Raw genomic sequence first — 60,948 nt, forward strand, 5'->3', positions numbered from 1 at the left:
ATTGGATTAAGGCCTCACCCTTATGACCTCATTTAACCTTAATTACCTCCTTAAAGACCCTATCTTCATTATAGTCACATGGGGGCTAGAGCTTCAACCTATGGATTTGGGGGGGACATGAATCAGTCTATAACAGTAGTGTTACCAAAAATCAATTGACTGTAAATGTGAGGGTTTACTTCTGCACTTTTAATTCTATTCCATTCATTTACATGTGTATCCCTATGCCAGTATAATGCTATCTTGATTATAGTAGCTTTATAGTAAGTTTTGAAATTGGTCAATCTTTTACCTATACTGATTAATACTTACCAAAGTCCCACTGGAAATATCAGCATCATGACCATGCTGATGTCATAACCATACTTCAGTAGTTCTTATTGTATGTAATATTTGAATTTTGTATTTGAATAATTTTTACAGCATGTCTTAGCTTACAGGGGATTTTCATGTCCTTTGTATCATTTGCTGTTCACCGTAAACTTAGAAGGAATTTAAGGCTTAGTGCATTGGAGGCTGTAGAGGCCTACAGAGGCCAAGTCATTTCCAGAGAGTCATCCAGACCCTCTTGGTCATCAGTGATAGTCTTTTCACTCAGAAATGGCAGGTTTTGCTGGTGGTATTGGTGAGTTCCCTTAAACAGAAGTACTACACTTATAAGGCTTGTTTTTTAAATGCAAAGTTATCTTTAAGTATTTTTTTTCAACCTTTCATGTATTTAAGAAACATTTGGAGAACTGGTTGAAAACAGATTACTAGGCCTCAATCCTAGAGATTCTGATTCAGCAGGTCTGGGGTGGGGCCTAAGAATTGGCATTTCTAGCAAGTTCTCAGAGATCCTGCTGTTTGTCCACAGCCCAGAGTTTGAGTAACACGGTTTTAATGGACATAGTGTTAGGGGTTTGCTTCACATGGTTGTTTCAGACTTATCAACTCTCCTTTTTACCTTCAGAGTTTGCTTAGATGGTCCAGGAAGCAGTTTTCTTGAAACGGTATAGTTTTAAAAATTGTTTCTCACATGACGTCAAAGATCGTGAGCCTTTTACTCAATCATTTAAAAGGAAAATAACCCTCCATTGAATCCCTGCTGTGTACTAGATGCAGAGAATACAAACATGAGTAAAAGAATTATCCTTGAGAAACTTTTCTGGGTGGTGAAAAGTTGGGACACCCCTCCGGCATTTAATGGGGACTTAAAACAATTGTAGTTACAACAATGAAGAGAAGGTATATGAAACACCTGGGACCTTGTTATTACCATTTCTTTTCTGCTATCATCTTTTACTTCTTTTGTTGGTTATGAAGCTGACTTTGCTTGTTCTTTGAGTTTAAAAACAGTTATAACTGCAGGTAGATCAGAAGGAAGGTTTTTTTTTTAGCCACTCCAAGCATCTATGACCAATGTAAATAGCAGTATCTCAGCTACATGACACTGTACAAGGTCCTATAGAGTGAACCTTAGAGACATGTTTGAACAAGATGGACATACACAGGAGTCAGGCAGGCACTGATATTACAGTTAAATATATACACACACACACACACACACACACACACAGGGGAATATAAAGACTAAATGGTACACATTATATATCAAACAAAGCATTCTGAGCCGGTGTGGTCTAGTGAGCCCTAAAATGGTAATTACATTTTCTCTGAGGTAAACATTGGAGGATGCAGAATTAGGGCAAACACTGGTCCTGTGAAGCGCCCAGAGCACATGTCATCCCTGGGTTGTTTTTCTGTTGTGTTCCTTATCCCAGGCAGAGAGCAGACTCCATTCTTAACCCTGTGCTTTCAGCCTTTCTCTTTCCTTTCCAGTGACTGCCGTGTGGCATGGGTCTCTGCGCAGGCTCGTAATGAGACAGTAGCAAGGCGGCTGTGGGATGTCAGCTGTGACCTGCTGGGCATCCCTGTTGATTGACAGGTGATGGCAGTTGGACCCAAGAGAAACCTGCAGTAGACTACTAAGTACTCCCTGCCAAAATGATTCTCCTTCAGGATGGCCAAAACCTTGAGCACAAAGAAAGCAAACCTTCCAGCCTCGCCTGCTTGATGTCTGGTAACAGCCCCGTGTACACTGCCAGATTCATCTAAACGCCTTGCATTTGTCCAGATTTATTTTGCTCCCGTTACTGCCAGAGTTACTAGAGATAATATAGGATAAGTAGACCTTCATATGACCTCCAAGCTCATATCTTCCTTCTGAAGCCTACTACCTAGGAGAACCTAAGCTATGGCAGGGGTTAATTTCTGGCACTTTGGATTAGTTTCTATCCTCTTTGTCCACAATGTAGTTCCTCCCAACCAAACAACCTTCAAGGGGGCCATCCTTTAGCCTTAGCTAAACTCCAGGAGGCACAGTGGCTTGGCTCAAGAGCAGGGCTTGTCCCTCACCTCTTAAGAAAACCATCATGGCACCAACGTCTGGATTCTTTCAGGAAACTTCACTGAATCTGGATTGTGGCATGGCTTTATCTCTGACAACCTAAAGCCACTGCTGCTAAAACACTTTCACATGCCTAGACCACAGAAGAGCTTCCTTTTCTAAGAAGTTGGTGGAGTTTACAGGATGGCAGAAATTTGGGGAAAGGCAAAAATAAAAATCAAATTTAAACTGTCATTCATTTTCCTGCTGTTTCTCAAATCAGCAAGGGGGTAGTGAAAGAAGCAGCTTGAGAAGATAGGCCACCTGACTTCAGTTACTGACCCTAGGTCCATGGAGGCCTCCTTTTTGTGCCTTCGTTTCTCTTAGAAAACCAGAAGGGAAAGGCTATTTAGTGATTGTCCCTGAGTATATCTTTGTGTGTGTTCTTGTGTATTTATGCAGCTGGGAGTATTCAAAATAGCCACAAAGGAACAGTATTAAACTGGACCCCTGTGCAGGTAAATAATCAGAGACGGAGCAGACCTGTGTCATTCAGTCTTTGATACAATGGAAAATGAACTCTGTATATGCTGATAACTACCCACCAAGAAGCACATGGGTGGCAGGGAAGAAGTCCAAAAAAGAGAAGAATCCTGGAAGATAATGCATGCAAAGGCAATGAAGGGACTAGAAAAGGGTTTTAAAAACACACACACACACACTCACACAACAGCTAAATATGTTAGTAATATCCAGCAATAGGAGAATTGAGGGTGACCACCTGAGTTCAAGTAAGACGGGAAAGGCACTATGTTAAGCACCAATCAACCTATGTGGTAGGAAAAAACCCAGACAAACAAAAACAAAAAAAAAACAAACAAAAAACCCCCAATTATTTATTCAGCAAAATTGTCTTAAGGACTGATATCGGTAATTATAGTCAATTTAAAAATCTTTCAGGGCATTTCCTTACATTATCTTGACAAGATTAAAATGTCTACTGTATTTGCTAGAAATCTACCGTTTATTTGGAGAATGTTTATCAAAAGTAATGCTGCCAAAGAAAGGCTGAGTAATTGGTACTGTTCCATCACTTGTTTGGAGTACATTCTTCTAATAGAGTTTGTGATTTTCTTGGACTAACAATTTACATATTCACTTTTGTGGAGAAAAGAGTTATAGGACCACAGTCTTCTCATATTTGTAAATAATCTTTTGTTGAACTTGTTTTGACCATTAGGATATATATTTAGACATGGTCATTTTATGGAAAAATTGGAAAACTTTTGATAATAGTGCAGAACTGAGTTAATATTTTACTTAATTTATATTAACTGTCAATGACAAATTAAAAATTTGATTATTTATGTTTTTATTTACCAGAATAAAAACTGTAACAATTAAACATTTAATTTGAGTCAACAGAAGAAAACAATTAAATGAAACCTTAATTAGAGTCAAAAGAAGAAAACACTTTTCATTACTATGGTTATGCAATCATTTCTTGTTCATGAGGATAATTTGTCCCATAGTCAGCCACAGTACAGTGTCAATTCAAACTCCATTAACTTGGGTTGTGTGATAATTTGATTATTCATTCACCCATTTTCTACTAATCTTTTATGATGCTGTTCAAAGATCATGTTTTCCATCCCAGGCTATTCGTTACCTCTCCTTTTTGTACTTGTCCCTTCTATAACACAATGCTATGGGACCTACAGTACACTGCCACTAACAACCTGACTTTTCCCTCTCTCTCTATGCTCAATGAATATTAGTAGCTCAACAAAAGTTTGTTGAATAAATGGTCTTTGAACTCAGTCTAATAAGGGTCCAGGAGATATAAATCACCAAATCATTTCCCTCTGAACAGTCATATGTCTTTTAATACGTGTGGGCAGTCTTAAGTATTGGGCTGCCAAGCAAACATTTCAGAACGGGCTCCATAGGCACACCATCAGTGAAAATAGGAATTTTCGTCCACTAAACCATGAAAACCCACGGAGTGCAGGAAAAGACTTCGTAATTGTTAACACATTACATACACTTACTGAGAAAGAGACCTGATGAAGCCAGGTCCGCCTTGCTCACTACATATAAATAATACACATATAAATTACATATATACATATGTATACACACATATATTACGTATATAAATAATACATAAATTACCCAAGGTCAGAGTGAATCTTTTATTCAACACATGCCCAGATCCAGGCACAAAGGCTACGCTTACATTGAAACACCTGCTGAGTGAATGACTGCACGGCGTACCCAGCCGCTAGAGGCTTAGCGTATATTTTGGGGGTCACACTGCCCGGGGACCACTTCTCAAAGAATGTGACTCTGGTGACTTGACTCCCCAGTAAAAGTGCTTTAAGCTCAAGCGCAGGCAGGAACCTGGCCCAGCTATCTTCCAAGAACTGAAAGCTAACAGTCGGAATGTGAACTGAGAAAGTAAGGGTGGCCAAACAGTGCGACGACTGAGAAGATGACAACCAGGCGCCTACTGATACCAAATCATTGCGCGTCAGCGTCAGGCTGACGCCCGCGACGACGGCAGAACTACCGCCCCCAGCAATGCTTGACTTCCGAGTCTGAGTGTCTTCCGTGCCAAACTACAGCCTCCGGCATGCACTGCAGCGTCCGCCCCTCGCCAGAAGGCGGGGCCTGGGAGAGAGGCGGCCGCGCCGCCGGGCCCGCGGGTTCCCACAGTCCCTTCCGCCGTGGCCTCTTCCCAACCCCGGACTGGCTAATGCCGGGGTTCCGAGACTGCCGCTCGCGCCCGAGAGCCACCGCTCCCTCAGGAGTAGCCTGGGCAGCGCAGCCCGCCCGACTTGCCGTCAGGCTTTGGCGCCCGGCGCGCCGTCAGTGACGCCATGCAGGGGGTGGGCGTTCCGACTCGGGAGGACCCCGCCGCGGCCCCGGAAGCGCCTCGTCCTGAGCTGCGGTGGCGGCGGTCGCCGGAATGCCTGCGCGGCTGGGCGGCTGACGGCGGAGTAGGAACGGGCCCCGTGCCCGGAATCTCGGCTGCCGCTGCTAGAGAGCGGCCTGCGCCATGGCCAACTCAGCCGCCTCCTCAGAGCATTTCGAGAAACTACATGAGATCTTCCGCGGTCTCCATGAAGACCTACGAGGGGTGCCGGAGCGGCTCCTGGGGACGGCTGGGACAGGTGAGGCGGAGTCAGGCTGAGCCCAGGGGCACCCAGCTCCGCCAGCTCTGGGAAGAAGAGCTCCCACCCCCTTCCCAGACCCTCCCTCCCTTCTCTCCGCTTCTCATTCTCAGACACGCCCCCTAGGGCTGGCTGGGTCCCGGCGCCCAGGATCTCCCTGCCGCCACTTAGCGTGCTCAGGGATGCACCTCGGAGTGTCATCTCCCTCTTGATCCTCCTGTAGCCTTCAGATTTTTCTCGTTTCATTTTCACTATGGCAAGAAGAGTGTAGGGGACCTAAGCCTGCGATCCGGTATTTGAGTAGAATCGGGTTTTCTTTTGTAGCTCTCTTTTTTTTTAAATATCTTTATTGGAGTATAATTGCTTTACATTGTTGTGTTAGTTTCTGCTGTGTATTTTGTTTTATACATTTAACAGTGTTATTCTCAAAAGAGGTCCGTAGTTTTCACCAGATTGGCAGAGGATCTGTAGCACAAAAAGGGTTAAGAACCCAAGGGAATCATAACTTTGGGGGTTGGTAAATAACCAGTCGTGAGGGGGATTGGTCTTTAAAATCAGGATTGTGGTCTTTAGGTGTGGTCCCCTTATGAACTCTCTGTTTAGACTGTCTCTTGCCCCTTGATTTCAAAATTCAGAGTGCTGCAAGCTTTGCTTGGAGGAGCTAAGAGTTTTCCAGTTGAATCTGTATAGGAAGGTCTCCTATAGTTCTTTGCCTTAAGAAAAATAGATCTTGATGGCAAAGCAGATGAGACTTTTATTGCTTTTACTTAAGCGTCAAAGCTTGAGTGTTTGGTCTGTGTGTTACCCAAGGTCATGTGAATTGAATGACTGTGGTGAGAATGAAATTCATACCTTTGTTTAACATTTACTGGGAGAGGCTGCTGTGTGCCAGGCACTGTCCCTAGATGCTGGTAATATTGCATATTACAGTGAAAAGACTTACAAATCCCTGTTCTGATGGGTCGATGATAATATATAAATATTAAGAGGTGGTGTTAAGGGCAATACAGGAAAATAAAGCAGGGCCAAGCAATGGGGGGGGGCTCTAATTTTAAATTGGGTGGCTGTGAAAGGCCTCTTTGAGGAGGTGGCATTTGAGCAGAGACTTGAAGTAAGGGAGTAAGCCACGCAAAAATCTGGGAGAAATGAGTGTCAGGACAGAATAGTACTGCAAATGTCCTTAAGCAGAAATGAGCTTGGTATGTTCTAGGAAGAACAAGAAGGCAGTGTGTTTGGGGTGGAATGAGCAGAGGAGATAGTTAGTGGTAGTAGATGAGGCTTTAAAGAGGTAGGCAGGGCCAGATTGCATATGGGCCCTTGTACACCAGGGTGAAAGATTTGCATCTTTTTCTAAATGTAGTGGCTTGCAGTTAAAGGATATAGAACAGGAGAGTGATGGGATCTGATTTACATGGTTGAAAAATAGACCTTTTTTTCAGCCTTGTGTTGAGTTAAATTTTGCAATGTCTATTTCTGTAAGGCTAAATAATGCCAAAGGACATTCTGTTTTGAAAAATAGAAAACTGAGTTAGTTATATTCACTTTTGTCATCTACCTAAACTTCTAATTCCTGCAAAGAGGACACTCAAAAAGGTGTGAATTTCTACCCAAGTGCAAAATACTCTAACACGAGTTGCTGGTAATGCTTTGTTCAATGAGTAAGTAAATAGAATATACACATATCCGCAGGTTATAAGAATTTCAACAACTTTTAGTCTTCTTATTCACTACTTTATTCATACTTCTCAATAAATATTTGTCAAATAAGTTGAATTTAACTAAGCAAACACACCAGGCCTCATCTCTGATTCCTCTTTTTTCTAGTCCTGAGACTACTTCATAGGCTTTCCACCAATGAAGCTTTATTTTCCACCATGAATTATGAAGCACTGAATAATGTACATAACACATCCCTTGCATTTAGCTTATGCTCTGTAATTGAATTCAGTTTTTTCAATAAACATTTATTGAGAATTACGTATCAGTTAGTGTCCTGAGCCCCGAGAAGTTCCAAGAGTTCTTGCCTTAAATGGGAGCAAATTTACAACAAAGTGTGTGATGAGTCCTAAGATAGTTTTGAGACCATGACAGAAAAACCTAACATGGGCGTGGGGGAGCAAGAGGGAAGCTTCACAGAAAGGGGAACTTCTAACTGAGTGTCACGGGTTGAACAGGAGTCTGCCTGAGAGGGGAAATGGGAAGAGGCAACAAAGGAAGAAAAAAATCAAAGATTCACAACTATTACTGGAGCTTAAGATATGTGTGGGACCTAGAGGGGTGGGATAGGGAGGGTGCGAGGAAGATGCAAGAGGGAGGGGATATGGGGATACATGTATACATACAGCTGATTCACTTTGTTATACAGCAGAAACTAACACAACATTGTAAAGCAATTATACTCCAATAAAGATGTAAAAAAAAAGATTCTTAATAAAGAGTGGCTGCCAGTTTCATTAAAAAAAAAAAAGTATGTGTGGGAGAATAGTAATAGATGAGGAAAGTAAGACACAGCCAGACAGTTAAGGGACCTAAGTGTCACATTAAGACATCGAGACTTGATATGGAGAATCAGTAAAGGACTTCAAATAGCTGACTAATATGGTTAGATTTAATTTTAGAAGGAGAATGCTGGTGGCTGAGTAGAGGATGAAAGAGAGGCACAAGAATCTGTATACCAGGGACCATGTTAGGAGCCTTTATGGCAGTCATCTAGGTAACATGGGACTCTAGAGAGTCCCAAATCCAAGAGGTGATTCTGGACAGAAATTAACCATACTGATTGGACATGAGGAGTGAGGGAGACAGATTCAAGAATGTCTGCATTTTCTCACTTGGTCAGTTGAGTGAATGATAATTTTAAGAAATGTAAGAGTAGAAGCAGGCTTGTTTGGGTTGTGGATGAGAACATCAAGAGTGATTACATAGAATAGAGAACGTATGTCCATTCTAGCCTGACAGATATTTCTTCTCCTACCATTAAAAATAACATTTATGAAGAAGATACATGAGTTGAAAGGCAGGGTATTGTAATATTTAACAGCAAGGATTCTAGAGCCAGACTGCCTGAGTTCATATCCTGGGTCCACCTCTTAATAGCTTGGTGACCTTGAACAACTTACTTTAACATAATTAGTGTCCTTTGCAAAATGGGAATCAGTCATTATATTTACTTCATAGGGATTTTTTGAGGATCAAGCGAGCTAATATATGTAAAGCCCTTAAAATACTGCCTAACAGTAGTAACAGCGATTAGCCATTATTCCTATTATATGGGAAATTGGATATTTTATTTAAATAAAACATAAGAATACCAGCTCTGTATACAACTACCCTTACCTTGCACTACTTTCCCTTTTTTTCTAGAGCACGTATCTTCTAACACACTAGACACTTCACATAGTTTTTTAAATTAATTAATTAATTAATTTATGGCTGTGTTGGGTCTTCGTTGCTGCGTGCAGGCTTTTCTCTAGTTGCGGTGCGTGGGGGCTACTCTGTTGCGGTGCGCGGGCTTCTCATTGCGGTGGTTTCTCTTGTTGCAGAGCATGGGCTCTAGGCACGTGAGCTTCAGTAGTTGTGGCACGCAGGCTCAGTAGTTGCGGCGCGCGGGCTTAGTTCCTCCACAGCTTGTGGGATCTTCCCGGACCAGGACTGGAACCCGTGCCCCCTGCATTGGCAGGCGGATTCTTAACCACTGCGCCACCAGGGAAGCCCAGACACTTTACATATTTATGATATTTATAGTATATTATTCGTCTTCCTTTCAGTAGAACAGTGGTTTTCAAAGTATGATCCCTGAACCAACAGCATCAGCATCACCTGGAAACTTGTTAGAAATGCACATCTTGGTTCCCACCGAAGACTTATTGAATCATTAACTGTTTTTACAGTCTGTTTTAACAGCCCTCTGGGGGATTTCTGATGCCTGTCAAGTTTGAAGGCCACTGATCTAGGACATAAGCTCATCAACACATGTTGTTTCTTTCTTTCTTTTTTTTTAAATACATGAAGCCTCTTGATTTTTATTTGTGAGCCACCAACTCAGATATTTTTTGTTTGTTTGTTTTGTTTACATTTTTTTTTTTTTTTTTGGCGGTACCTGGGCCTCTCACTGTTGTGGCCTCTCCCGTTGCTGGCCTCTCCCGTTGCAGTTGCGGAGCACAGGCTCCGGACGCACAGGCTCCGGACGCACAGGCTCAGCGGCCATGGCTCACGGGCCCAGCCGCTCCACGGCATGTGGGATCTTCCTGGACCGGGACACGCACCCTTGTCCCCTGCATCGGCAGGCGGACTCTCAACCACTGTGCCACCAGGGAAGCCCCCAACTCAGATATTTTTCAAATGCTTTATGGACCAAACAGAGCAAATCTGCAGGTGAAATCTGACCTGCCAATTTAATCTTCTGTAGGTATGTTCAACAGGTACTCATTGAATGAATGCTTATGTACGAAACTAATGATTTGAAAATCAAATCATGGTTTTCTATTAATTACATTCCAATTGTAGAGACTACTTTCTCCAGAAGAAAATGTTGGCCTCAGTCCATAAAACACTGCTTAAAATTTTAACATTTACATGAGAATCATTCTTTTGTTAATGGGAAGCATAAGCAAATCTAATTCTAAAAATGACCCCTGAAGAAGTTAGTTAAATGGATAATCAGTTCACTCTTATAGATGCCTTCTCATATGATATTAAAAGCATCACACAGCCAGCATGTATTGGCATTCTTGTTTATTTCTTGTTACTTAAGTAACAAGAAGAAGTTTAAATGTTTAAACTGCTTAATTTGATCCTTTTCATGAAGGCATTTAAAACTGCTATCAGCCATACTGATATCTCTTTGAATTTCTATAGCACATGTTATTTCTTGTCTTTTTGATAATAACCATTCTAACAGGTGTGAGGGGATATCTCATTGTGTCTTTGATTTGCATCTCCCTGATGATTAGTCAAGTTGAGTATCTTTTCATGTACCTGTTGTCCATTGTATGTCTTCTTTGGAAAAATGTTTATTCACATCCTCTGCTCATTTTATAATTGGATTGTTTGGGTTTTTGCTATTCATTTGTATGAGTTCTTTATATATTGTGGATACTAGCCCCTTATCGGATATATGATTTACAAATATATTCTCCCAGTAAATAAATTTTTTTCATTTTGTTGATAGTTTCCTTTTGCTATCCAGAAGCTTTTTTTTTTTTTCAAGCAATGTATTTTCTGGTGTGTGTTTTTTGCCTTTTTTTTTTAATGTAGTTGATTTACAATGTTGTGTTAATTTCTTCTGTACAGCAAAGTGACTCAGCTATACATATATATATTCTTTTTCCTATTCTTTTCCATTATGGTTTGTCACAGGATACTGAATATAGTTCCCTGTGCTATACAGTAGGACCTTGTTGTTTATCCATCCTATATATAACGGTTTGCCTCTGCTAATCCCAAACTTCCATTCCTTCTCTCCCCTACCCCCTCTCTCCCTTGGCAACCACAAGTCTGTTCTCGATATCTGTGAGTCTGTTTTTGTTTGGTTTTGGTTTTGGTTTTGTTTTGGGTTTTTTTTTGGCTGCACCACGTGGCATATAGGATCTTAACCCTTGCTCCCTGCAGTGGAAGCACAGAATCTTAACCATTGGACCACCAGGGAAGTCCCTGTTCTGTTTTGTTTGTTTTTTAGTTAATTTATTTTTGGCTGCATTGGGTCTTCATTGCTGTGCACAGGCTTTCTCTAGTTGCAGCGAGCTAGGGCTACTCTTCGTTGCGGTGCGCGGGCTTCTCATTGCAGTGGCTTCTCTTGTTGTGGAGCACGGGCTCTAGGCACATGGGCTTCAGTAGCTGTGGCTCGCAGGCTCTAGAGCACAGGCTCAGTAGTTTTGTGGAGCATGAGCTTAGTTGCTCTGTGGCATGTGGGGTCTTCCTGGACCAGGGCTCGAACCAGTGTCCCCTGCATTAGCAGGAGGAGTCTTAACCACTGCACCCCCAGGGAAGTCCCCCTGTTTTTGTTTTGTAGATATGTTGATTTGTATCGTATTTTAGATTCCACATATAAGTGATATCATATGGTATTTCTCTTTCTCTTTCTGACTTACTTCATTTAGTATGATAATCTCTAGGTCCATCCATGTTGCTGCAAATGGCATTTCATTCTTTTTAATGGCTGAGTAATATTCCAATGTTTTATATATATTTATTTATACACACACACACACACACACACACACACACCCCACATCCCACATCTTCTTTATCCATTCATGTGTTCATGGACATTTAGGTTGTTTCCATGTCTTGGCTGTTGTGAATAGTGCTGCTGTGAGCATAGGGGTGCGTGTATCTTTTTGAATTATAGTTTTGTCTGGGTATATGCCCAGGAGTAGGATTGCTGTATCATATGGCAACTCTTTTCCATACAGTTTTCCATAGTGGCTGCACCAATTTACATTCCCACCAACAGTGTAAGAGGGTTCCCTTTTCTCCAAACCCTCTCTAGCATTTGTTATTTGTAGACTGTTTAATGATGGCCATTCTGACTGGTGTGAGGTGTTACCTTATTGTAGCTTTGATTTGCATTTCTCTAATAATTAGTGATGTTGAGCATCTTTTCATGTGCCTACTGGCCATCTGTGTATGTCTTCTTTGGAGAAATGTTTATTTAGGTCTTCTGCCCATTTTTTATTGGGTTGTTTGGGGGTTTTTTGTTTTTTCTTTTTCTTTTTTGGGTTTTTTTTTTTTTTGCGGTACACGGGCCTCTCACTGTTGTGGCCTCTCCCGTTGCGGAGCGCAGGCTCTGGACACGCAGGCTCAGCGGCCATGGCTCACGGGCCCAGCCACTCCACGGCGTGTGGGAATCTTCTCGGACCGGGACACGAACCCACGTCCCCTGCATTGGCAGGCGGACTCCCAACCACTGCGCCACCAGGGAAGCCCTGCCCTGGGTTGTTTGTTTTTTTGTCGTTGAATTGTATGAACTGTTTGCATATTTTGGAAATTAAGCCTTTGTTGGTTGCATCGTTTGCAAATATTTTCTCCCATTCTGTGGGTTGTCTTTTCGTTTTGTTTATGGTTCCCTTTGTTGTGCAAAAGTTTGTAAGTTTGATTAGGTTCCATTTGTTTATTTTTGTTTTTATTTCTATTGCCTTGGGAGACTGACCTAAGAAAACATTGGTATAATTTATGCCAGAGCATGTTTTGCCTAGGATCTCTCAGAAGCTTTTAGTTTGATGTAGCCCTGCTAGTTTATTTTTGCTTTTGTTGCTTTTACTTTTGGTGCCAAATCCAAAATATCATTGTCAACATTCACGTCTTTAATCCTTTTTGAGTTAATTTTTGTATATAGTGTAAAGATAGTGGCCCAGTTTCATTCTTTTGCATGTGACTGTCAAATGTTTCCCAACACCATTTATTGAAGAGACTGTCCTTTTCCGTGAGGGAACAGGAAACAAATATTTCTCTCTCTCCTGGCACAGAGCTTCTAAAACCCTTGTAATTTCTGGGAGCATCTTTTATTCAGTGAGGCTGCTCTGGGTGGGCTCCTAGGTGGCTTCTGGATGGGAGCTGGTTACCAGAAAGACCAACCCATGATTAGAAGCTTGGATTTTCAGTCCTGCTCCACACTTCTCTGGAGAAGGGAAAGGGGCTTCAAATGGAATTAATAATTAACCATGTCTATGTGAGGGAGCCTCCATAAAATTTCAGTAGTATGGGGCTCAGAGAGCTTCCAGGTGGTTGAACATATCCACACTGGGAGGGTGGTGCACCTCAACTCTGCGGGGACAGAAGGTCCTGCGGGACAGAACAGGAGGGGAAAGAGACCCTCCAAGACCTTGCCCTATGTGTCTCTTCATCTGGCTTTTCATCTGTATCCTTTATCATGTCCTTTAATAAACTGGTAAACCTAAGTAAGTGTTTCTCTGAGTTTTGTGAGCCTTTCTACCATATTAATTGAATCTGAGGAGGGGGTCATGGGAACCTCCAGTTTGTAACCAAATTGGACAGAAGTTGTGGGTAACCTGAGGACCTACTACTTGCAATTGGCATCTGAGGTGGTGGTGGGGCCAGTCTTGTGGGACTGAGCCCTGAACCTCTGGAATCTGATACTATCTCTGGGTAGATAGCGTCAGAATTGAGTCGAATTGCAGGACACCCAGCTGGTGTCTCAGAGAATTGCTGCTGTGGGGAAAAAACCCATACATTCGGTGACCAAAAGTGAAGTGTTCTTTGTGAGTAGTAAAGGAGACACACGGGAAACAAACAACAGGAGGAAGGACTAAGTTTTTTCCTATACAGGAGAGAAAGATAGGAGGGAGAAAGACTGGGTTTTTCCTAATACATTTCCCCATTGTATATTCTGGGCTCCTTTGTTGTAAGTGAATTGACCATATATGTGTGGACTGACTTCTGGGCTCTCTTTTCCATTCCATTGAGCTTTGAATCTGTTTTTATGCCAGTACCATACTGTTTTCATTATTATAGCTTTGTAATATACAGTTGACCCTGGGTGCCAACCCTCTGCGCAGCTGAAAATGTGAGTGTAACTTGTTGGCCCTCCTATCCAAGTTTCCTCACTATCTGCAGATTCAGCCAACCACAGGTTATGTGGTACTGTAGTATTTACTATTGAAAAAAATCTGTGTATAAGTGGACCCGCCCAGTTCAAACCCTTGTTGTTCAAGAGTCAGCTGTAGTTTGAAATCAGAAAGCATGATGCCTCCAGCTTTGTTGTTCTTTTTCAAGATTGCTTTGGCTAATTGGGGTCTTTTGTGGTTACCTAAAAATTTTTGGATTGTTTGTTCTATTTCTATAGAAAATGCCATTCAGTTTGCTATTATTTTGTTGAGGATTTTTGCATCTGTGTTCACCAGGGATATTGGCCTATAATTTTTTTGTGGTGTTCTTCGCTGGTTTTGGTATCAGTGTAGTGCTGGCCTCTTAAAAAACTTTGGAAGTGTTCCCTCTTCTATCATAAGCTCTATATTTTGTCTGTTTGGTTAATTATGTATCCTAAGCACCTAGAGCAGTGCCTAGTACATACTAGGTGCTCTATAAATATTTGTTGAATGATTGTATAAATACTGTGAATTGTTGGAAAGAAAATAGTAATAATATATGATTGGTTATAAAAACTCAGTGTGATTTTATTTCTATTCTGCCATGTTTTCCACAGTTTCACCACTTTTAAAATCTATCTATCTATCTATCTATCTACCTATTTAAAAAAAGGATAGGATAACAGACACAATGTGTCCTACTTTAGGAATTTTGTATGACAGTGACAATCCATTAGCATATGTGATAATTATTAATCCATATAATATTACATTAAGCACCTACAACCATAATTTCTAGTCTTAGCTTTGCAGCATATGAAGATGTCTCTCCAAATACCTCAGACTGCTATAAATTCTTATCCAATTAATAGAGTAAGTATAGTCACCTATAGTCATGACTTTTAGTTTTGTAGCACCTGAAGGCACATTATTTTTTTTGAAGGCACATTATTAATGAACATTATAAAATTATTGAAAGTTTTTCATTTTAATTCACTTAAATCTCAGTATCTATACGTGAGACTCCATTATTTTAGAAACCAGAAAAAATAATAACTATGAAGGACCATATGTAGCAGGTTGGTAAACACAATTACTCACTAACTGCAGAATTTTAATTTTTCCAACACTCTTCATATTCTTTGGTGAATTTTGTTTTTGCTTAGTTTTTCCTACCTAGGAATTTACTTTTAAAAAACAGTGGTAGTTACTATTTATTGAACCCTTAATATGCTTGGCATTTGTTATGTGTTTGTTATGTGTATTGTCTCTTTTAACTCTTTCAGACAACTGTATGAGGTCAGTACCGTTATATTTATTTATAGTTGAGGAAACAGGCTTAGAGAGGATCAGGTAACCATGTGGTCTACAAAGAGGATGTAGGTCCTAGAAATGCCACAATGGGGCGCCAAAAACATTAATCACAGATTTTAAAGATCCTGGTGAAACTGAAGTTATTTCCACAGTTCTGATGGACCAAGGTTAGTCATTCTTGGGCTGGCAATTCAAATAGCCTATAAGAAAGAGAGGCTGCCACCTTGGTCGAACATGAGGTAGGTTTCCTCTAGCACTTTCAGAGCTGGGTGTTTCCATTTTATTCCATGTCCGGGGCATTGTGCGGCCATCCACCCAGTTTACCAAACATTCAGCTTCAGAGTGAGTCAGTCACAGGTGAAGGGTTTGGGAAGGCATGTGGGGTAGGGGATAGTGTTATTTGGAGTAGCTCACTCTTGTTTCTGGTGTCTGTTCTACCCAGTATCAGTCCTGTTGTTTTGTAGTTGATTGTAGTGTTAATTCTAACTCCATAAAAAATTAAGAGGTTTGAACATATTATACCTGTATACCTGGGAGCACGAAAATGCCCCTCAACACTATAGTGTACAGAAGCACTGGGTTGGGAGTCAGGAGACTTGCATTCTGGAACTAGTGTTGCTACACATCTACTCCTTCTGTGGCCTTGGGGAAGACAGTTTCTGCAGGCTCTAATTTCCTCAACTGCTAAATGAGAAGGTTAGACTAGATGATCTCTGAGGTCCATCTCAGCTCTTATATTCATTGATTTCACAATTCTGAGTCTAAAGCATAAAGGAACAGCTATTAATACCTCTCAGTTGGGTAGGGGTTTAACCTCTTGAACCTTTAAAAGTGTATAAGTTGTAGAGCACTCCTAGTAGAATGCATGCCTTATGAAATTAGATAGAGAGCAGAGTATTCCAAAAAGACTGAGAATAACAGAATCATGCAGGGAAGTTAGTGAAAGGATCAAGATTCTGTGTGCTGCCTCCTTCCCCCCCCCCACACTCTTATTTATGTAGCTACTTTCTTTGAGTCATTCTTAGGAATGCAGATTTTCATGTCTTTTAACAAAGAAAGAATAAAGGAGGAGAATTTATGACTAATAGAGATGTAGAAAAATCTAGGACGGGAATGCACTTAGAGAATACTGTCATCTTGGATCAGAAGTGAGTGTGCTTGAGTTTGGAGATGTGCCTATTCAGAGGAGTGACGACACTCAACACTTTAGTGAATGCTTGTTACAAAATAATATGATAGCTCTCCATGGAAGTGGCCATTCTTGACTGCAGATATTATTTCACTGCTGATAGCTGAAAACGCAGACTACTCAAGGATAATAACAGCTGCTTTGGCACTTATTTCAGTTACATCATGGTTAGTCAAGAAGTAGGCCCTTTGCCAGGGCTGAACTTTCTCCTATTTTTTTTTTTTTTAAACAAAAAACCCTGGGTTTTGGGCTTCCCTGGTGGCGCAGTGGTTGAGAGTCCGCCTGCCAATGCAGGGGACACGGGTTTGTGCCCCGGTCCGGGAAGATCCCATGTGCCGCGGAGCGGCTGGGCCCGTGAGCCATGGCCACTGAGCCTGTGCATCCGAAGCCTGTGCTCCGCAAGGGGAGGGGCCGCAGCAGTGAGAGCCCTGCTTACGGCAAAAACAAAACAAAACAAAACAAAACAAAAACCCTGGGTTTTGTGAGTGGTGTGTAGTGAGAAATAGTTTACCTGGAGTACCTATTTAGGGAATGTCACATGACAACGAAGGCAGCTTAGTAAAGGGTGCATTGTCGTTTGCTCTTGTAGGCAATAGCAGTGTCTAAGGAGTACCCTACCAGGTTTAGAGTTCTAGAAGCTATGGGATGTATAAAAGAAAAAGTAAATTTCTCTACTCAGAAGGAGCTTGATCTCAAGTTGAGAATATAGAATATACACAAGCAAAATGATTTATGATCATTTGAAAAGCAGTGGACAGCTGACATGCTAGATGCTGTTGTGATTAACAAAATGTAAATGCATATAAAGCATTACAGTGGTGTTACATCTTACATGGTATTTGGCTTTAAAGTCAAGGTGTGAGATGAAAATCAGGGTAAACAGAATTATCCAAGAAAATCTTAGGACAGCATGTCGAGTACCCACGTGCCATCCCTTTGTAAGCACAACTCAGCTGTTTTCTTGGCATTGGAAAAGATTGCTCTTTCTTCAGTTGATGGAAGTGCTGGCTTGTATTTAGAAGTCACATTGAGCTTTTTAAAAGACCGTGTCCTGGGCTTCCCTGGTGGCGCAGTGGTTGAGAATCTGCCTGCCGATGCAGGGGACACGGGTTCGTGCCCCAGTGTGGGAAGACCCCACATGCCGCGGAGCGGCTGGGCCCGTGAGCCATGGCCGCTGAGCCTGTGCATCTGGAGCCTGTGCTCCGCAACAGGAGAGGCCACAACAGTGAGAGGCCCGCGTACCGGAAAAAAAAAAAAAAAAGACCGTGTCCTTATACATGCTACAGTATGGATGAACCTTGAAGACATTATGGTAAGTGAAATTGTAAGATTCCTCTTATATGAGGTGCCTAGAGTAGTCAGATTCATAGACACAGAAAGTAGAATGGTGGTTACCAGAGTCCAGGGAGAGGGGAAATGGGGAGTTAGTGTTTAATGGGTATGGAGTTTCAGTTTGGGATGATGAAAAGGTTCTAGAGGTGGATAATGGTGATGGTTGCACGACATTGTGGATGTACTTAATGCCCTTTAACTGTATACTTAAAAACAGTCAAAATGGTAAATTTTATGTTATGTATATATTTTACCACAATTAAAGAAAACTATATCCCCAGATTGTGAACATAATTCCAAAAGATGAGTTCAAAAAATATTGTAAGCAATGACAACTTTGTGGTAATAAGTAGATTATGTATAGATTTCCAGGGAGAACATTCATTTGGATGTATACATTAAAAAAAAAACTCATAAATAGGACTAATTTTTGCTTGTTAGATATGCTAATAAGCCCTAATAAGGGCTTCCCTGGTGGCGTAGTGGTAAAGAATCCGCCTGCCAATGTAGAGGACACGGGTTTGAGCCCTGGTCTGGGAAGATCCCACATGCCATGGAGCAACTAAGCCTGTGTGCCACAACTACTGAGACCGTGCTCTAGAGCCTGTGAGCCACAACTACTGAGCCCGCGTGCCTAGAGCCCGTGCTCCGCAACAAGAGAAGGCCCGCGCACCGAAGAGTAGCCCCCGCTCACCGCAACTAGAGAAAAGCCCGCATGCTGCAATGAAGACCCAATGCAGCCAAAAAAAAATTAAAAAAAAAAAAAAACTATGCCTGTTAGGTATGATCTACCTCCTCATTTTATAGCCAAGGAAGGAGGTTAGGTCCCAAAGAGATGAAGAGAATTATCCAAGCTTACATGTTGAGTCAGACCCAAAGCTAGAACCAGAACCTAAGCCCCTTTACTCACCAGCACTTCCCCCATACAGATGTTTACCAGGTGACAGCATGCCAGTACTCCCTTCAACATTTTTGCTGTGTCCAACCACCATTTTACTATAATTAATCATTTTATTTATATGAGTATTTCATGTAAAATGCATTTATTTAATACATAAAGTTACTTTAAAAGGAAATTTTATATCACTACCTTAAATGGAAAATCTATAGAACCTGTCTAAATGATCAGAAAAAATACAGTGAAGGCAAAACAGTGCTGTGTTATTGCTTTGAAGCTAAAGCCTGTTCTGTTTTTGTTAAAAGGGGAGATTAGTAATTTTTAGTTGTTAAAGACATACTAGCACTAAAATGATATGATGCAAAGTACTGAACAAGGAGTGACTTTCCCTGTGTGAGTCAGTGGTATTTTACGTCATTTCCCATACCACTGCCCGTGGGTGTGGCTAAGAAACTTGTGCTGTATACCATGCAGTCTCTCCAGTGAGCAGAGTAGGTGGATTTTGAATTTGTTTGGAGAACAGCAGTGGATAAGGGTTAATATAGAGATGTGATTTACAGTGGGAGTGAAAATGGGGACAAAGATTTCAGAGAACTAGTATTGTTAAACATTCTTATTGATGAAAGTGTGCCTGGTTCCTGTTAGGATGGGTGAAAAATGACTGACAATGATTGATTTAGACCTGTTGTCTTTCCTAGTAGGGATGCTGTTGGTCTTTGGGGCCAGATCATTGTTATGCAGGACTGTCCATAGCATAGATACTCTTGTTCCCTGGACACTTAATGCCAATGGTAATACCGTCCCTCTCCCTTCCCCCCAGTTACTGTGATAACTAGTTCCCCTATGTTTCTAAATGTCTTTTAGGGGTGATTAAGTACTGTAGTAGTACCCTCAGGAAAGGAATGTGGAGTTTATTCTAAGCAGGGGATATAGCCTCTAGGAATGTTTGGAAGCAGGACTGAGCATTGAAAACTTGTCTGTCTTTTCCAGAAGAGAAGAAGAAGTTGATCAGAGATTTTGATGAAAAGCAACAGGAAGCAAATGAAACGGTGAGAACAAGGAACAAGTCCTTATATCTTCTTCCTGTTTGTTGGTCTTTTCCAGAAGTAATGCTTGTGACCTGATCACAGATTAACTGTTCCTGTCCATTGATCTTGCTTTTGATTATTTCTTACCAAATGAGGCCAGTTGATGGGGCTGGGTGTTGACAGGCAAACACAAATGGGTAAAGCTTGGAGACTCTCCTGAAATGAGTCTTTGATAATACATTGCTGCTGTAATAAGGACATTCTCATACTTCTGCCTGGGTGGTCTTTTAAAATCTCATTTTAAAAGCTGGCCATTGAGATCAGTTATTCTCCTTTGTTAAACTTACTGTCACACAAAATGGAGCTCAGAGGTGGTTCTAGCCATGTTCCCTTCTGGTTTTGGGGTTTTTTTTTGTTTGTTTGTTTTGGAGAGTGTTGAATTTTGCATATATGTCAGTGTAGTTTTTATTTTATTATTTATTTATTTATTTATTTATTTATTTATTTATTTATTTTGGGGGCTGTGCCGGGTCTTAGTTTCAGCACGCAGGATCTTTCGTTGTGGTGGGCAGGCTTCTCTCTAGTTGTGGCGTGTGGGTTTTTTTTCTCTCTCTAGTAATGGGCTCTGTAGTTGTGGCACGTGGGCTCTGTAGTTTGCAGCACGTGGGCTCTCTAGTTGAGGCGTGCGAGCTCAGTAGTTGTAGTTCGTGGGCCTAGTTGCCCAGCAGCACGTGGGATCTTAGTTCCCTGACCAGGGATCGAACCTGCGTCTCCTGCATTGGAAGACGGATTCTTTACCACACTGGACCACCAGGGAAGTCCCTGTTCCCTTCTGTTTTAAACGACAGGAGGATTTGGTACCTTCGGCAAGGCATGCATGGGCAGGATGAGTTCCCAGTCAGGACCCAAAGCTTGTCAGATGTTGGTCCAGGTTGCTGAGCAGTTTAAGAACTGCTTCTCTCTTAATCTGTGCCTTTTCTTTAACAACAACAAAAAACAAACAAAGAAACAAAAAGCAAGTTTTGCTCTCACCTTTTAGAAGTAAGGGTCCTCTGTTCTCCATATCACTGTGCTCTGGCTTCAGCAAAACCTTTTAGGAGGATGGAGCTAAAATCCAGGTCCCTGGTAGTACTCCAAAGAAATAGTTGCCCCTAGTATTTGCTACTCCAGAGTAGACTGAAAAATTCTTTTTAAGCCAGAGAACTTCTTTATTGCTTGTTGAAGAACAACTTCCTTATCTCAATGCAGTTCTGAGAAGTTAAGCTTATCTGCATCCTTTTCTCTATTCTGCATCTATTTTAAGAAGGATCAGCCTACCAGACTGTGGAAACTATCTCCTTCATAATGGGAGTACCAGAAACTTTTCTAATACCTGTGTACAGCTGGGCATATCCATGATACCTGTTACAGAGCCAGTCTTCTTTTTCACTTAACATCTTGGTAGCATTTCAAAAACCTTTTAATTAATACCAATTTATTTGTTTGGTGCTTAGATACTTTCTTTCCCTGAACTTAAAAAAATTAACCAGTCCTACTCTGGCCATCCCAGACAGACGGCTTCTTGTAAATTGGGTCTAGGTGTTACAGTTTACTTATCCCAGAAAAATGGGAATGATTTGGACCCCTGGTTATTCTGACATGGAGACAAACAGTTGATTTTCAGAAGGAGGAGGAAGGGAAGAACCTTGATGCCATACCCGTAGCATTTTTAGTACAGTAGATCTCAGAGTGCTTCATGAAAGCACTTGAACCATAACAAGCTAAGAACTTGGTATACTGAAAAGAGAATTTGAAGATTTTTGAATCCTGACTTCTCTTGTTATGTAATCTTGAGCAGGTTTCATCAAGTCTTATATATGAAGTAGAAGTAGTATTTCCTACCTTATTGATCTGTTGTGAGGAATAAATGAGAGAATGCATGTAAAAAATGTTTAATAAGCTATAAGGTACTTGTTAGTTTTCTCACTCATTCATCACATACTTTTTGAAGGCCTGTTCTATGCCTGCTAGGCACTGTGCCAGGCACTAAGAGTAATGAAGTGAACGTGTCACATGTGGTTCCTGCCCTCCTGGACCACATGGTTGAGTATTTATTGACGGTGATCTGTGGTTTGATTAGTCCAAACTAGACGTATTACCCATATGAGAGAGAACAGAAGCAGACCATCTACTCACTACTTTCTGCCTTCCTAGCTGGCAGAGATGGAAGAGGAACTACGTTATGCCCCCCTATCTTTTCGTAACCCTATGATGTCTAAGCTTCGAACCTACCGGAAGGACCTTGCCAAACTCCATCGGGAAGTGAGAAGCACACCTTTGACAGCCACTCCTGGGGGTCGAGGAGACATGAAATATGGTACATATGCTGTAGAGAATGAGCACATGGTAAGCTTCAGCTGTCTTTTCCTTTACTGGTCTGTGGTACAATGATTAACCATATTGTAGAGTATACAGTTCATGTCATCAGTGCATACTTGACTTTTTTTCCACCTTATCCTCTTTCTTGCATCCAATTCCCCTTTTCCCCTTGGGTGCCCACCTCTACTGAATTTAATGCAGATCATTCCAAACAATTTGCTTGTTTAGATTTCTTTGTATCCTTTATGTATAAAACAGTGCTTGGTGTGTAGTGGTGATACACAAGTGTTACCTATTCATATTACATCTGGACCCTGTAGTCTGACTCATTGATCCAGTTTCTTTCTCACATATGCCCCCAAAGTTCAGTTAGGCTTTTAATTTATCAGAGTATTGTTACAAAATTAACCCATGCTTTCCCTTACATTTATATCAGGATGGCCCAACAGCCCAGATACAGTAGAGAAAGCAGGCTGCTTCTTAAAAAGCGGGCTAACACCTTACTTTGTTGTGATAGAAAGTGCGCCAGACTGACTCTCTAGCCTCCAGTATTCTCATTTATAAAATTAGACTGTCTAAGCCGAAAACCTGTATTCTCAAACTGTCTAGAGAACACGGTTAAAGGAATAAAACTTCACAAAGATTAAATTTTATGTGTTACATTTGGGATTATATTCCACACCACAAAGTAGAAATGGCCTGACCAGTAATGTGGGAGAGAAGTGAACAGGGCCCACCAGTGCAGACTGCACGGATGTAGAAAGGCTAACGGCACAATTTTAAACAAATCCTATTTCATGATACATCCTGAATATAGTTTAAGAGATAGTCAAATGATACTAGCCTGACATTCCTGATGTCAAAACTAGAGTATTTAAGAATGTTAAATTTTCAAAATTCACTTGTGAAAGGAGGGTGAGAAAAGGCTGGCAAGTAGAGTTTGTTAAAGTGAGATGAAAGGTGTATAGTGACTTTGGTCATTTGTGACCCAAAAAGCCCTGAAAACAAAAAGGGGGGAGATAATTCCAAATAATAATTTTGCTTTAAAATTATTAGTTTCAGAAACTATTTAGATATACAAACCACCTGCAGTAGAATTATTGTTCCGAATCTGGGGTTGATTTGTGTGACCTTACTGTTCTTTTTTAAGCCTAATCAGTTGAAAATCCCCATCTTTTATTTTTAAAACCCCTTTTTCCTGATGCTTTATAAGCCAATGTAACTGGGATTTATTTCAGCCTCATTCAGTGGTTTCCTCATCCACTTGTTCATATGCCATATATGAACTGAAAAGCCTTCTTGTTGCTTCTGATCTGGGGATGCATCTTTTGCCTTCTTGGTGGTGGGGTCTAGTGCTAATAGTCACCTGCTCAGTAATAGGCCTTGTGAGCCAGCCCCTTTTTGAGTGTGTGCACATGCGTGCTTTGAATAGCTGAGAACTTAGAGCTGCATCCATTTCTGTCAGTGGTTATTTCTGGCCTGACAAAGGCTACTTCTGTCCTTATGCCTTCTGTGCTTAGGATTATAGGTGGAATAAAACTTTGGTGGAGATTTAGAAATAGGGTGCTTGGGAAATTAGGGCAGCTTTTTTGGCTCCAGATATTACCTTCCCTGAGAGCAAATCACCAGTGCAACAACTTCAGTTTTTGTTTTCTGTGTTTGGCCTAAGGTGAAATTCTTTTGGAGGCTTACCAAGAGTGTAGCCACTTTTTTCCCAGAATGTGGTAGTGTCTCACACTTTTAAATGAGTTCTATATGTGCTGAAAACAAATAGCTTATTCATGGTCCCTCAATCCTCAACACCAATCAGTGGGCATTTTCAGTGAACTAAACTATTTCTAGGGCGGTAGAGTTTAGTTGGTTTGCTCTCTCAAAATTACAGGCTGTATGCATTTTGGGGAAGCTGCTGTACCCCACATCAGGGCCATTGCCTCTCAGAAGTTGCTAGTCCAGAAAGCACATGAACCAGTTCAAATTCATCAGGAGCACAGGGAAAATGCTCTGATGTGTTTAATCCTTTTCTTGCCTCACTTAAGTGTAAGAAGCAGTGAATTGGGAGGTATTATGATCCTAGATTGAATCCCAGGTTCTCTTTTAGTTTGATTTGTTAGCATCTTTGTTTGCCTTAAAAGTAATGAAAATTATTGCACACGATATTCCTTCTTATAACTTCATTTATAATGGAAGAAGTATAACATTTCCCTTCCATACTGTTGTCAGAATCGGCTACAGCCTCAAAGGGCATTGCTTCTGCAAGGCACTGACAGCCTGAACCGGGCCACCGAGAGTATTGAGCGTTCTCATCGGATTGCTGCAGAGACTGACCAGATTGGCTCAGAAATCATAGAAGAACTGGGGGAGCAACGTGAACAGTTGGAACGTACCAAGAGTAGAGTAAGTCTGAGTGGATGGGGAGAGGGGCAAGAGTGGGGAAAGTAGGTGGGCCCGTTACACCCCGATGCCTTGCTAGTGCCAGAAGCTACCACAGTTCCAAATTCAGGGTATGACCTTTTAGGTTCTTACTCTTTTCTCTGTCTGTAGTTTGCTTGGCTGAAAGATATCCCTTGGAAGTAATTTTACTTCTAAGATTTAGAAGTCATGGGGGGGGGTAGGGGGTGGACTGCAGAAATCCAATTTCTGCATTTATTGAAGATTGTCAAATAAGATTGTAGCCACTCCATCCTTTTACTAGGTCCTGTATTATGAATCAGATTTTCGTTTCTCATATGTCTAGTAGAACATCTGCTATTCTTAGGAAAGCTAAGATCTCTTTAAGTAGATGATGCTTTCATGTCATTTAGAGCCAAGGCTATTTTCCACATGTCATAAAATAGTACTACTGACAATTTACAGAGGTTCAATTCTGGGCTCTAACTCTTTACTGTTACCTAAGGTAAGGGAGATCATTGTGAGAAGAAAACAAATACTCAGGCCAAATGATGACTATACTGTGGTGTCTAATCTACTACACTCTAAGAGGCTCTGGAAAACAATTCATTCCTTCCTTTCTGTACCATCTGCAAAGGAATTTTAAAAATAGTACAACTTGCCAATGGAATGCTGTATTCTTAAGAGCATGAGGCAGATCCAAACTGAAAAACAGATACTGTGGGCAAGACTTAAGATATATGAGAAAATCATCTGAAATCCCCACACTGAGTTATTTTTCCAGCTTAGTAGCTGTAATTCTCCATTCTTAAAATTAAGTCAAAATGATGCCCCCTTCCCTCCTTAGTGAAAATCCACAATAAAGTACCGAATTCAAGTTAAGCTGTAGAGAAGGCAATTTGTTTTACAGATTGTGTGTTTTTTTCACTTCTGAACTTAACCAGGTGGATTAGTTGAACTTAAAAGCTGAGAAATGAGCTGAGAGATCAACTTAACAAGGTCGCTGGGGAACAGGAACAGATGGCAGGTGGCATCTGTTGAAATATCCTCCAGCTATATAGATTAGTAACAGGCAACCAAAAGGGAATAAAAAAGGCTTTAAAAAATATTTAATTCCTTTCACAATTCAGTGTGTCTCTTAAAGGGATAAAGAAAAAAGAAAGAACCAGATCCCAAAAATGGTAGTCCACCAGCCTGCAAAAACAAACATTAACTCAAGAGGCTCTTCTGGAGTTTGGCTGATGAAATTCAAATCTTAAGTTGCTCAGTTACGTCAGTTACTGGCAGGTACACTTGAAGACTTTGTTTTGAGTAGTCAAGGTGAAAGATTAGCCCAGTCCCAGAAGTCTCCCCACAGCAACCTTGGGATATAATAATTCCTAGGCCTACTTGATGAGTACTAAAGTATATTATCCTTTCCAGTTTCTTCTGCTTATATGCAGAGGCCATCATTTAAATTGATTTGATTTCTGGAAGTTTTTCAACATATACCCCTTAATGCCCACTGTCAATTTAGGAATGTTCAATTCTATAGTGTGTACTTTCGAAAGAAGGGGGAAATAATTGCTATTTTCTCTTCTCAGCTGGTAAACACAGGTGAAAACTTGAGCAAAAGTCGGAAGATTCTCCGTTCAATGTCCAGAAAGTAAGTTTTAAAAATAGTCACAAGATTAATTTCTCTTAATTCTAATATCTTTCAACCAAGAATGTCAAAGCTTCAAACAGTGACTGGCAAAGGTGCTAATAAAGCAGAAGAAATAAAAAATATCGTATAGTTAAATATCCCAGGACAAAGTCCTTTGTTAAAAGTATATATACTGCTCTGATTTAGAGCAGTGGAAACTTTGTCCATTGGAAGGACTTTTATTTTATTTATTTATTTGGCTGCTTTGGGTCTTAGTTGCAGCACGCAGGCTCTTTGTTGCGGCATGCGGGATGTTTTTTTCGTTACCGTGCACGTGCTCAGTAGTTGCGGTGCGTGGGCTTCTCTCTAGTTGTGGTGCACAGGCTCAGTAGTTTCAGCGCGCAGGCTTAGTTGCCCCGCAGCATGTGGGATCTTAGTTCCCCGACCAGAGATCGAACCTGCATCCCCTGCATTGAAGACAGATTCTTAACCACTGCACCACCAGGGAAGTCCCTGGAAGGACTTGTAATCCCAGCTTACTTTCCTTAGAGAAGACAGCACATGGGAATAGAGCTTCATATTCCTGGAAATAAATCTGTAAAAACTTAATTAGAAAACTTTTCACTGCTACTGCTTCGTACTTGCTTTTGGCTCTGCTTGCCCTTCATGGGAGTCAACCCCTTATTTGGGAGTTCTGTCTTGTTAGTAGAAGTTGACTTAAAAAAAAAACAAAAAACGTGAGGTAAGTGCTGACAGCAACAAAACCAGGGGCAGAAAGGAAGTATTGCCACTGAGGCTGAATTTGGGGTAAGTGGGTGTAGGTATGCATGAAACAAACTACAGTCGAGTCATGAAACAAGCAGGAGCGTGGGATTTTCCTAAACGGTGGCAAATTCCTTGTGGAATAGGGGAATACGTTCAGTTTAGAGTGATGAGATTTTTTTTGTGTTAAGAAAAGAGTATAGGAGCTTCAAAAAATTTATTGCCTTTATAAAGGTACCCATAGAGGAAGAAAGTAAAAAGGGCAAGAAGTTCATAAGAGATTGAAAGGCACTACTCAGCTTCTAGTTAGTTACTTATCCTAAAGCAGGAACCCCTCTCCCCACCCAAGCTGGACTTCAGCACTGGAGTGTCTGTCGCCAACCCTTCTCCTAATGTGTGCTCACAGCTGTATTATGTAATCAATCAGTGCAGCTCTAGATGGTTAGGTAGTGGGTTTGTATTTCTGCTGTTTTGAAATATGATTCAACCTGATTTCAGAAATGGTGTACTTCTTCATATGTATATTTAATATTTTTCGAACTAGCTGCTCATAGAAAAACTATTTTTAAAGTGAAGTACTAACTACCATTTGAAGACATTGTAGAAAAAACATTTATATGCTTTGGTATCTATTGCCCCAATTTTCAATATTTCTGTGAGGTAGATAGTAATTATTTATAAGTTTCTTTAGCTGGTAATACTAAGTGGCTACATGATCAAAAATTCAGTCTGCCTCACAGTATCTGGCCTTGGCCCCAGGTCAAACCCCTAAGTATTAAGAATGGAAAGAAATAGGTTATCCAGACTTCTGACTACATCCCACTTTGCTTCTCCTTGTAGAGTGACAACCAACAAGCTGCTACTTTCCATTGTCATCTTACTGGAGCTAGCCATCCTGGGAGGCCTGGTTTATTACAGATTCTTTCGCAAGCACTGAACCTCCTACAGGGAACGGTTTGTGGACCAGGACTGTGACTCTGTGAATGGTGTTAGAGACGTGGAAAAATCTTACTGTTGCTGTGAGCTAACGGTTCAAGAAGGCACTGTGTAGCCAGACTGTGGGAGGAGGGAGGAAGATGGAAAACCACTTAAATGTGAAGGAACAGCAATAAGACCAGTATGATATACCAAGGTAGTAAATGCTGTTTATGAGTTCTTTAAGTTTACATAGTGCTCTAACATATTAATACCCTGTGAGCTTCAAAAAACCAAATACATTTACAGCAGTATTATCGGTCACCAAAATGAAGGGGAAGGAAACTTTACAATTGTGAGAATGCACAAATGTTCTCATTAAGGCAGTACTGACCCAGACGATCATTTAGTATCTGTCACCACAAATGCCTCCCAACTCTGGAATGCCCATTGCGACAGACACGTGTCGCACACAGTATTTCCTAAATTCTTACACGTTCTTCACTTTCCGATTCATCTGGTGAACTAGGAGTAGGAAGTTGGTCATAGACAATGTGCCCTCCCTCCCTTGTCTGCCCAAAACTTGAAGCAATCACATCCACTGCCAGGCTGGCTGTAGCCTTGGCCTCTTCCTCCGACGCAGCCAACCGAGGATTGACTTCCACAAGATCCAGTGCTGAGAGCAACCCTGAAAGAACAAAGTATGACCAAAAAAACTTGCTAGCTGCTACTTTCAGTGAGAGTCGTCCCACCTGGGTAGAACAAGCTAAGGTAAAAAACAAGTTATTTTCTACTATAAAATTATCCACCGTCAGGAAGCCCCTTATTCCTCATTCTCTTGGGCATGAATTTAAGTTAAAAACACTCATATACCAGAGTAGGATTGAAAGAAACCTTTAAGGTAATAAAATCAATTATCCCTGTTCAGTGAACGTAACAGGCATAGCTGACAGGCTTTCCGGTTCGCGTAGGAGCTGGGTCGGGGTGGGGGGTAGGGGGGTGGTAGCAAGAGTTTCCAACCTAGTCGGGAAAATGTGTCATTTCCAGTGTTTCTGGGCCCTCCTAGATGCCTGCCTGTAGTTGCATGGAGAGCAGATCTCTCACATCTCACTAGCCAGAGCACGGTTCCCACTTTTGAACTCTTTTGCTGCATCTGTATCTCTTAAGGCACCATGTGCCCTAAAGTATAGTTATTACTGCATATCTCACTCTCACCCCTGAGCTCTGAGGGCAGGTTCCACTTCGGACACAGTTTTTAGGTCTCCCATCAGACTAACCCAGCATCTTGCACTTGGTCAAGGGAAGACTTGGTCATACTTTAATTTGAACTCCAGTTACCTTCTGTGACAGTTTGGGAACTTGTGCCAAAGGGTTTGAGATGGGAAGATTAGACCAGAAAAGAATCTATCCAGACCTGCCCTCTACCACCACCCCAGTACATACGTACGTACGTACATACATATATATATACTTCTAGGTATATATAGTTGGTTATTCTGGATGAAGTTAATCTACCTCCTGCAAGAGTCATCTGAAGAAACTAGCACTGGAGAATATAAGTATCCGAATATTTAGGGCGGCCATAAAGCCTGGAAGCAGGGGTGAATATACCTATTGGTTTACCAATATTACATTATAGTACCGATACATGTTATGTTCAGTGCTGTTACGTCCGCTCAGTGTGCCGTCCCTTATTAGCAATGCAGAGTTCAGTGCGCTGTGCAAAACTACAATGAGCAGGTATGTTACTATAGCGTTTCCACCAATCCCTGCCTGCACGTTCATCTGTGTCTGATGGCTTGTGTGTCTGATTTCCACTGACTAAACGTGGACCTTTTCATAGCCCAGAAGTAAATCAAGAGGGCACAAGCTATTAAAAATATATATTACCCATGTTTCTAGACTGTTGCCACCTTGTAAATTAATTTAAGCAAACTGCTTTATCTATCTAGTTGACAGTGTCAGGACAGACAGCCTTTTAGAATAACATTGCAGCAGGGGAGGGAGGGACACGGCATGACCACTGCCCCATCTAAGTGCTAGAGGTTACCAGCCTGTGCTCTAAGTTGTGTTACTGGGAACCAGAATGGAGAATTGAACTTCCAGGTTCACTGGCCAAGGACAATTGACAACATCTACAGTTGTGGGTCTGAGAATAAGGCTATCTTGCCCCTGTCAGATCTGATAGACAAGCATTCGTCCCCTTTCTTTAGTGCCTAAGGCTCTGGTAGGCTCCAGAGCCAGGGAGACCATTTCTCAATTTCCGTATCTATCCCAACTAGTCAAGGGTTTTCTATGGTCCTGAACCTTTCAGTGTGAGGTCTCTATGCTATCTTGACCCTAATTTCACAAGGTAGTATTGAAGTACCATGTGGTAGTTGCTTAAATTTTGCAATGAGAGGTCATTTAAAGTAGCCTTAAAACCAAAAGCTTTCTGACAGAAATGGAAACTGTTTGCAAATGAGTATGAGTTGTGGGATAGTAGCCTCTTGTAGCTACTCTCGATGATCTTGCATTCAGTTTACTCATCTTCCTGTCAGCCATTCATCTTCCAGTATCCCCCTATTACAGGTCCTATCAAACAAGCCCTAGTATAAGACTTACATGAAAGGACCCAAGGTATTGTCCAGCTTTGAAACATCTTCAAGAGAAGCTTTGACTTGACATTCTTAACTCCCAGTGAACCAACCTCTTAGTGTCAGGCTTAAAATTATAGCTATTTGGCCTCGGCTTTCAATCTTAATCTGCCTTTATACAATTCAGATGCAAAGAACTGCATCAGTTTGGCAGTTTATTCTTGTATTTATTACACGTTTAAGTAGACAGACAATTTTTTATTCAGTGTTACCTTGGCATATTTTGTTATAAAGCCAGGTCCAAACATGCCTCTAAATGACTGTCCCTTATTAGCCTGACCACATGACTTATAGCTATAGACGTTTAAGCAAAAAGAGTGTCGGCAGTGACGTAATAGTAGAAAAGATCCCCTGGCAGGCAAGAGGCTTAAGCATATTATGTAGTTAGCAGGTTGATCACTGCTTACCTGTATTGTGTACTTCCTCAGTAATATACATGCCTTCTCGATAGGTCAGTCCCCCTACAACAGGGGTTCCTGTGGCTGGAGCCAGCGTAGGGTCAAATGCATCAATATCGAAACTCAGATGGATTGGCCTTTGTCTTCTTGAAAGGAGTAGAATAAGAATAGTCATTTGGGCTGTACTTGGACATTCGTCCTTCCTACAGTTGCAACTCCTTGATTTTGTTGCTGTTAATCCTAGTACTTTGTTAATAGAGCACATTTCCAGATTTCCTATTCTGGAAGCTGTTGAGTATGTTAGATGCCTATGCACCACTTCATAATTTTGCCCTTTGCTCTGTGTGCCTCAGACAGACTAACTCCAATTTGTATTTCTGATTTACCCTGGGCATCAGAGCTCTTACATTAAGAACTATCAACAGAGGGAATTCCTCACTTCCATAGGACATGGGTTCTGACAGATTGTAGTTTAAGTTGGATTGATCTAGGTTACAGTTGCAGTTGCTGTTATACTCTGAGAGAATAACAGCAGCTCTGAACTTAACTCTGAGTTTATGTTTGCAATCTTACCATCTCCTACTTCTAACTTGTTTAGCCCAGGTGTCCAGTGGCTGAAGCTAACATACAGCAAACACCTATACAGTAAATTATTTGCACTTCTTAACAGCTTAAGAAATGGCATACTACCAAGGTGACAGTTAATCACCCAGAAATGAAGACTCGGCACTGGGAAAATGTTCTTAACTAGCATTTGATTAGTATTCATCTCCCATCTTTCTACACTACCAAGATTTGCTTAATATAAAACTTTCAGATGAAGCAGTTGTGAGGCTGGGAAGAAGAGGACAGTTGAATGCTTCTCCTCTCAAAAGGTAAGCATTAAAAATGGAAAGAGAAATTCATAAGAGCTGTTTTCCCTCCCAACCCCAGAAGAAAAATATGACCTATATTTCATATTTTCCCTTTCTGAATTTTTTTATATGTACATGTTTTACTTTTATTTTAAAAGAAAGGTCATTATCCTCAAGAGACAGGCTAAAGTGTACTGCCCACTGAGAATCTGTCCTGTTCCCTTTGGGACCTAGAAGTAGATATCCATTGTAGTTACTTACTTGCCAATCAGCAGATCGAATGTCTGTTCCATGACCTTCTGGATACCAAGTCGATCTATGTCTCTCATGGAAAAGTACTGGATATCATAATTCTTTAAAATAAAACTGGTGACATATAAAGGAAGGAAGCCTTAGTTTAAAGAGCATTTTTAATCAAATGTGGGGGGGTGGGGGGTTGTCTTCATAGTGACCTACAACAGGTTAAGGCAAGAAACAACCCATCAAGTGGAACATTAGTGGCCAGGACAGGCCCAAAGCTCAACTCTAATGTATCAACTTACTGTTCAGGAGGATCCACATCTCTTAGTCCAATGTATACAATACTTGGAGAAGAGATACAAGGTTTGATCCAGGAAAATCCTGGGAGTTGTGGGACCTATGAAGGAGGAATGAACAGGATTCATCAAGGATTCTTGATCTCATCAAGATAGTCCCCGTGTGCTTCCCAGTGTGCTTTCTCCTCTTACCCACAGTATATGGGTAAAGCAGCAGACACACTTGATGTGGGAAGGAACTGATAGAAGTGGAAGTGATTCAGAAGGGCAGCTGAAGAACACAGCTGAAGAATAAAATACCTACTCCTAAGGTGGCCTTGGTTTCTCATTAACTTACCTAAATAGCAGGAATACCGCTGATTAGGCCTTTCCATCTCTCTGCACACTACTGAATTGTTTACAGATTGGTTCTTGAGATGGCAACTGGGTTATGTTTCAAGTCCCCAACAACCAAAACGTGAATTCTGCCTAGTGAATAACCTTTGTACTGTCCTGGTTTAACTTGGTCCCTCACTGAGGGGAGGGATACACAGATTCTAGTCTATGCATAGCATGGTCTCCCATGTCTTCTGAACAGCCTGGGAAAAGATTACCTAGACGTAATCATGGTTTTACTTGTCTTCTAGACCAGTGGGTCTGAGAATGAGGCCTAGGAGGTTCTTACCAAGAAGTCTTCCGGCTGTAAGTGTATCAGACCACTAGAGTTACTACCCACTCACCACATTCCTTTATTATGAGATTATGGTCCCCCCTAAGAGCAGGGACCATGTCCTAGTCATCTTTATGCCTCCAGCATCTAGACTGTCTGGTCCAAAATAATGTTTGATGAACAAATGAAGGAGTGGTAAGCATTACTACAGCCACCATAAACCCATCCTTCACAGAAATGTTACTGAACTAGACTCTCAAAGCCCCAGGATAACCCTTGCAAGCTGTTCAACGTTCTCTTCATTTCAGCCCACTAACCTTGTCCTGTAGTTCTTTGAGGAGAAATGAAACTGGCTGTCCGTGGAGATTTCCAGATGAAGTGGTGAGGGGTGTATTGATGTCAGCATGGGCATCAACCCAGATCACACAAAGGTCTGGGCAGTGCCGGGCGTGCCCACTAATGGTACCGATTGCCAGGCTGCAAAGAACAAACAGTAATATTAAAGGCCTTCCGCTTGGCAAGCATCACTAACAAATATCTTCAGCCAGCACAGCTCACACTTTGTCCTCAGGGCAAAGTCAAGGCCCTAGATTGAGGCTGGATTTGGATGAGGTAGAGTCCCTGGGACTGTGTTCCCAAAGATGAGACTTGAGAGAGAGAGAGAGAGAGACAGGGAGAAATGGAAGGCTCTAAAGATTCAAAGCTGACAACTGGTTATCCTTGTAGTGTGACAGGTGTCATTGCTGCCCCCAAATCCCTTTAATTGGATCCATTAGCCTTGGCCCAGAAAAGGACCCAAAATATTTGTTCAACAGATGAAATCCTGTTAAATGCTATGGGCTGTATGTAACAACTCACTAATACTACTTAATACCTTTTGAGAGACCAGGGAGATCTAATTACTTTTAAAGAATCAGTTATATTAACTTGTTAAGGATAAAAATTAGTATTACAGCTGTTTAGAAAGATTATGTGATATTTCCTAAAACAAGAAGTCAAAGTTTTTAAAGACATCAAAGTTAACAGGGCAACCCAATTAAAGACCTCATTAGATGACTGAATAAAGTAGAAGTTTATTTCCATGTTATCTTATATACATTAGCATGGCATGCAAATATCATTAAGTGTTTCCGGTTTTTGCTTTGTCCTTGATCTCCGCTTGCATTAGCCAACTGTCCTTGTCTGACCTGTAGGAATATAGCTTTTGAAATTGTGCTTGGAAAGCTGCCCAAGCTTCCTAGGAAGCAAAGAATTTGACATAGATGAGAAATGCAGCTTAAGCATCTTAGGAACTAACTACAGTCATCTTTCTTGATCAGTACAGCCTGAGGTAGCATTTTAAGCTCCATGTCCCACATAGGACCTTTTCGAGAGATAGCATGGTCTGGCGCTAAAAGCACTGGATTAAGTCCGAATATTGGGGGTCTTTCTAGGAAGCAATGTGTGAAATAGGGCAAGACTATCTATCTAGACTGCAGTTTCCCTTTCTAGAAGATAGGGATAATAATCTTAGCCTGTTTAAGTCAGAGTTGGTTTGACGATTAAAGCAGTAGTGAATGTTGTACTATTAAAGGGAGCTGAGTGACCTAAAAATGCCTCTTCCTTTAAAATATTCAACAGCTGTTCAGGTTATTCACACATCCCTTCCTTTCTAGAATCTTCCAGACAGCCTAGGTTTTAGCACTGAACAGGAAACAGGGAGCAGTGATAGAGCTGCAATCTAGACAGAAACAAAAGGAAAAGCAAGGATTATGATAATTACAGTAATAAGCAGTCCCCAAATAGTATGCTGACCAGAAGAGAGCCAATGAATGAACTTTGAGCACTGAGCTAAGAGACAAGAGATCCACCCTTGGGTTATTTAATCAGTTTCAGTAGAGAACCTGTGACTGACTTTCTTATTCTACTTAAAATTTTATTCTTGATGAGGAATCTACCTGCATTTGCAGTTCCATTAAGTGATCTGAGAAGCTCTCTGAGTACCTCAGGGGAAGTTGCTAGATTAGATCTCAAAAGAAAATTTAATTGCCCATAGAGGTCACAATGGACTTGAATCCCAGCTCTGCTACTTCCTGGCCCTAAGACCTTGGGTAAGTTATCTAACCTCTGTCCCTCAGTGTACCCAGCAGTGAATTAGATAAAATTGTATCTGCCTCATTGCATTATTTTGAGGATTAACTGAGAATATGTATGAAGTGCTTGATATTCCTAGTGTTTCAATGCCATTTTTCTTTCTACCAAAAAAATCTTCATAACTTAGCTCAAATCACACTTAGCTGTGAAATCTGACTCCTCTAGCCTAGACTGATCTCTTCCTTCTGAGATGTAGGATTCAATATTTTTTTCATTCCATGTGTATTTATTTCATTTAATCCTAATAGATCACAAGTTTCCCATAATCCTTAGCACTGCTTGAGAACTCATCAGAACAGTGCTCGATAGATAAAGTGCATGCTGATTTCACTGAGAGGAAGGATCTAATGTATTAGCCACCTAGGGAGGCTAATACAATACTGTGCAGGGTAGAGAATGTATTCACATGCCAAGTGGGGCATTTCTAACAAACCTATTAGCAGAAATGCTTTAAAAAAAAAAAAGCCCCAATTCAGCCTATCAATAGATCCCTCCAATTCTCCTAAATAACCAAAATGAAAGTCATGAGACAGTTTTAAGAAAGCTTTCCAAGAAATAAGCATGAAACATACTGTCTAAAAACTTTGCTTAGTTTAACTCTGAACTTATACTACGTGATATTTTCTCCAGTGGTTCATGATCTTAGACATGAAAATACTATGCACGTTATACCCTAAAAATTCGAAAGGGTATTTTACTCTAAATGAGGAAAGTGAGACAAAGAAGCTAATTGATGGGCTGATGCAATCCAGCCCCTCCACCACCCCTGGCTCCCAGCTTACCTGTGGTCTCCTCCCACGGTGACACAGCTGTAGCCACCTGACACTGCTCTACTAACCACCTCTGCTAGTTCCTGGTTGGCAAGGCCCACTGAGCGAGGATTCACTATCAAGTTATTATAGAGATCATCTTTGGGAACTGGGGTAAAACTCAAGTCTCCGAAGTCTTTAAGGTGGCAGCCTAGAAACAGGGATGACAAGATTAATTATAATATATGTTATTACAGCTCTTACTGGCCTGGGCCACAAATAATAACTGTGACAAAGTACACATCATACTTATTGCCATGGTAACTCAAAACGTCACATGACAGTGGCAGGATCCTCCCAGTCCTCCCAGCAATCCTGTGGGGTAGATCCTGTTAGGAACACCATTTTGCAGATAAAGAAGCTGGGTTTTAGAAAGTAAAGCCCAGAAATGTTCACTAACTTAACCTAACAATCACAAAACTGGTAGCGATTTGTAAGACCTCAGATATCCCTGAGTTACAGAGTGAAAATAAAATACCGAGAGGAACTGGCAGGATTTTAAGAAAATTAAGTATTGTTAATTTAGGACAAAGAAACATACTTAGGAATTTTCACATTACAAACTTTTTTTTTTAAATAAAAGGCCAGGGCTTCCCTGGTGGCGCAGTGGTTGAGGGTCCGCCTGCCGATGCAGGGGACACAGGTTCGTGCCCCGGTCCAGGAGGATCCCACATGCCGCGGAGCGGCTGGGCCCGTGAGCCATGGCCGCTGAGCCTGCGCGTCCGGAGCCTGTGCTCCGCGACGGGAGAGGCCACAACAGTGAGAGGCCCGCGTACCGCAAAACAAAACCAAAAACAAAAAAATAAAAATAAAAGGCCAATCTGAGGACCTAAATATTTCTTAATTTTAGGATGCTTTAACAGTTATTACTTACAAGATCCCAAACACTGTTCCAACTGCTCAACAGAAATTCTTAAGACTCACAACAATCCTATTAGGCAGCTACAGTATGCCATTCTGTAGCTGAGGGAACTGAAGCAAGGTCCCAGGGTCACACAGTTGCTAGGTGCCAGAATCAGGATCCAAATTCAGGCTGTCTGCCACAAAGTGTGTATTCTTGACTCTGCAGTTTGTATCTCAACGATTCTCTCTTGATTCTGACACTTTTAAGAACTAAAGAGTCCTCTCCAAGGTACTTCCCTGGTGGTCCAGTGGGTAAGACTCCGCACTCCCAATGCAGAGGGCCCGGGTTCGATCCCTGGTGGGGGAACTAGATTCTGCATGCATGCCGCAAATAAGGAGTCCATGTGCCACAGCGATAATCCCGCGTGCTGCAACTAAGACCTGGTGCAGCCTAAATAAATAAAATTAAAAAAAAAAAAAAAGAGTCCTCTCCAAGGAGCCAACAAGGTGGCAGAAGTGGAGCAGAAGCAGCAGTGGACCTTCTGCAAGTTCATCCACTTTGGTGAGCACCTAGACCAGGCACTGGACCTGTTGACACAGTGACACAGCTGCACAGTGCCCTGCGGCTGTGGCAGAAGCACCTGGGCGGGGCCAGCCTGGGGGCACGGCCCACAGAGAAGCTGTAGGTGCTGAAGATCATCCTGCCCAGATGGTGGGCGTGCAAGACCTTCACCCAGGTGGAAACCAAGCCCAAGATTATTGGCCACTACCTGGGCGAGTTCTCTATCACCTACAAGCCTATGAAGCACAGAGCCACCCACTCCTCCTGCTTCATCCACCTTGAGTAGCCTGTTCGGCCAGTAAAGGCACAGACTTCTCTTTGAAACAAACAAACAGAATGAACTAGTGGTATATTCTGACAGTAAGCTGTAATATTTTCCCACCCGGGGTTCACATATTCCAGCAAATTATGACATTAGTCACTACATGTTAATCTTTAGTGTAAGTACCAGTCTTTCAATCTTAACCACTTATATCAATAAATTGGTTGGATTTAGGGTGAGGACTAAGTAATCCAGCACTACCAAAGGATTTGCGCAAACAGAACGTTAGCATAGATTGTATTCTTACGGGCCTGTTTCTCAAACTACAATCCAGGTATGTTGAGGGGAGGGGCAAGTGGTCACAGTATAGACATCTGAATGTTTGCAGAGACTTGTATTGAGACTAGCACAGACCAATCTTGAATATAAATTGTACAGTTTGAGCTTTACCTCTTGAACCCAAACTCAATCCAAAGCCAAACTTCTGAGAGAATGTAGAGATTTGAGAAGCAATGGCCTGGAACATAATCCCAACCGAGGGATCACCACCAAGATCTGGACGACTAAATAAGAAGGAAAGGTGCTGAAGGTAGACGAATATGAAAACAGGCCAAAGACATTGAGAACCAAGAGAAAAAATAAATAAAACATCTATAAAAATCTTCTTAAAATCTTTTAAAAAGAAAAAAGCCACGAGTAACATCACAATGTATTTTACTAAATCTCGAAATATGGAAGGACACTTTAGATTTAAGAGAAATGAAGCTTTAACTTTCAAGTCAATATCAGGTCTTGCCATTGTTGCAACACAGTCTTGAGCTGGACAGATTTGAATGGCAGTACCTATACTTGATGTCTTAACTTCCATATCCATGTTTATCTCAGCATCTCTAGGTGCAAGATGCCATGGCTTGACTGGCGTTTTATATTAGGTGTATAATTAGAAAAGGTTTATAATCTAATTGAATAATAATGTTAATATTAATTTTTGAAGACTAACTCATTTAATCCTTCCATGACCAATAAGAAATACATGCGAATTAAAGTGATCAACCTGGTGGTTAAGTGGTAGAACTTGGGGAACACTAAGTCCAGTCATGGAATCTAGGATGTAGACTTAGATAAGTATACAGAAAACAGTACAAACTGGGGTATTATTTACTTATCAGAATAAAGCTGCAGAAAGCTTAAAAAGGGAACTTAAGAGAATTTGATAGTCTTACAGCAACACTCGCCATGGAAGAGAGACTGAATTTCATAAAGGTATTTTGGTCATTAAACATATAACTCTGTGGAGTGAATCACCAGCTTAATTCACAGCCTGGATGGTGGGTTCCAACTCCTTGCTCACCAAACAGCCTTCTGCTTATTCACTTAGTTTCTCAGTTGCCCTCATACCAGCAAGAGGGCTTCCTGACAGTGGATGCCAGAAGGTCTCTTGCTCACTGAAACTACGCACGGGCATTTGGGCTTATACATCATGGTTAGCACGAGTCTCTGGGTCTGAAAGCCTGATAAACTCTGCACACTTCAAGACTTCTGTTCCTGGACCCACAGAGCTGAGGGCCAGACCCCCTGAAGGGATCAATACCTTGAGAGGCCCTGAGTGGCCCACCTTATATGACTCCCAACTCTGCTCTTTGATTTCCACATTAAATTCCTGGTAAGGACTGGGGACAATGAGTGAGTGCTAAAGGAGTGAAAGGAGGTTATAGGGAACATGAATTATGACCCGTAGGCCAGTGTTTGAGGAGTAGAGAGGCTGATGGGAGGTTAATTTTTTGTTAAGGATGAACTGAGTAATGATAAAGCAATTACCTTAGCAGAGTACAATGGCAAGTTCTTCTAGTTCAAAAGGTAAATGGTCTCACTAATTTTAAAGAATCTTGGAATAATAGTGAAAAAAGCAAATATTATAACATGGAATATCTATCATACTGGAGAGAGCTGTCCCTTTCTCAAACTTTTGGTGCTTCAGGTCAACTCATCTGCAAGTCTAAATCAGATGAGACATAATATTTCATTGCTGCTCTTTCCTCTTTTAGAAGGCATTGTAGGATGAAATAAACCTGAAACTTCCAAGGAAGCTCTCATATCAAACACATTTGGAACCGACTGGAAAGGGCTCTCATTTTTCATTGCAGTGGGAAAAAGTCAAGCTCTGTATACACTGGTACCACCTCACTGCTTCTCTCCCCAGTGCTGGTAATAAAAATACACTGACGACTACTCTGATCTTTTAGGCCCGGTTGTTACTTTTGGCCTTGATAAACCTCTCAGGTTCCACTGGAGTGGAACAAGAACACAAGTGCATCCACAGAATGATGCAACCGGAAGAAATCCAAACAGCCCTATCTGACGTTAGCAGTGTCTGTGGACAGCACTTCTATTTCAGGGCCCTCATCACCAGTGAATCCTTGAAAGAAGTCAGTGACAGGAAAGAAGGAAAAGGAACAAAACTGTCTTTCTCCACACACCACACAGTGCTAGCTAGGTGCTTTACAATAGCTACTAATCCTTACTTCCTCTGCTGGTATGATTATCCACATATTTTGGAGGAAGAAATTCAGCAAAGTTAAATAGCTCCAACTGTTTAGAGCAAGCCTGAATCCTCCTTTGGTTAGAGACTCACGAAAGAATGAGTGAGCAGGCATTTTGATAGCATAAGGGTAGCACATTCTCTCTGCTGCTCTGACTTCCACTTACAGGTAGCTCCAGCTGCTCCCAAGCCTCCCAGCAAGTCAAGAGAGGTGGGTTTTGAGGTGGGCTGACACACGGGCGTGTCTGCCAAGCCACAGGTAGCTCACTGGCAGAGTATTAGACTTGGAGAAAATCTAAGAGTCTATTAGTGTGCAGTTTTTCGAACTGTCCTTGAATAGGATGAATGTTTATGATTTGTCAGGAATAACAAGTCAGTGAAACATGCAGAAAAACAAAGACTGAGTTCTCATTTGGTGCTGAGAGAACACTGGTGGGTCTTAAAATTATAGACTCAAATATTGTACACAGCAGATTTCATCCCACAGAAAGGGAGTTCCCAGTATTTTAAAGGATGGCATCTGCTAACTCTTAGAACCTCAAAGTTGTACCTGGAAGACCAGCCTACTGAAAACAGTTGCAGTGTTACTGTAAACTAGGAAAGGAATGCCAGTTAATTCAGGTCATTTGAAGTAGGCAGAATTTCTCTTATCCCTAAAATGTGGTTTGGGTAATAACCTTTGAAGAGACTGTTATATAAGGTAAACTCATTTGGCTACCACCAATAAAATGCAGGGGTCTGAATTTTGTTTAGTGCATTTAACTCCCAGAGGCTGTACAACCTCAAGAACCATGTGTCCTGGGGTATCTAAGAATCAGCTCTTTGCTTCCTTAGACCCAGCCTCCAAAATAAGTTTGGTGCTTTAGGGAAAGAAATCATATCACACAAGTATACCTATTTGTTCTAGTTCACTTCTTCAAAGCCCCTCATAAGACTGCTCCAACCAACCCTCTCGACACTCGCTTCCTCCCCACTCTGTTCTCCTGTTCAACAGGAGGTGTTCTCAGAGGCAGTGAAGATCATGGATGAGGAAGACCAAGGACAGTGGCACTAGGGGCTCAAGGATGGAAGGTGACCCTGGGCATCCAGGCCAGTCACTTCAGACATGGCCATCTAACATCTGTCGGAGTTTACCTCAAGATCAGCTGATACAGATGTGATGTTAATAGATGCCTTTGCGTGAATGTGATCCTTGAGTAAAAAATCCCAATACAAAACAAACCCAAAAGTTTGGCTCAAGACATGTAACTGAGATGACTTGCAACACCAGTTATGTTTCCTGCTAATTGGTTCTCCAGCCACATCTTAACTTGTCGAAGAAGAACAGTGTACCACTTGCTGAGGATGGGCTTAGTAATGTATGCCCCTCTGGACCCAACCCATGTCAACCCTCCAAGCACCTCCAAGAACATGGTGAGCCAACTCAGGCTTTCTTGGGCAGACTGTTAGCTGACGGCACCCTGACAGCCTGGTTCCAGCACAAGCAGGGGCAGAGGTAAGAGGAGGGTTCCTCTGGCTTCACGGGTCACTGCGACAGAACCACTTTCCCTCGTGCAAAACAAGACTGTTAAGCTTCTCTGAGAAAAAAATCTGTTGTTAACATGCTGACAGAACTTCAAGCTACTCCAGTATCTAACCGCGGGAAGAGACAGCAACAATCCCTGGGGCTAAAGTACTGCTTTTTAGAATATGGGATCTTTCTTCTTTAAATTCTTGATGCTCCAACTTGTTCCAGAAAGGATTTAAAGGGCTAGTGACTACAGCTCTGCCAGTTAACCAGTCCACATGTGTAGCTCCCTGCCCCATACCTGGGCTAGCATCCTGGTGAGTTTCACAAGGGACCTCAACAAACCAGACAGACCACATTCCACGCTACTCCAGGCTGAAAGCAGAGCGCACAGGAGATGAGGTGGCCACAGTGGGTCAAGTGGCCACAACAGACACGAAGGAAAGAATCCTGTCCTTTGGCCCCTAACTTCCCAGAAGAGTCAAGAACACCAACGAAGTTCAGTCTCGAAGTTTGTCCCACCTCACACAGCCGTTAACAAGGATTGAAATGAGATAACAAGGAAAAGCCTACACATGCTAGGGGTTACATTATTAGTTCAACTAGATGAGGCATCTTTGTGGTTTTTCTCCCCACCCTACCCTTTTCTTTGCAATAGATGGTGTAATCTAAGACTTCCCAAAACTTGTTTGCAATATGACTATGTCATTTGGATAAGAACAAGAGTTTTTGGTGAGAAGTAGCAAACGTACATAGGCCCACTGATTTCTCATCGAAAGAGCTCCTAAGGAGCCCAGCTGTCACACACAGTTCAAATTTTCTACCTTCCCTGTAAAAAAATATAAAGGCATGGCCAATTTCACTGGAACACCAGTTCTCTGAAAGCCCTAACCACAATGCCACACCCTGCTGTGACTCAGTTCTCAGGTCACACAGGAAGGTATTTTCTACTTCTTTTCCTATTCTGTGGTTCTGGCTTCTTGGGGTAGAGGAGGGGGCCAAAAAGATGCTTTCTTCTCTTCAGATACTAGCATTACCACACCTATTATAGGAATACACCCTCATTATTAAGAGAGCTTGGGGGACTTCCCTGGTGGCGCAGTGGTTAAGAACCTGCCTGCCAATGCAGGGGACACGGGTTCGAGCCCTGGTCCAGGAAGATCCCACATGCCACGGAGCAACTAAGCCCGTGCACCACAACTACTGAGCCTGCGCTCTAGAGCCCGTGAGCCACAACTACTGAGCCCACATGCCACAACTACTGAAGCCCGCGAGCCTAGAGCCTGTGCTCCACAACAAGAGGAGCCCCTGCACCACAACGAAGAGTAGCCCCCGCTCGCTTCAGCTAGAGAAAGCCCACGCACAGCAACGAAGACCCAATGTAGCCAAAAATATAAATAAATAAATAAACTTATTTTTAAAAAAAGAGAGAGCTTGGTCATTAATAGGGACAAGTAAGTTTATTCAAGGATTAAATTATTTAAACCAACCACAGTAATCCCCTTAGGTTCTAGGCCTCTGAATGTGCTATTTTGGATATTAAAGGAGTAACGCTACTCCTTTCTAAAGCAACTAGAGGCTTGAAGCAGTCATCATTAGCTACTTAGGTCCTGGAATAAGTATGTTTCAAAAAAGTAGGCAAAAACTAGCCATTGCCACTTACCAACATTTAGCTTGACTAAATTCATCAACTGGTAGCCCAATACCTTGTAAGAGTTTAAAATTTGATATATGACAGTTATTCAATTTAAACATTTTTAAAATCTGGGAAACCAGGGGGCTTCTGAGGAACAAACCATTTTGAGAGTAAGGAAATAGTGATCCGGGAAAATCCCACGGATCACGATGTGAATGAAGTTCCAGGAGAAAGCCTGGATGCTTTGCCCCATTTCGTCCTTCAACAAAAGCTAACTGTGTGCTGACTGTGCACCTGGTTGCAGCCTTCAGGAAGCTCACAGCCTCCTCAGAAGACAGGCAGGGAAAGCATAGGCTGGTGCAAACTGCGAAGATGCAACTGTGCACAGGGTGTGATGGGAACGGAAAGGTGCTGACTCAGACCCAGGATGAGCCAAGGGGACTTCTCAGAAGCATCAGTACCTGAATCCTGAAGGTTTTAGCCAGGAATGAAAGGGGAAAGCCTTGCCAAGCAGAAGCACATAATACCTTCAGCCCTACAGAACAATGCCCAGGGTCCATCCGGGAGGACTGCAGAGAGATGAGGAAGGAGGAAGGGGCAGGGCCCAGGTCCTAAATGCAGCAGGGAGCTACTAAGGTTCAAGTCAGGAGGTAACAAATCAAATCTGCACTATCCTGCGTGCCACAACTACTGAGCCAGCGTGCTGCAACTACTGAAGCCCACGCACCTAGAACCCATGCTCCGAAACAAGAACCCACTGCAATAAGTAGCCTGCGCACCACAACGAAGAGAAGACCCCGCTCGCCGCAAGTAGAGAAAAGCCCGTGCGAAGCAATGAAGACCCAACACAGCCAAAAAAAAAAAAAAAAATCTGAAAAAAAAAAAAAGAATCTGCACTGTTAATCTAGTGATCTGGTGGCCTCTGGAAAATGGCCTGGCCTGCAGAAGAGCAGCTCCCAGAGGGGCTGTAAAGACAAGACAGACAGAACTGACAAGATTCCAGCAATACTTAGAGGGGTGTGGAGGAGAGAGAAAATGTTTGCCCTCCAGCTTTCTGGCTCTGCTACCATCAGAGATGAGAAACCACAGGAGAAGGGAGTGGAGATGATGGTAAGTTCAGTTTTGGATACTCTGATATTGGGGCCTTAGAGACTATCCTGTTGATAATACGTCGAAACAAGTTAATGGCTCAGATCTAGGCAGTGTTCAATGGCTGATGACATCACTTCTGATGGAAGTGTACACCACCACCTATGAAGCAGAACTGCCAGAAAAAAAAAACTGGACCTGAATCTGACCAAGGATCTAGATCCAATAACCAGTAGAAAGGAAATACAGAGGACAAAGAATATGTCACAGGATGCCACAGGGATGTGATCTGCAAAATACAAGCTGAGAGATTCTACAGACAAATGACCTAGTTTCCGCTACAGATCAACTGCAAGGAAGAAGGAAGAAAACAGGAGGGACTTATAAAGGACTTACGAGATAACAATACAGACCTTATTTGGATCCAAACTCAAACTGTAAAAAAATAAACACAAAAAGTGTAAATCAGTCGGGCAATGTGAACATTAACTGGTGTAAGGGCAGATACAAGTTGAAAATAGACTTAATTATCTCTGTTGAAAATAAGGGTAAAAACTTCTCTCCTCCCTTGTGTTTCAGAATTTCTTTCTCTGTCCTTTTCACATGTACGTAATCTTTATAATGACTAAATAGGCCTCACAACCCAGGAATGTTTCCTCAAGGACTTGGGAACCACTTTTTGAAATACAAACATCTAGGTCCCCAACCTCCCAGTTCTATGGGTATGAGTGGTTGGCCCCTTGCTTCAATTTGCCAAAAAACTACCTCCCCGCTTTAAGATAGGAGAAGTTTGTTTCCCCTCCAGATAAAGCCAGTCAGCTAACCGGTAATCACTCCAATTTCCATGATAAAGTTAGGATGAGCTACATGTGACAAAAGGTCAACTATCAAAGTCCTCTAACTGGAGGACTAGTTATTAATCTTGAAAACATGGATTGCGTTGCACCTGCTTGGCTATAGAAAAGAGTAAGATTTGTCTTTGCAGTCTTTTATCAGATCACCCAATTTAATGCTTATTCAATAATAAACTGTTTTTCCTTCTCTACCACCTTTGTGGATAGGTTCTCAGATGGGAGATTTTTTTTTAATTATATTTCCCAATACTGGTATTTGATATTAATTTATTTTAGGTGTGATAATGGTATTGTAGTTAAGTTTTAAAGCATTCTCGTATTTTGAAGACATATAATGAAATATCTGCAGATGAAACAAAATGATGTCTGTGATTTGCTTCAAAAGGTATGGAGGTGGGGTGAGAAACCTTGCCAGGTATAGATAATTGATGCTAGGTGATAGCTCTCAAGTTCATTATGTTACCATCTCTACTTTTCTTATGTTTGAACACTCCTGTAATAAAAAGTTAAGAAGATACATGGAAGCCAGCTGGTATACAGGTTTGGAGCTGGGAGGGAGGGGGAATAAGTGCTGGAGATAAAGCTCTGGAGGCATCAGCACACAGGTCACAGGAAGGCCGTGGAAATGGACAAATGGCCAACTGAGGCAGCATAAAGTAGAGGGTCAAGGACAGAACCCTGAGGAATACTAAAATGTAAGGGGTAGGCAGCAGAGGGTCTAGCAAAGGAACCCGAAGAGTTAAAATCAGAAGAGAGTAGTGGCAGTTTCAATAAGATAAGATGGTTAATAGTGTCGAAAGTGAATGTTGCAGGGTCCACCATATTAAAAAGTAGGAGGTCAGAGACCTCAGCAAAACCAGTTTCATTGCAATGATGGCCCAGGACCCCTGATTATAGCAAGTTGACCTGTGAAAAGGCAGTGGGGAAGCCAGTTACTTTGTTTCTGAAGAGAGACAAAATAACTGGACAAGAGCTAGAAGGCTACATACGGCAGAGGGGGATGGGAGGTGGGCAAGATTTGCACTTACTTACTGAAGGGACAGGTTAGTAGAGAGACGCTGAGAAACAAGGGGAGAGAAGGGCTCAGTGCTGGAACAAGAACCCTCGGGAGCCAGGAAGGGATGGGATCTAGAGCACAGGGAGATGGTGTGGCTGACAGCCACTAGTCCGATATCTGCTCTTCCCTTCCTCCACAGAGGATTTTAGCTGGGGCACGACCCCTTAGAAGAGACTAAATTCACCGTCTTCCCTTCCAACTAGCTGTGGCCATGTGACCCACAGAAGCCAAAAGGATAAGCAGAGGTATCCTGCAGCAGTGTCCCGGGAACTTTCCTTAAGGGAAAGCACAAGTTCTCCCTTAGCCCGCTTGTCAGTTTATTTTCCCATCCTGCTGCCAGAAATGAGGCCACAGCCATCTGGGGCCATTAGATAGAGGCCTTGCTGGTAGTGCAGCAAGATAAGAATCTAGGAACTGAACTTCAATGAACTGAGCCTCCAAACCAGTTCTGGACTTCTCTCTAGACTATTTCCTAGAGAGTGAACTATTTTTCTTAAACCGCTTATCTGGGGCTCTTATCACGTGCAATTGTACCTACCTAATACAGGAAGGACTGGATACCTCATCCTCTGAGGACAGTGTAATGGTATCTTTGTCGATACAACTCATTGGGGGATGATGGGGAGAAGAGCTAGAAGTTAGGGAGTTCATACCTGAGTTGGAAAAACAGGATGATTATGGGTACAGATTTGAAATAGCCATCATGAGAAACAGGATTTTTGGAAGAAGTTGGAGACCGTACCTTTATGATGGTGCCACTCAGTTTCTTCAACCATGGTAAGAGCTGAGAAGGCAGCTGACTGCACCAATTGAGGGGCTAGATTGTATATGGTAAGAAATGAGGTTCTCAACTACTTCTACTGCTGACTGTATGAACTTCAGGCCATACTTTACTTTTTTCCATTCTCAGCTTTTATAGAACAATGTGCTAAATAACAAGCTGAAAAAAATTTTCAAGCCTACAGCATTATGTCCCTAAGAAGTTACAACCTCAAGTGAACTTCCTTGTTCTTAGAATATTCTATTCTAACTTATTTTTAAGTGTTTCCTTTTTAATTTTAAATTGTGGTAAAATACACATAAAAATAACCATCTTAACCATGAGGTGGTATTAAGTACATTCACATTGTTGCATAACCATCACCACCATCCATCTCCAGAACACTTTCTTGCAAAACTGAAATTCTCTACCCATTAAACCATCTCTCTCCATTCCTCTTCCCCCAGTCCCTGAACCACCATTCTACTTTGTCCCTATGAATTTGACTAATCTAGGTACCTCATAAGTGGAATCATACAGTATGTCTTTTTGCAACTGGCTTATATCCCTTAACATAATGTTCTCAAGGGTCACAATGTTACAGCATATGTCATTTTCCTTTTTAAGGCTGATATTCTATTGTATGTTTGTACCACATTTTGCTTATCCATTCATCCATCAGTGGACGCTTGGGTTGCTTACACCTTTTGGCTATTGTGAATAATGCTGCTGTGAATATGGGTGTACAGATATCTCTTCGAAACCCTATTTTTCAATTCTTTTGGATATACGCCCAGAGTAGAATTTGTAGATCATCTACTAACTATTTTTAACTTTGAGAAAACTCCACACTGTTTTCCACAGGACCTGTATGATTGTATGTTCCCACCAACAGTGCACAAGGGTTCCAACATCTCCATATCCTCACCAACACTTGTTATTTTGGGGTTTTATTCATGCTAGCCATCCTAATGGGTATCATAATTTGCTCTTAAGATTAAGAATCACATAATAGGGACTTCCCTGGTGGTGCAGTGGATAAGACTCCACGCTCCCAATGCAGGGGGCCAGGGTTCGATCCCTGGTCAGGGAACTAGGTCCCGCATGCGTGCCACAACTAAGAGTTTGCATGCCACAACTAAGGAGCCGGTGAGCCCCAACTAAGGAGCGCTTGAGCCGCAACTTAGGAGCCCACCTGCTGCAACTAAGACCTGGTGCAACCAAATAAATAAGCAAATATTTAAAAAATAATAATAAAATGCATGGATAATCCCAAACTTTGTTTAAAAAAAAATCACATAATAGCAAGAACCTAGCATAGTGCCTAGAACATAGTAAATGTTAGATATCAAACAACTTTGAAATATAAGATGTAAGTTAAATTCTTTGCTGCCTTCTTCTAAGCAGGAAAGATATGGTTACATTGAAATTTGCCAAATCCCAAAAACATCTATAATAGATTTACCTATATTGAGGTTCATCAGTGATGTATGCTTTTGCCAAGGCATTAGCAAATTACTAATTCCAGAAAAGCTTTATCACACCCCGGAAAGAAACCAGTGCCCATTAGCGGTCACTCCCCATTCCCTCTCCCCCCAGCCCCTGGGAACCACTGATCACTTTCTATATGGATTTGCCTTTTCTGGACATTTCATATAAATGGATTCATACAATATGTGGTCTTCTGCCTTCTTTCACTCAGTATAATGCTTTCAAAGTTTATCCATTTTGTAGCATGAACTAGCAATTTATTCCTTTTTATGGCTCAATACTCCATTTTATGAATATCACATTTTTCTTAAATCTCCCGTAAAAACCCAGATTTCTGGCTTTTCTTGAAAAACTGGAGATAAGAGTGTAGAAAGGCCCTTCCCTTCCCACATGACAACCACTGGCAAGACCTCAGGAACAGCTTTTTGTTCCCTGAACATTCCAGGCACTTTTCTATCTCAGGGTCTTTGCACTTTACTTACCCTCTTCCTGAAATGCTTTTCTCCCAAATATGCACATGGTTCCTTTCCTTACCTCCCAGGGGTGTGCTCACATGACCCCTTCCTCAGTGAGGCCTCCTACCTACATCTGCAATGCTTACCCTATCCCTCCATCCCTTGCTTTCATTTATTCTATAGCGCTCATTACATCTGACATACTGTATGTTTTACTTATATCTGCTTCCAACCACCCCTCATTAGAATGAGAATTCCATAACAGGTATTTCTGTTTTGTTCACTATTATATTCCTAGTACCTAAAGCTTAGTAGTGCTCAAATTTTTTGAATATATACAAACAACGAACTTGTTATAGTTTTTAGTGACTGAAAGCTGCTAAGAAAAAATAAACCTGAAAATGTTTAAACAGCTTTAATGCATACTTTATATTGACACTTTAAGTGCAAGGAGTTTTGGCAGTTATATGTAGTCCTGTAACCTCCACCATGCTTAAGATATAGAACATTGAAAGTGAAATTAAGTCACAGTAACACATTAAGGTAGGTCTGTTTACTATAGTCAGGCATGCCTAGAACTTGAAGATGTTTTAAATTAAAGCTTTAGGCTTGGGACTGCCCTGGCGATCCAGTGGTTAAGACTCCGTGCTTCCAATGTAGGGGGCGCGGGTTTGATCCCTCGTCAGTGAACAAAGATCCCACGTGCCATGTGGTGCGGCCAAAAAATTTTTAAAAAAAGGTTTTAGGCTGTTATTTCAGAATTTGTATTAAGGAACATGATAGTTCAAAAATCAGAACACCAAGAGAACAAGGAGTTGCTAAAATCCAAAGGGACTAAAACATACTCCTAGATTAAAGACCAAAGAAAGCACAACATAATGAGCTGTGTTAACATACAAGAAGATTGTGTCAGTACTAGGGGAAAAAAGCCAACAAAAGAATAAGAATTTATTATCAAGGGCCTGGGGAGAGAGGGCTTTTCATATTCAATCCACATGGTAATTTCTCACTGGAATTTGTAAATTGATTTATCGGTCAGGAAGTTTAAGCTGCAAGCAACAGAAACCTTTCTAGCTAATTTAAAGAAAAGCAGTTTTTTCAATTTGGGTAACTCCCAGAATCATCTTAAGAGGACCAAAATGTGGTTTAAAGGTCACATTGCCAGGAATAATGGCCCCAAAAGTCACACTGCAGATTGCTCCAGTGAAGATACCACTGCTGCTGTCACCTCCACTACTAGGAAAAGGAGTACTGCAGCTTGCATGGCTGACCCCACTGACACTGGACAGAAGCTACTGCTGGAACTGCCGCCACAACTGCCCATCACAGAATGAATTCTTTATTGCCCCTTCTTCCAAAATGTCAAGACAAGGTTTAGGGTGGGTGTTTCTGTTGGTGGAGCCTAGGTCAAGAGCCCACAACCCCAGTTACAACACAAATGAGGTGGAATGTGGATGGAGAGAAGTCTAAAGAGGTAAAAGAGGGTCAAATTGTAGAGGATCTGTCTTACTGGTTGTCAAGCATGGAACACATACCACCAGTGGTTGAGGGTCAAATACCAAAATGTAAAACTACTAAAATGAAAATTTATTAGAAAAATGCATCTAGCACAAGCCTGAGATTTCATTGTTTACTGTAGGGGCAGGCTACATTTTAAAAGTATAAAGCTTTAAAGCCAATTTAGAGAACAACACCAAAATAAATAATATGGCAAGTCAGCAAAGATGGTATATGAATGACAAGACTGAGAAGCATGGCTGCATGTAAAAAGCCATGGAAAGACTAAGCAAAGGAGAAAAATAGTCTTAAAAAGATCAGTCTGGTGGCGGTAAAGAATGAACTGAGGTAGGCAAAATGGGACAAGAGTCATTATTGGAAAATTAGATCTGTGTGTGAGAAGGACAGAACTAGAGCAGGGCCATTAAGGGAAAGGACTCTAATCATTTAGAAGGAGGAAAAGAAGTCAACAAGACTTTGTGATCAGAAGTAAGGAACAAAAGGGACGACAAAAGAATTCTGATGGTCTTGGAGTTTGACTTGAGTAACTAGATAACGAGTGATAGTGTGAAACAGATAATGGGAAGACAGCAAGACAAGCAGATTTGACGGAGAAGATAATGAATTTTGTTTCGAACCTGTAGAGTTTGAGACATCTGTGACAGTGAGATGAGGCTACTTAGAACAAAGCTGGTGGAACACTGGGGACATGAGCATTTGAGGGCTGGAAAGAAGAGGAGGATCCCCAAAAGGAGTCCAGGAAGGACCAGGCAAGGGAGAGGAGGCTCAGGAGAGAGTAGTGTCCTGACTAACGGAATATTTCAGGAATAAAGTGGTCAGTTGTGCAGTAGAGAGGTCCAGCAAAATAGAGGCTGACCAATCAGTGAGCTTGATCAGAGTAGTTTCAGTGTGATGGTAGGATGGGAGCCAGGCTGAAAAGCATCACTATCATAAAACTAAATCTGTGACGGCTGCTGTTCTCTACCAAGCACCGAAAGCACATCCAGACCCCTGCACTCACATATCAATCTGTTCCAAATGAACAGCTCTCATGCCTTTATGTTTAAACTATCTCAGGCTTTCTGTTGGTTCTTGCTGAAGCAGCTCAGATTCTTGGGTCTCAACCAGAGTTGCCTGCTCTGCTCTCTCATGGAGCACCAAATGGAGCAGAAGAATAAATGTCCCTAGCCTAGTTGAGGGGAGCCAGAATAGCTCCCATATGTCTTCCTGAACTCCAGGACCCTTGGCTGGTCACGGGAATACAGTTCATTTAGGCCGTCACCGCTTCAGTACCACAGCTGGGTCAAATTACCATAATTACAATGACAGACACGACAAACTGTTTATGTTACCCACAGAACACTCATCCTACTTGTGAAGAAAAAAGGGCAAATTGGGCTTCCCTGATGGCGCAGTGGTTGAGAGTCCGCCTGCCGATGCAGGGGACATGGGTTCATGCCCCGGTCCGGGAAGACCCCACATGCCGCGGAGCGGCTGGGCCCGTGAGCCATGGCCGCTGAGCCTGTGCGTCCGGAGCCTGTGCTCCGCAACGGGAGAGGCCACAGCAGTGAGAGGCTCGCGTACCGGAAAAAAAAAAAAAAAAAAAAAAGGCAAATTACCGTGGCTATAAGAGCTAACCAGAATCATGAGCAGAGGCACTGCACCTAAGCCTTGCCAGAGCAATTACTTCTTCATTTTTCTCAGGCTCTCTTTGTATACTAAAGTAAGTGGTTACCTGAGAGGAACCATTGAGTGTCCTTACTAAGCCCAGGGGGGGAAAAAAAAAACCCAGACAAAGGCAAATATATTCATTCAAGAGAACAGGAAGTATAACTGATGCCATGGCAACACCAGCAGCCTGTGACATCAGAGCAGAAGGCAAGGAACAAAGGGATTTATGAGCTACCTTTCCATGGGTCTTCTCTCCCTTGAAATTTGACCCATGCCACTTATGCTGTTTCAGAATAGAGCAACTGAAACTTCTCTTGGTATTTTTCTCCAACGTATGTCTGGAGATTAGCCGAAACCACATGCTGGAAACCTGCTGAGTGCCACAATCTTATTAACATGCAATGAGATTCTGTTTCAGACTGCTGGTGATACCGGACTGCCAATCGGCTACAGGGTAAGGATATAAATTGTAAAACGAAAACTATTTGAAAAAAATTAAACGGGAGACCAAATAAACTGAAGCTTCATCATCACTTTAGGTTGGAGATTTACACAGGAAGTATTTGAGGGAGTGGAATTTTAGGGAGAATGGCTTCCCCAGGTTGGAGTGGAAAAATACCAGGAGCTGTGGCAGGAAAGGAGGTGTACAAAGCATGAGTAAGAGAAGCTGCTTATAAATGTTCCCTTCCCCCTCATTCAGCAGCCTCGGCTGGATACTATTAATGTCCCCTGTGTAAGAGGCTACAATTGAATCTAGTCAGAAGTCTCTTCAGACAGAATAGAACAATGAGCAGGCAATTTGAGCAAAGCCAGGCTCAGTTTATCAGATGAGCTGCAGGATTACCAGGTATTAAAAAATAGTGATTAGCAGAAATTGCTTTCCCTCAGTGTAAAATTATGCTTTTAAAAACAATGTGTACAGCTGATTTAAAGGGACAGTATCTTCATTTATAAGCGGGGGGAGGGGGGACAACTTCCTCCCATTAGGTGACCTGCGACACATTAAGTGTAAATCTTATCTCTCATCTTTGGTGGTAAACTTGGAGAATTATTAAAGTGATTAATTATAGTTCCTTCTTCAGTAGGGTCTCTTTATTATTTAACAGAAAAGGTTTGAGTATCCAAATCAAGACACCACATCCATATGTAACCAGAGGTGTACGGAAGACACACGGTGACTTCATTATTCCTGTTTTAGAGGGAGATAACCCACCCCTGGAATGGGCTCAATGATCAGCAGAGGAGGTTTCAAAGCAAGCGCGGGTAGGGGATTTGTAGTTCACCTAGATTCTGTATTAGTATCTCCAGGACCCATAGTTCCCTACTGCCATGCCTTTTGTACTTTATAGCTCCAGAAGAGATATGTGACTGGCCCTAATAAAATAGAGGAAATGGACTTGAACAGCAGCTAGGAACATTTGGGTTAGATATAAGAACCTTCCTACCATAAGGGTGTTGGAATTTGGTACCCTGTTACTAAAAAGGTTTTCCTTTACTATATAAATGGCATTTATCTCTGGGTTGGATTTACCTCTGGTTCTGTACGTTTAGAGTACTGTCCAGATTACAAGACTGCAACGTTACTTTTGATTACCTGGGGTGCCTGTGAAAATGCACGTGTCTGGGTCCTACGTCAGAGCCAATAAACCAGACTCATCCACTGAGAAGCCTAGCAATCTCTCTTTCTCACAAGTAAACCAAGTGATTTTCATAATCAGGGAAGTTTGGAGAAAACGGACCTAAGGCTCTGCTTACGGTAATAGAAAGTTCTTAAACCTAAGGAGGAAATGAATGACTTGAAGAGAGGAAGCTGGTTAGACGGATGAATCATAAGCACCTCTGACTGAGTTAGGAAAGCTAGAATTTTGGGGAAAGGTTGACTGCACAGTGGGAGTGAGAGCCAGCATGCTCAGCACTTCGCAGTCACTAGCAGCTTGTTCCAGGCCCTGCCTCACTCCGCCTCCTTGCCTTCCACACAGGCTCTTTATTGCAAGAAGACTTTGCCTGGAGACTCCTCCATAGATCTTAAGCTGCATGTGGAATCCAAGGGAGGATGGGAAATGCTTTCCAGATACACAGCTGACGCTGTGCAGTTCCTGGACATGAGGGAATAAGACTCTGAACTGGCGTGTTACCAGCCCTCAGACTTCTAAAATCCAGCCACTTACCCAAATCGGAGAGCCTTTTCATCAAACCAGCTTCTCTTACAGCAGTGGGACCATATTCCACTCCTTTTCTTTTCTGTAAGATAAATTACACAGATATGAGGGAAGATGACTAGAAAATAAGACCACTTTAGCTCACAAAAATACAGAAGTCTGCAATGCTATACTTAGTTCCCAGCAGATCCCTCTGAAAACCTGTGACAGCATCAGCCCTTCCTTTTATTCTTTTCACCTGAGGTCTGGTCATTTCAAACACTTGCAGAGAAGGAGGAGAAACAACAATCACTGGATTCAGATCAACCTTCCAAGCCCCTCGTTGTGGGAAGGGCAAGTGGAGGCAAGATAGAGGAAGGGGCTGAGCCAAGCCAGAATCTGGCTGTTGGGTGTAAGTGTCGCAGGCCAGGGCCGAGCCCCGGCTTCTCCACCAGTGACCTCTCCACGACTGCAGGTTTCTTTCATTGAAGAGAGAACACAACAGCCCCTTCCGTCTTCCTGCCGCTAGAGAGGCAAGCACCAATTTCCTTTCCAGTTAATTCTCTTTCTGAGAATGGACCCTGGAGCCTTAAATCCTCGGTCCCTCTCTTTAACCTCTCCTCCCTCAATTTTCCACCGGCGATTCTGGTCGGTTTCTCCTCTTCCAGCCCCTCCATGAAATCCTCTCCCTCCTTTCCTCTCCTCCACCACCCCAAGCGGAACCCACCACTTTCTCGCTCCTCGGGGGTAAGGCCGAAGAAACCCACCAGCCCGTTGCCCCCTGCCCACGTGGCAAACCGGGTGCCCTCATCCCCTCCCTCCTTCTACCGAGGAAAATCCCACGTGCTCCCCCGGTGCCCAATCGCGGGAATCCACCTCCTCGTCCCCTCTTCGTTTCTCCCCATCCTCTCCTCGCCTCCCCGTTCTTCCCACCGGTCCCGATTTCTCCAGGCTTGGGTGAGGGGGTTGGGGGGTGAGGGGGCGGGAATCCTGCACCAAGGTGCCAGGTCCCAGTTCTCACCTGTCCCCGTGAAAATGGGGCTCCAATGACAGCCACGGAGTGGACGGACTTCTTCGGGACTGAGAGCGCTTGCGTACGGAGAAGAAGCGAGAGGCTGCACCTCAGGGACATGATAGGCAGCGCAGGACGTAGACGAGCGAGAGGCTGCTACGTGCGGCTCGCCGCCTGGGGTGAGCACCGCAGCCTGCAGTGGTTACCTACCGGCGCGCGAGCCGCGCCCCGCCGCGCCGCCCCATGACGTCACCGCCGCCTCGCCCCGCCCAGGCCCCGCCGCCTCGCCCCCAACCAGCCCCCGGCACACCTTCCGGCAAGCCCCGCCCACTGCTGCTCAGTGCCCCGAACGCCCTCGCTGATGTCACTCGGCTCTGGCCCAGGCTCTCCGGCCAAGGACAAGCCCCTGCCGCTGACGCCACAGGGCCAAGATCGGGGCCCGGCCAATAAGAGTGCGGTCACGGACAGGTGTGTCCCTGGGCGGGAAGCGGTCGGCTCCTGCAAAATTCGCGAACTCAGCGGAACAAGCGAACGCACACGTAGGCTAGCGGATGGTGGCTGTCTTCACACAGAGGCACGCCGGGCAGATGCCTATTTTACGGAACGGTTGGCTGGGCTGGGCTTGGCCCAACCCCACGTGAGTGCCTTGCGGAGACCAAGCTGGCGTCCCTTGGCTCCGTTTCGTATCAGAGCTCAAAGTCCAGGAAACGTACTTATCCCACTTTGGGCGTCGAAGGCTAGGAGATCAAACTTAGATTAGAGCTCTCCCAGCCGGGCGTGTTAATAGTAACCCACCTATTTTAGATGGGAAGGTTAGGATTTACAAAGTACCTTCCAGGAGTTTTAAATTCTTTACCTGAATAACTGGAGCACTGGTTATTAAAAACCAAACATAGCAACATATCTGGACTACTTCTAAATTTCAGCGAGGCTAAAGAGCTGAAAGTAACTGCTTAAAGTTTTAATAATAATAATATTTTAATAATAATAACCAACTAAAGTTCTAAGAACTTTTAGCCCTCTAACAATTCCATAAAGTAGGGACTATTTTAAAGACGAGATTACAGGATCAGAGAAGATAATTTACTTTTCCAAAGTCAGGTAGCTTGTAAGTTGGTAGAGCTATGTGACTCTAGATTCCAAGTTCTTATCCATGACTAGTGTCTTGCAGGAATGGCTTGCAGGAATCTGGACGTTAGTCCTACCAAAAATAAATTTTTAGGTGCTTCCCTGGTGGCGCAGCGGTTAAGAATCTGCCTGCCAATGCAGGAGACACGGGTTCGAGCCCTGGTCCGGGAAGATCCCACGTGTCGCGGAGCAGCTAAGACCGTGCGCCACAACTACTGAGCCTGTGCTCTAGAACCCGCGAGCCACAGCTACTGAGTCCGCATGCCGCAACTACTGAAGCCCGTGCTCCGCAACAAGAGAAGCCACCGCAATGAGAAGCCCGCGCACCGCTAAGAATAGCTCCCGCTCACCACAACTAGAGAAAGCCCGCCCGCAGCAACGAAGACCCAACGCAGCCAAAACTAAAATAAATAAATTTATTTTCTTAAGTTATTAAAGATAATATTCTGAAATTACATAAAAGAATGAATTTTTAGAAATTTACTTTAAAACTTGTAGTACTCTTATTATAGTATAGTTTTAGGACCCTTCCTCAGGTCCAAACCAGCTGATTCTGTTTTTCTTCTTCCTTTATAGGACGACCTAGAGATTCTGCCTCTTTAATTCAGTGGCTGCCAACACATACTCTATCCCTTGATAGGTTGCTGGGAGTGTGTGTTGGGGGTGAGGGTGGTGAGTAGATAAGACCTGATTATGGTGTTGGGCGAGTTCCCTGGGGTAAATACTCCCCCACAGCTACCATTTCAAGTTACCATAGTGATGTCACTGAACATGGAGCTGGGAAACGGTGCTCACTATATAATGTTTCCACCATACATATACAATCAACATAAATAACCTCAAGAGCATAAAAAATAGTAAGACACAGTAAAATAATTAGGCATAAAGTTTTGAGTGTATATTATCTTTGTTTTTAACATAATTTACTTGTAAGTTTATATAATTTGACTTTTAATGATGGTGGTGTTTAACAACTGGCTTGCAAAATTCCTGAAAATTTAACAGTAGGGTTTTGCAGGTGGCTAAAAGCAGGTTCCAGCACAACACTGTTTACTGCAAATCCAAGGGAACTCAGAAAGGACTAAATTGCAAATTCTCAAAGGCAGGAACCATGACTTTTTCGGTTCATCGTTTGGTCCTTTCCTGAGTACAGCGCTTGGCACATAGCAGGAGCTTGGTAAATAATAAACAAACCTTCCAGATTCTTATGAAACCCTTACTCATGGTCCTTGGTCTACGGCTCTGATATGGTAAGTGGAAATTCCCAAAGATTTCTTTTGGGACTTCTGCTTTTACATACTAAAGGGCTGAGCTCATTGACCACACCTTTTGACTAAAATTTAGAGCCTCTTAATTTAAGATATTCATTCATTCATTTATTGTCAATATTTAACGTGCAAAACATTGTTCTATGTGCTGCTGATAAAGATGAAGACAGATAATATCTCATCACTCCCAGTACTTACCTTCTAGTGGGGAAAACAGTCAAGTAGATACATAATTTCAGATGGCAGTAAATTCTATGGAGAAAATTATGCAGGGTAATGGGACAGGACATGATGTTTTAGAGAGGGGTGTCGAGAAAGGCCTCTCCAAACTGACATTTGAGCCAAAGACCTGAATGACGAGAAGGAGCTGCCATAACAAGTTCTAGGGAAAGAGCCTTCCAGGCTTACGGGAACAGCAAGATCAAAAACCCCGAAGTTGAAACCTGCTTGTGGGTCAGAGGAAGAACAAGAATGCCCGTATAGCCCAAACGTGCAGAGCAGAGGAAGCACGGTGACTTGGGTCAGACTGGTAGGTGGGGGGTCAGGTCTCAGGGGTAGCGTTGAAGAGCATAAACTTCAGAAGACTTTTTTACACAAAGGGTTAATGGTCCTGAGTCTGCATTAGGGAGTTGGGAAAATGTGGTCCCTTCTTTCTCACGTTTCCATCCTGGAGCTGAGAGAATTAACATAACAACCCTAGAATACGGTTAAAGTAAGGAAGCAAAGGATGAGTTCTATGGAGGGTAAAACTTAGGAGTCTGCTTACCATGCAATGGAGATTCCTGGGTTCAGTAGAGAGGCGGGAGTGAAGGGACTAGAGGGGGCATAAGAGTAAGTGACTGGTTTCATTGCCTGCCCAACCAGCAGCCCTGTGTGGAGGCAGGTGCCTGAGCCCCTCACATACTCATCACTCCCCCTCCCCCTCCCCCTACCACCACCACCACAACACAGAGGGGTTTTTATCTGGGGCCCCGATCAGTGATGGAGGAGTGAAAGCAGACCAATGGATGCCATCAAGGACCAAATGAAATTTAGGTGTGAAATCTCTTTTAGTGCCAGCAGAGACTGGGGCTGCCGAAGACACAGAACACTTTGTCCTTTGTTCAGGTTCCAAACTGAAAACGAGCTTCGAGCCCTTTGCACTTCACTGTTCTTTCTATTGGGAACCTTACGTCTTCTCCCTCCCTCCCTTCCCTTCCTTAATTTCTTCTCATTCTTCAGGTTTTCATTTTGAAGTCACTTCTTCAGAGAAGCCTCTCCAGACCTTCCAAAGCTGAGTTAGTCATAATAGTACTTGCTAACATTACTGAATGATTACTATATACTAGATACCTGCTCAACACTTTGCAAGTGTTAATTAAATTCTCATCGCAAGGCAGTGAGGTAGGCACTGGTATTATCTCCATTTACGATATGGTAACCAAGACCTGGTAAGGCTAAGTCATTTGCTCAAGGTCACAGAGTAAGGAGTCAAAAGCAGAATCCAAAACCAAGTCAGATCAAGGGTATTAATTACCCCTCCCATGGTTCACTTAATCCTCTGATTTACAATTGCCTATTTAGAGGATTATTTCTTTCTCCTGGAGAGCAGCTTGTTTGAGAGCCTGAATGGTATCTTACTATCATTTAACACAGTGCTACATGAAGGGTGTTCAATAAATTTGTATTGAATAAATAGATATTAAATGACATGTGTCTTTTAAAATTGAAGTATAATTAATTTACAATATTGTGTTAGTTTCTGGTGTACAGCAAAGTGATTCAGTTATATATATGTATTCTTTTCCATTATAGGTTATTACAAGATATTGAATACAGTTCCCTATGCTATCCAGGAGGACCTTGTTTATCTTAACTGTCTTTGAAAAGAAGTCATGTCTCTTTATGCTCTGAAAGTTCTGAGGATGGAATTACCACTCTTATATGGGACAGGGAAGATTTCATGCAATTGGCGTTCAAGCCGAGCCTTAAGGATTTTCCAGGAGGAATCTGTAGGGTGTCTGGGGAATGGTGAGAATAGTGATTTCAGCTAAGAGGCATGAACTTGAGTGATGGAAGTGGAGGGAGACAGTCAATAAATATTTGGGCGCCCACTATTTGTCAGATAGTGTTTTAGGATCTGGGGGTACAGTGTTAGAATCCAAGCTCTCCTTGAGACAGAGAATTGTAGGTACTGATATGCATGATAAATGAAATACGTGTGAAAAATAAGGTAATATGGTAGAGAGTATGTATGGGGGAGAACTTTGTTTAACTAGTGCAGTCAGGGAGATGAGGGACAGATGTTGAAAGTACTGCGCAACTGGAATAGATGGTACTTAGCTACAGATTAGGGAGGGAAACAGAGGAGAGATTTTAAGCCTGGGCGAGGAGGAACATGGTGGTACTAGAGTAATATTGATACATATAATATAGAGTAATAGAATTGTGGTACTAGAGTAATAGTTCTGAAAAGATGAATAGCCCACCAAGGTAGTATGAAAATTACTTTAAACTAATAATATCTGATTATCAGCCATAAAAAGAACATTAAAAAAAAAGAAACTTAATCAGAGCCTCCTGAAAATACAGCTGCCATTGACTCCCACCAGCCCACCCCACTGAGGGATTTTCCTGATTGGGAAATGACTGACTTTTAACACCAAAAAGGGAACCAGCTGCCTATTAGCGTCAAAAAGCCCAACAGAACTTTCCATACTTTGACGTATGAAGCCCTAACCCCCCTCTCCTTTTGTTAAGCTGGTGTATATGGCTTTACTTTGGCTATTCAGTGAGTTACTCATCACTGAGCAACTTTCTTTTCTCCTGTTACTCTATTGTCAGTTACTTCGCAAGCCCCCACTCACTTGAACCTAAAATGACAGAGGAAAAGGTTTCCTTCCAACAGTTTTCAAGCCTGGCAGCTGTTAAAAAGAACCTATGGACCTTTCTAAGAAACACTCAAGTCCATATCCTCCCTCCGCTACCACCCATTATTTATCAGGGATGGATCCAGGCAACAGTTTTAAAACCTCCCCAGGTGGCTCTAATATGCAGTCAGGGTAGAGAATGCAGTATGAAGAGTTAGATCTTTCAGAGCTTCTCAGACTTTAATGTGCAAGGAAATCACCTGAGACTCTTGTTAAGCTCAGTAGGTCTGCTGTGAGACCCAAGAATCTGCATTTCTCACAAGCTCCTAGGTGATGCCCATGCTGCTGGTCTACCTACCACACTTTGAATGGTAAGTCTTTAACCAGCCTTCTTTCACTTTTCATTTTAAATCTTCA

General features: G+C 42.3%; 3 protein-coding genes across 8 annotated transcripts in view; 2 read left to right on the plus strand and 1 right to left on the minus strand.

The window, feature by feature from the left end:
* Positions 1-3,456, plus strand: part of RDH11 (retinol dehydrogenase 11) — a 25,387-nt gene extending 21,931 nt beyond the window's left edge. For all 5 annotated transcript variants that reach the window (XM_079912872.1, XM_079912874.1, XM_079912875.1 and 2 more), the window contains one exon: positions 1,822-3,456. In XM_079912872.1, the coding sequence (XP_079768998.1) occupies positions 1,822-1,924 (103 nt within the window). In that variant the 3' untranslated portion in view covers positions 1,925-3,456. The remainder of the gene's footprint in view (positions 1-1,821) is intronic.
* Positions 3,457-5,076: 1,620 nt separating this feature from the next.
* VTI1B (vesicle transport through interaction with t-SNAREs 1B) lies at positions 5,077-28,134 on the plus strand. Its single transcript, XM_079914751.1, has 6 exons — positions 5,077-5,544; positions 19,814-19,872; positions 22,045-22,236; positions 24,430-24,603; positions 26,181-26,242; positions 27,824-28,134. The coding sequence occupies exons 1-6, from the start codon at positions 5,430-5,432 to the stop codon at positions 27,918-27,920; spliced, it is 699 nt and encodes a 232-aa protein (XP_079770877.1). The 5' UTR covers positions 5,077-5,429; the 3' UTR covers positions 27,921-28,134.
* ARG2 (arginase 2) lies at positions 28,109-55,484 on the minus strand. 2 transcript variants are annotated; one of them, XM_079914750.1, is made up of 8 exons: positions 55,296-55,484; positions 54,305-54,377; positions 35,887-36,064; positions 33,289-33,448; positions 32,329-32,423; positions 32,048-32,152; positions 30,942-31,075; positions 28,109-28,586 (listed from the first exon to the last, which is right to left on the minus strand). In XM_079914750.1, the coding sequence occupies exons 1-8, from the start codon at positions 55,404-55,406 to the stop codon at positions 28,381-28,383; spliced, it is 1,062 nt and encodes a 353-aa protein (XP_079770876.1). In that variant the 5' UTR covers positions 55,407-55,484; the 3' UTR covers positions 28,109-28,380. The 2 variants fall into 2 exon arrangements, with proteins under 2 accessions (XP_079770876.1, XP_079770875.1); XM_079914749.1 differs by having other exon boundaries at positions 30,942-31,078.
* Positions 55,485-60,948: the final 5,464 nt, after the last annotated feature.

The sequence above is a fragment of the Stenella coeruleoalba genome (assembly GCF_951394435.1).
Source record: "Stenella coeruleoalba genome assembly, chromosome: 2".
NCBI lineage: Eukaryota > Metazoa > Chordata > Mammalia > Artiodactyla > Delphinidae > Stenella > Stenella coeruleoalba.

Excerpts from the sequence above, each read along its gene's own strand:
- VTI1B (XM_079914751.1), top strand. The coding sequence starts at position 5,430 with ATGGCCAACTCAGCCGCCTCCTCAGAGCATTTCGAGAAACTACATGAG. Across the intron at positions 22,237-24,429 it reads CTGTAGAGAATGAGCACATG|AATCGGCTACAGCCTCAAAG; the intron begins GTAAGCTTCAGC and ends TACTGTTGTCAG. Across the intron at positions 24,604-26,180 it reads TGGAACGTACCAAGAGTAGA|CTGGTAAACACAGGTGAAAA; the intron begins GTAAGTCTGAGT and ends TTCTCTTCTCAG.
- ARG2 (XM_079914749.1), bottom strand. The coding sequence starts at position 55,406 with ATGTCCCTGAGGTGCAGCCTCTCGCTTCTTCTCCGTACGCAAGCGCTC. Across the intron at positions 33,449-35,886 it reads ACCGTGGGAGGAGACCACAG|CCTGGCAATCGGTACCATTA; the intron begins GTAAGCTGGGAG and ends TGTTCTTTGCAG. Across the intron at positions 28,587-30,941 it reads TGAGGAAGTACACAATACAG|GGTTGCTCTCAGCACTGGAT; the intron begins GTAAGCAGTGAT and ends TTGTTCTTTCAG.